A 67,949-nucleotide genomic window follows, 5' to 3' on the forward strand; every position below is an offset into this window, starting at 1 on the left:
CCGCCGGATCCGTGCCGACACCGCCGTCGTTGGATCCACCCGCGACAAGCCGTCGACATCGCCGTTGCCACCGGATCCGCCCGTTGAAGCCGCAGAAGGACGCCGTCGCTCACGGTGGGGAGGGAGCCGCCATTTCTGCCCATGCGGAGGGAGGGCGCCGCCGCCGTCGTTCGCGGAAGGGAAGGACGCCGCCGCCACCACCCGTGCTAAGGGAGGGCGCCGCGCCGTCGCTCGTGGTGGGGGAGTGCGCCACCGCTCATAGTGGGAGAGAAGAGGAATGAATCTAGGGTTAGGGTTTCAACAAACAATGTTTTATCTAAATCACAGTGATCCTAACCGTTCGATCGAATTCAATGACTCTCAGCGCACTTATGCCGACTTGGGCCGTGGCCTGTCACATGAGCCCAGTGCACTTAAACAGGTGGACACAACGTCCTTCTAATTATGGGCCTAATTGTGTTTTATTTCTTTCATTTGATTTAAACTATTTTTCAATTAGCAAACTTAGTTTAAGCACTTTTTGAGGCATTAAAAATTGCTGAAATTTGATATAGTTTTTCATTCTTTATAATAAATTATTTCTAGCTAGATGGAGTCAACGAAATGTAATTATTTCTTTGTCATGATATAGAATTAGACATAGATTTAATTCATTATTTATGTCCAGGAGTATCCAATATATATAATTTCTATGAAACTATAAAATAACTATAATCATCGTAACATTAGTTTTTCCTATCGCAACGCACGGACACCTTTTCTAGTCCAATATTGAAATCTAGCAGCTACAATGTATACATGAGTATCTCGCAGCAACATGTGAGGTACGGTGTCATCTAAACCTATTATAACTCGATCTACGTTCTTTGTGCATATTTTTGAGACAAACTCTAACAAATAAAGCACTAGGTAATATGAATCTGTATTTTAACGTACACCATGACGTATATATATATATGTAGCAACCGGGCACGCCAAGTTGGCAAACCTAAGGCCATCGATCGCCTAGCTCGCGCCGCGATGAACGACGACGTGGTGAGCGAGATCCTCCTGCGGTTACCGGCGAAGGCCGTCCTCCGCTCCCGCGCCGTCTGCCGGACCTGGCGCCGCATCACCACCGCCCACTACTTCATCACCGCCTACTCCCGCCGCCGCCCGCTTCAGCTCCTCGGCAACACGGACCCCAGCTATTACGTTACCCCCTTCAACACCTTGACCTCCCTCCCAGCCACGGCCGTTCCACGCATCGACGACGGCGGCGACATCGCCGGCTGCCGGCGTTTGCTCCACCGCGACAGATTCTGCTTGGGCCTGGAGGCTACCTGCGACGGCCTCTTGCTGTTCAGAAGAGTGCAGAAGGGGAGCATGCTCATCTGCAACCCGGCGACGCGGCAGCTCGTCAATCTACCGCCGGTGAGCCCTGAGCCGTCGTCGCGGCCAAATGATAACGAGCTGCGGGCACTGGGCTTCTACTTCCACCGGCCGTCCGGCGAGTACCGCGTGCTGTGCCACCGCCCACTCCTAGATGTAGATGCCACCTACATCCTCTCCACCGGCGCCGCCGAGCCACGGCGGCTCGGCGGCGGCCCTGACTACCACCGCTGCACCATGGTCGTCGGCGAGACCATCGGCGACACCGTATACTGGTGCCGCCCCCGTTACCTGCACAACGGCAAGCCACAGATATCGTCGTTCGACACGGTGTCGGAGGCGTTCCGCTTGCTGCCGCCGCCTCCGGTGAGCCTCGCCAAGGACGAACTGGTCGCCATGATCGACATGCGCGGCACGCCGGCCGTGTGGACGATGACCGAGCTGCACCTCGACGTCTGGGCCTTGGAGGAGGAGGAGAGGTGGGTGCGGCGGCTGCGGGTGGGGATGCCTCCGCCGCCCGCGCCACTCGCCTACTGGAGCAAGGGCAGCAGGAAGAACGCCGTGGCCACGTTCGAGTCCGGCGACGGCGGCGTGCAGATGGTGGTGGTGACCTGGGCTTGGAAGTTGCTGTACGACGACACCAGCAAGGAGGAGGGTGGTGGGTCGCACTATTGTTCCGAGACACTGTGGACATTTCTGGCACACCAATTCTTGGTTTCGTGCCTACCGCGAGAGCCTCGTCAGGGTGGAATCTTGCACGCCTGACCTCCCGCCGGACGGCGAGCCCTATCTACAATTCTGTTGAGTACAAACACGTCGTTGCTAGCTAGTGATACTATGATTAGTAGTACTTCCTAGTCCTCTGTGTTTTATAGAGTAATTATATAAGTTATTTTTGACTTTTTTGTTTTTACAAACAAGTCCCTAGTGCTAGTGCTTCGCCTCGCGCTATTTTTCGGGCCGTTTCTCGGGTGCGGCCCAGCCCACGACACCGAACCGCAATCACCCCCTCCTTCGTTTCGCCGCGGCGGCGCGGACCACACCACTGCTCCCCGCTACCGCCGGCGGCTGCTCCGACCGCCGCCCCAGCGCACGCCGCCGCCGATGTGGAAGAGAGTTCTGGACATGACGAAGAAGGCCACCGCCGCCGCTACCGCCGCAACTGGCCCATTCATATGCCCACCCAGTGTCATGCCATATGCCTTACACAGAGCCCACATGCGCCATGCGCCATATGCCCCACCCCTCTTAGCACACGTCCGTACGTCCAATGACGTGCCATATGCTATGCCAAGTGCCCGCATACTAATCCGTATGAGCAACCGCGAGGGTCAGCTCTGATACTATTTTTAAAAAACCAGCACTTATAGTATATGTGTATATACAGATCGGCACCTATAGTACCGATCTTTGTATGTGTTTTTGTAGTAGTGACATATCAACACTAAGATACATAGCCAATGCAAATTCGTTGAGCAACAAACTTCAAAATTATTACCATAGATGGGCTCATCAATAATGCTACAGATCAACACGATAATATGGAATTCGTACGATTTACACAACAGTTCATCTGTATAAAATTTGAAGATATTTGTAAGGTATGTACAAATTCAATATTTTTGTGCACGTGTTATAAGTACACAAGCAATCTTAACCATCCATATTTGTGATATTCACCCAGTGCAACGCTAAGCATATTTGCTAGTAAAATAAAAGTACTTATAACATTTCTATGAGCATGTTCAAAGGGGCTGAATCTCAAGTCAGCCCTAAACCCATCCATGACATCAAGGGTTGATGCATGAGACACGCATACGGCCGCATATTTTACACTGTCACCCATAATCACGTCAAAAACAACCCATCGAATCAATCCTCACCTCCTCTCCTCTACGAGCGCGCGACTCCACCTCCTGCCGCCGCCGCGATTTACTCTTAACAACGTCAAAACTGCAGAATTGCAGAATATACGCAGGTCAGCTTTCAAACTTGAGCCGACAATCAGAAACCAATGAAAACAAAATTTCATTATATAAACGCTAACAAAGGTATATATGATTATACAAGATTGTTTCCTAGGCCCACTACAAGAAAGGAAAATGTTTCCTAGGCTACATTAGAAGAAAAACAAATGCTATCACACATGAAATCAGATTACAAAACTTTGCGCCACATGGCTGATTCTACTCACAGTTAGCGCTTTTGATCTCTATTCATATATATATACAGGGAAAAATGGCATACATTATCATTGAAATATGAATCTGAATCACTTTGTTGTCTTCCCAAGGCAAATTATGAGCAATTGCTGTACGCCAGCAGATTAAGTTACTCGATCCATATCATCTTTCATGATGATACTTCATCTCATCATTCTAAGAAACCGTTGTTTTGGTGGGAAACTATAGATCGAGACAATGGGTCTTTACAAATAGATACGACTAACTTCTCTAAAATCACAGCTTCTGTTTCTTCCAAGATGATGACTTAGTGTCAACAACTATCACATTTCTTCCATGTTGCTTCCTGATCCAGGACTTAGTGTCAGATTTATCAATAGGAGCTGGATGCTCTCCAACTTCATGGAATGTTCTCTTCTGCCTAACCAAGTCCCTGATTCCTGTCACATGAAGATCCTTCTGTCCGCTGACAACATGGTAAACATGATCTGCTTTCAGAGCTCCCCGGGAATATTGTTTCTCAAACCTTGCATCACTGCCATTGCTATGACCCATATGCATTCGCAGTGACTGATTGCCTTCATTCCTTGCTGGGCAAACAGTTGGTTTGCGATTAGCTGGAATGTTCAAAGGCAAAGACCTAGAAGCCTCTCTATCAAAGTTATTGCTTAGACTTCTTATTGAAGAGTGTGTATGCCTCATAACAGCGCCCAAAGAGTGTGTTATGTGCTGACTCTCCATCAGAGTTGGAGTTGGCAGTGGCCTGATTATCGGCTGTCTCTCCATCAGAGTTGGAGTTGGTGGTGGCCTGATCACCTGCTGTCTCTCCATCAGACTTGGAGTTGGCGGTGGCCTGATGGCGGGACCCATGGAGCATGGGTTTCTTCCCATAAATAGCTCTGTCATTTGTTGGATAACAGCTGCAGGTGGAATAAATCATCAGCACGATGGAAAATCGATGGCACTAATTGAAAACAAATGGCAATGGTCTGATTTAACCCTGGAAAAAAGGCTAAAACTTCATGAATCCATATTATAAGGATTGTACCTTGTAACTGCTTTGGAGCAACATCAAACTCATGCCACCATACTTTTCCATCAGAAGGAAGTCTAAAATTATTAAACTTAGCAGCAAGGTAGAGGGACCCTGCTGCTATGTAGTGAGGTTTAAACTGCACAACCAAAGTAGTCCGAATCCTGCATAAACAGGACAGCAGTACCAACTCAGAAACAACAGAGTTGCAATTTCAAGAATAAACAAATAACAAGGTGACGCAAAGAACTTACGCATCATTTATTAGATTCACCGCAAGTTGTTTCACTTCCATCTGGAAAATGCCCAGCTTCTTGAGAGCGAGCTTTAGTGGCTCATAAGGATGCTGTATGTTGAAATCAAACCTAATTGTTGAAAGCAACAGCGTCTCCCCTACCAAAATGAGCTCTTTCTGCTTCTCAAGAACTTCCTGCTTTTAGTAAGAAAAGTTATGCCAAAGAAGCCGGTTATATAGCAAGAGTATACTAATAGAAAAAATGGAAAGTTTTAAGCACCTTCTGGAAGATTCTGTGAGCAGCGTGACAGTCTTTCCGGTACATGGTTTCATATGCCACAATGATGACACGTTGTAATGGGCAAGGCGTGTCTTCAATCTTCGAAGCAAGAAATACGCAGACAGTTGCAACGGTCTGGAATAACAGATAGTAACTATGATTTACATGTTCAATAGCAAAAATGGTTAAATAAACTTGCGCATTTGTGTTAGTTAGTACCATGGGCCCAAATCTAGGATTAAATTTCCCATGGCTAGAAATAAATAAGCACCTATATTGGAAAAGGCAAATAGCAATAAAGACAAGTTGTTATTACTTACTGGTAAATAGTACTAATAGAAAGAATTGCCTTCAAGTTTGATAAAGTCGCTCCCAAGAATCACGTGTCTTGCCCAAAATTGCAATTTTTGGTGCTCCGAGTAAAATTGCTTAAAGCTATACCTCACTTCCAGATTCATTACTTAAATGGGCGAACTTCAAGTCGAAGTGAAAATTTTCAACGCTTATATTTCATAAAAGACCCCTCATGGGAAGTTTTTATCACTCCAACGACCAGTACACCACATAAGGAATGATCCAATCAACGGTGCTCCAAATGATTATACACATTTACATCAAACCAGCTTGTATGTATCCATATATCCATGCCGGTGTAATTTTCTTAACAACCCACGTGGCTACACTACCCTCGACTAACCCCAGAGGATGGTACATAGTCAGGTAATGTTAGGATCCAACGGATAAAAATAGGAAGTTTTAACTTCCGAAAACATCTACACAAGTAAGAAATGAAGTTAGTTATACCACATGGTTAAAAAAAGTAAGTGTTAACACCTTTACCCTCAATGGAGTGCATAGAGCTTTCTAGCCCAAGAGTTTTTATGGTGGCAAATATAGATTGCTTTATACATAGTTATATTTTTGTGGATAGGAGCAGTGGCAGAGCCACGTTATGACCTGCGGGGTCAACTGACCCCATAATTTCTCATATTTGCATTGAAACTGAAATATATAATCTTTTGATACATTCTCCGCAGGGTTGGGGTTTTGATCCTGGATCGGCCATTACATCTCAGTGTGCTACAGGCACAGAACATCGATTGCAGAAAACACGAAACAGTTGGTTAACGGATGAAATGGCACCACTGATTTTTGCTGATGCAAAAGCGTTTGGTCACTCGCTGTTGGCAATGGCAGATTAGCTTTAATTATCAGTGTCACTATAACCTCAGAGGAAGATTTTCAACATTGGATAGTGCCACAACTAGTGGGCAAACAAATGTGCGCATCCATATCTGAAGAACTGCATGTTTTTTTTTTTTACCTGCCACTCGTTCTTGGCGTGAGACTGTCGGAGATAAAAGCGATGGCAGAGCAAGGTTGCCGTCGCGATTGTCACCTGAGGCCTGCAAAAATAAAATTAAATTAGCATCTTTCATCAGGAAAAAACCCAAATCCAACGCATCCATCAACAGCAACCAACCAACAACATATAAATCACTCTCAACAGATTTAACGCGCACGCCGCGTGCGAGAATGGATCGAATTCCACAACCAGATGGAAAGGAAGGAAGAAGATCGATCTTACAGCTGCAGCCTGAGGCCGACGTCGCGGATGAAGGAGCAGTAGGTCGCCCGGAGCTCGGCCTCCTTGGCGGCGCCGACGCCATCCCTCCTCGACGGCGAACCCCTCTCGACCTCATCCCTCGTGACGTACCACGACCCCGCCGCGCCCTCCCCCATCGCCACCGATCACCCAAACCACCACAAGATCAAATCCCCCACCCCCAATTCTCCAAATCGGAGCACGAATCCTTCGTTGCCAAGGCTTCGGGGGGTAGATGGGATGGAAACCGCGAGGAGGTGGAGGAGGAGGAGGAGGATGGAGGCGACGACTCGGCGGCGGGGGGGGGGGGGGGGGGGGGGGGGGGGTGACTTGGCCGCCGCGGCGAGGAGGCGGAGGAGGGCGACGCGGTTGTGTGTTTTTTTTTTCTCTCTCTCTCTTTTTTTTCTTTTTTTTCGTTTTTGTTGTTGTTCGTTTCGTGGCGTGTGGTTTGTGTTTTGTTTTTGTTTCGGCTTTGGTTTGGGTTGGGGTTTGGCTCGTGGGACGCGTGCGTTATTCGGCGTGAGGGTGACATGTGGGGCCCGCGCCGTGTGGAAGTCGGTTTCGGTGTCGTGGCGTGGTCTTCCGGGGGCGGATATTTTTTATGGGCCGGATATTTTCATATGGGCCGGACGGAGATTGTAAAGCCCATATTATGGTGTTTTGAGTTGGGCTTGGAGATGGGTTGGGCTGAGAGGATGTTCTGAAGCTCTTGGGCTTTTTTTTTCTTTTGGGGGGAAGAGAATTTTTTTTCAGATAAAATTCCCTATAGTAGATAGTGGAGTATTTGACATTTAGGGGAAAAATTCAGTCGATTTTTTAAATATTTTTTACTGGATGGAGTAGAATATTTTTATTTTACTTCATTTCATTTATAAAAAACAGTTAGCTTCTATCCTGTTGCATTGTACTGACAACTTTATTGTGCACTTGTGCAACACCCAGGAAGGAAACAAGAGATAGGGATGACATGATTTTTCTTTTATGCTGAATGTTTTTCGTGCAATGAAAAATGAGCAATAATTGTTTTTCTTTTTTGAAAGGAGGGCAAAAGCTCTGCCTGTCTGCCTCAATGTGCAATAATAGTGGTACACGAACAAAACTGTTGGAAGATTGGAGAACCAAGTAAAAGCCGATCTGGATAAAGACAATGGAAACATCCTAACCCTCAGAGCATCATTAGCCGATGCCTCTCCCAGCTGAGCTAAAAATCGGCTGATGTGTTCGTAGGTTGATACACTGTCCTGCCCTGAGAACTTGGAAAAATCTGGTACCTTGTATCGGTATGGTAATGGAACCCTGTCAAAGTACTCAGGATAGGGCTTTCGATACAAATTACCATAATCCTTAGGCTTGAATCCAAACTGCTCCCTCATGATGTCGGCTATCATATCGACCCATGGCTTCTGCTGCTGAGGTGTGCCTTGAAATTGCTGTTGCATTGCATCATATTGATTGAATTGAGGCACAAACTGCGGTTGTGGTGAAGGTGCTGGCCGATACTGCCCTTGAGGTGAGTATGGTTGAAACATATGGTTGACATTGCCCCCAGCATGAGGTGGAGGAGTCTGATGTACCATATAAGGCTGCTGAACTGGATCAGATATGAACTGAGCACCGATCGGCTGAGTTTGCTGAATTGGAGTTTGAGGCCTAATTGGTATACGAGGAATCGACTATTGAACAGGCTGCTGGATAGGTTGTTGCATTGGCTGAGAAGCATTGAACATAGCCGATATCTGCTCTTGGTTAACTTGAGGAATGTTGCAACCAACATGCCGAGGTTGTGGTCTCATCAGAATACGAGGCTAGAACTCTGGCTGTTTATGAGCCGATGAGAGCACATTTGTCTTCGGCTGTGCCGACGCTGATGCCATCGGATTAGGCTAAGCCGATGTAGATCCCAACAGATTGGTCTGAGGCAGATTTGGTTCCAACAGGTTCGGCTGTGCCGAAGTTGCCCCCATTGGGTTTGGTTGAGCCGATGTCGATGCAATCAGCTGTCCTGAAGTTATGCCTGAAACAGGCAATCCATCTGTAATCACGGTCCTATAGTTAGGAAACTTATCACCAGGGAGAAAAACAGGACCTCTGGCTCCTCTTTCCTCAAACTTGCGATCCATCATCTTCTCCATCACATTGCTCATCACATTAGCCAATATTCCTGATTGATTGATTAGAGCATGATTAACCGCATAGTCAACACTTTCCTGGAAGTTCTTGAACTCAAGGTTGACATCTTCTTGTTTAAGTTCCTCCTTGCCTTCTTCCTTGTTGTCGCCAGAAGTACCAGAACCTGAAGCTTGACTGTCTGGAGGAGGTGGGATTTCTACCTTATGTTTTTGAATCACTGTTCCCTGACGAGTCAGAGCAAAAGAATCAAAATATGTGTTCTATAGTTTGCTCAACCAAGCATCATATTCTGCCCTCTGCTCTAGTGTCAGCATGTCAATGGTTATCAGGGCCTTGTTTGTGGGATCCACTTCAGTCTTCTTGCTACCATCATCAACGGGCTTGGAGTCCACCATGATGGACAGTTGTCACACTTGGGTCCCACGGGGCGTGCCAAAAGCGTGTTGATGCGAAAAACACACATAGGCCTGGGAGATCTGCTTAACTCCAGTGCAGGTCCAAATCTTGCTTTTGGGTCAAAGAGTGTGCTAGTTGATTTGATCCTGCAACCAACAAGAAACAAACACAGAAACAAAGTCAAATCCATAAACGATAGCCGATCGGCCACATGCCGATGACGTATCGTTTGTAAGCTAGCCGATGTAACGTGAATTAGATCGGCAATGATATATAAAGCAAGAAAAAGGTTAAATCTAGTCGATCGGCTGTAGATACTAGCAGTATATAATCCATAGATCGAAATATGTTTAAACCGAGTGATTGAGATAGATCGGATCGTCTCCGAGACAGTATAAATCACTTATGTTTAAAAGTATTTCAATATAAAGATTATATGTGCTCATAGCACAGCCGATGTCGTAGGTCTAACATATATCGGCTAATACTCCGATACCACTTTATACTAAGATATCAATATAGACTAAATATATTAAACAGGGATCAATCAAGTATTAAAGTAGTCTAACAGATAAATACCAAGCTTAATATATTTAATAACAATGAGATCTTGATATAAAGGGCAGATTTAGCATATTAAGTAAACATAAAGTAAACAAAATAACCAAATCAGGTAAGATCGACTGAAACTCCGATGAAACCCTAATCGGCAACCAATAGACACGCTAGAAGTTGAAATTCTAATCACGACTTATAAGGTCAAACTTAACTGATGCAGCTATAAGTATGAAAAGAAGAATAATATCTAGAAAATCAAGTCATTGGATGTTTCATAGAGTGATAGCTACCTTAGCTAATTCAATCTAGTAAAGCGATTTAGCCAGTACCGGCATTAACCCTAAAGCGAATAGCAGCCGATACAAGTAAATCGATATACTAAGACTAGATTAACTAAAACTTACATAAACAAGATTAGAGTGTCATAAAGATGGAAGCACTAATTCCAAGAACACAAGCAGCCATAACAAGTTTTACCTTGTCGTCGGAGATCGAACCGATGCAGCCCAACTCGAAAGCAAGAACTCGTCGAAAGTAAGTAAAACGAAAGGGTGGAGATGCGCCGAATTTGGTTGAACTGAGCGTTAATTGATTACATGGGTTTTGGGTTACTTTTATACCCAAAGTACATGATATGTCTCTATCGGACACGACTCCAAACTCTATTACAACTCATGATACAAACAAGCCCCTAAGGCGAACTCTTACGGACTCAAAGTATAAGAAAATTACATAAAATATCCTAATTAATAGATACAATTGCCTTCTCAGGACTCAATCCGTGCGTGGCAATCCATATAAAGCACTTTGACTTAACCCAATGACGTGCACCGAGTTGTATTGTTGGAATCGGCTCAATCAGCTACCTTGTCCTACTCGAACTCAGCGATTTAGGTCGCAGCCGATTCGGACTTTAGCCGATTCTTGTTCTATTTCCGAAACAATTTATCCCTCCTAAAAGGATCCGTTCCTTTTATTGTTCTTGCCCTTGCCTTCCATTCTCCTCGTTTTGCATGAGATGATAGAAAAAAGGAATTAAGCAAAAGTATCAAAGCAGTCTGAAAATAACTTCGGTTAAAAACAAATATTTTTACTTTTAATACACCGTAACGAAGCACATATATTTTTGCTAGTTAATCTTTACCTACTATTATAAAAGTTTAAGATGTTTTTGCTACATTATTTGGTCCGTCACTTTATAATCCCAATTGCTTCCGTTGTCCTTTTTGTTTTCAGCGTACGCATACGCTTCCTTTTTTTTTCTCATGTCCGTAAAGCATCGCCGCCTACGATTCATTTTTTTCGTCTCTTTTTTTTCCGATTCTTTTTTTTTGTTTTTTTTGCTGTTTTTATCCGGTTTCTTTTTTTGTTGTTGTTGGTTTTTGCCCGATTAGGCCCGGTTTTTTATCTCATCTGATCTATTGCATGTTGCCATCGCCGGACCAAATTCTAGCGCCGCCGCCAATTTGATCTGTCTCCTTATGCGTTTTCCCCTTCAACTGATTGCAAACATCAATTCTCCACTCCCCTCTCACCATTTTTTTCTCATCATTTCCCCTTTCAATTTGGTTTTAAATATCTAGATTTAATCTCTGTCGCCAATTATGGTCGGCCGACCTTTTTATCCTAATTTTGTGAATTCATTCCGATTTTTGTGGATTCATTCCGATTTCAGGGAAACAGAAAGAGAAGATTGAGTGGATCAAAAGTTCTCAACCAATTTTGAGAGTGTTAACAGTGAAATTTGTCTTAAAGTCAGCATCGGCTTCGAAGTGCTGAGATTAGCCGATGAGAGTTGTCAAGTCGTCAGTTGTCGGATTCTTGCTATATTCGGTTAAGGAAATTGATCTACTAAAGGAAGCTTATCCAGAAGAGACCGAGTTCAAAGAGAATGCGGCATGGCAAATTATCTATTAATTAGGAACAGTTTGTTAGTTTTCTTTTATCTTTAGGAAAGTTTCTTTCTTGTCCGACAAGGACTTGTATCAACCCATGGGTATAAATATGTACACCCGGGGTCTATGCAATCTATCGCTACGATCAATACAATTCGGCGCATCGCCACCCTTTTTACTTCTACTTTTGTTTTTACGTTCCGGCGGAACTTGGCACCCGACGCGGGGCTGCATCGTCTTCGATCTCCGGCGAAGGGATAAGTCCAATGTTCCGCCGGTCCAAACAATTGTATCGTCTACGTCGGCGTCGTTCAAGGCTGCATCAGTATATTCGACCTCTTGGATTACTCTGGTTTGGATAATATATTTGCCTGGCTATTTATCATATGTCTATGTTAATCTAGCCCTAGCATCTCAATTTAGCTCTATCGGCTGTCTCTCGCTTTAGGGTTTTCTGCCGGTATAAGCTAAATCGCCTTGCTAGATTAGATTAGCCTAGACATCTACCACCCTGAAAATCAGTCAACGGCTTGATTGTCTAGATATTGTGTTTCTTTTCATACCTAGTGCTGCATCAGTTAAGTTTGATCTACTAAGTCGTGGTTAGAACCATAATCTCTAGCCTGCTTTTTGACTGCCAATAAGGGTTTCATCGGGGTTTCAGCCGATGAGTTATCTAGGCATTGCATCGGCTTACAAGGATTGCATACATATTGGATTTAGCCGATCGCAACATAGATTTTACTGTTTATCTAATCCTATGGATTTAATGACATCGGACCTCCAGCCGATGTATGCTTTAACCTTCGGATCAGTGCTTATTATATCTTGTTTCTAGCCGATTGGTTTCTACTGGATTATATTGCTATATTATATTATCATCAGCTGATTGACTTCATATCATTATATACGTTGGACATATAGCAGATAGTTCAAAACCCTATCGCTATCGGCTGGCATCGGCTATCGGCTGGTATCGGCATCGGCTGGAATCACTACATCGGCTTGTCAGCCGATTGGCTGTTTTATCTGCTGTTTATATATCTTGTCAGTTGTAGGATCAAACTGACTGGCACTCCCGCATCTCATCAATCTTTGGACCTGGACAGGAGATCGAACACCGATGCAGCCCCGCGTCAGGTGCCAAGTCCTGCCGAACGATAAAATAAAGTAGAAAAAGGTAAAAGGTGGCGATGCGCCGAATTGTATTGATCGTAGCGATTGAAGCTGATGTGCTTGCCTCCCGAGCCGATAATGTTGTTCCTCAGTTAAATTCTCCACCGTGACCATGATCTTGGCATTGACTTCTTCTTCAGACATGTGGATATAAAATTCGTGGTCCCACGGGCGTGCCAATTTGTGTTGACGAAAAAAATCGAACACACCGGCCTGGAAGATCTGCTTAGCTCCAGTGCAGGTCCAAAGGTTGATAAGATGCAGGCGTGCCAGCCAGTTTGATCCTGCAACTGACAAGATATGCAAATAGCCGATCGGTTGACAAGCCGACGGAGTGGTTCCAGCCGATAGCCGATAATAGCCGATGCCGATACCAGCTGATAGCGATAGGATTTAAGCAATCGGCTATATGTCCAATGTAGATGATGATATAAAGGCAATCGACTGATGATGATGTAATGAAATAACAATATAATTGTCACACCCTGAAGTTCTCCTCCTAAGCCTAAAATTGAATTTATAAATGACCCTAAGAAAATGCCGGTGCAAATCAAGAGAAAACCCTAAGAAAGTAATACAAATAATAATCGAATCTGACATGTGGAATTTTTCTTGAGTTCTACATGTCGAAATTCACTAACCGGATTTTTAGTGGAATTTTCAGAGCCCTAGAAATAATTTTAACCAATTAAAATTGAGCATAAGCAATATTTAAATCCCTGAGAAAATTCTTTTCTTTTTCTTTCTTTTCCTTTCTCTTTTTCTTTGAATGGGCCGCCGGCCCATTCTCCTTTCCCCTCTCCTCCCGCTGGGCCGGCCGAAGGCCAAGGCCCAGCCAGGCCGCCCCGCCTTCCTCCTCTCCCGGGACGCCGATAGGTGGGCCCCACCTGTCGGGCCCGTCTCCTACCTCGCGCCCGCGCCGCCGCGCCCGCAACCGCCGCCGCGCCGCTGCCTCCGCCTCCTCCGGGCCACGTCGGCCACGCCCGCGCATGCGCCGCATCTCCTGCGCCCACTCCCCTCTCTCTCCCGCCCGCGCCCGCGCCCGAGATGGCCGGGATTCGATTTTCGAATCCCGCCTCTCTCTCTCCTCTCCCACTTCCCCGCGTTGGCCGGCGATTCCCGCCTCTCCCGGCCACGTCTAGCCCCCTCTCTCCCTATTTAAGCTCCGCCGTCGCCCCCTCTCTCTTTTTCCCCATTTCGCCGAACTCCCTCGTGCTCCCCATCGCTCCCGCACCGTGCATCCACCCGCCACCGCCTTTCCCGCCGCTCCGGCCGCCGCTAGCCGCCGCTAGGTTCGCCGCCGCACCGCACCGTCGCCGCCGTCGGGTTCGCGTGGCCGAGATCCACCCCGTCCACCCCTCCTTCGTCGAGGTTCGCCGCCGGAGCGCCGTTCCCACCGTGCGACGGTGAGAGCCACCATGTCCGCCGCCTTTGGCCATGGTTTCCGATCGCCGTGGTTCATCTCTCTCCCTCTAACCTCTCTCTTTTCTTCCCTTAGGGCATTCCGGACCTCGTCCGCCCGTCGCCGCCGTTTGCCCGTGGTCGCCATCGCCGTTCGCCGTCGTCTTCCTCCACGCCGGCCACCCTCGGTGAGGCTTCCTCTCCCCTCTATTCCCCTCCCTCTCCTTCCTAGCCGCCGCTTAGCGCCGCCGCCTTCGCGTCGCCTTCGCGCCGCCGCCTCCGCCGCCGGTTGCCGTCGTCGGCAACGCGTGCGCGCGCGCGCGCCGTCGCCGTCGCCGTGGCCGGTCGGCCGGCCTTGAGCTGAGCCGAGCCGGGTCGCCGCCGTCCGTCCGATCAGCCCCGGGGGCGATCTGGGCCGTCGGTTCCGTGGACCGGCGGTGGACCACCCGCGTGGTCCCGGTCCACGGTGGACCGCCCCCCCTTTGAGCCGCTGCCGAGTGGGGCCCGCGTGCCGGCACCCCTTTTCCCTCTCTCTCGAGCCACTGACCGGTGGGCCCCGCATGTCGGCGCCGCCCCCTGATGACGTCAGCCCTGGGATTTATTGCGCAATAAATGATTTAAGGACTTTTTGTTATAGTAATAAACACAGTGAATCTTCTAAAATTCATAACTAATTCATCCGTGCTCCGTTTAAGCCCATTCAAGTCTCAGTAAATCAAGAAAAATGTGTAGAATCCATTAAAAATGGGTTTGTTCTCTGTTTCAGTAGTCTTATAGCCTGTTTGCAATGTTTGCCTTGTATGTCGCTAGATTCCGGTTCTTCCGACGCTCCGGTGTACTTCGAGATAGTCGCCGAGGTTCCTCCAGCAGCAGAGCAAGGCAAGTCATGCTTGTCACTTGATCATGTTGATCCTATATTGCAAATGTCCTAATGTTTTCTTTCAAATACTGCATTTTGTTTTGCAATAATACTACGGGACGATTACCTATTATTACAGCCATGCTATTTTGATACCATGCTCCTTCGTTAGCTTGGGTTATAACATGAATAGATTTTGGACTAGGAATTGCTTAGCCATGCTTAGTTCCACTAGCACACAATGGGGAAAGCTCACTAAAATATAGACTTTAGGTTCAATTGGTAAAGTTGGTTAGTACCACCGTTTTGGTGTTGGTTAATTAAAATGAATCACATGGTGGGCTGTGGGTGCATGGTTTTGCTAGCCGCACCCATGGCAGTTAAAGACCGGTTCGCGGGATGCCCTGGAAGAACTTATCGTACTTACCATAAGCCAGCGTGGGCAACGGCTGGGCTTGTAGTGTAGCTTTCCTCTAGTCGACGCATCCAGGCAAGGGTGGGCGTGATGGAGCGGGGCGGGCCCTGCGACGGCCTCTGTCGCTTCCGGATTCACCTAGGCACGAGAAGGGACTGCCCGTTGCCCGCTGGGGACGGGGGTGAAACCTGAGGTGTGGTGTGCTTGGCTAGAGGGGGTTATGCGAAGGGTCCTGTCACGGCCTCTTTCCGGTATGTCGTGGTGGCATGTTGGCACATGGAAACGTGTCGTGGGGCTGTGTCTTGTGGGTACAGTTGTACACCTCTGATCAGAGTAAAACTATTCGAATAGCCGTGCCCGCGGTTATGGGCGGTCAACCAGATTCACCGTGATTAGTCTCACCCTAGTTTAGTCTTTTGAAATTGGATAGTATAGGTGGATGGTTGGGCCTGTTGCAACGTGGGGTAGCGTTGGACAGTGGATGATTAATATTAATTAATTATTACAACTGTTTAAATCTTCCAACTTCTGTTTATAAATGCTCACTTTATGCAAATGAACCACTCTAGCTCTCCTTTGATAATTCCCTGCATCATACCCCTATTCAGGTATGACTTGCTGAGTACAGTGGGTAGTACTCAGTCTTGCTCTTTTTTTTTTCCCAACCCCAGAGTACGAGTATGTGTCAGATGGAGGTTTCTCCGAGGAGTAGGCTTCGTCCGTGCCGTCGAGGATGCCTGTGGAGTGGTGTTCCCGCTGCAATTCTAGTCAAGGCTTAGCTCCTATTGTCTTTCGTTTTTCCGCTGCATTTATGTAAGACTTTTATAATGTTTGTAAGACGTGGATCTGAATGTCAACATTGTCGTTTGTGTACCCTGGCCGGTCCTGGACGGGGATTTTAATGCACATTCTGCTTGGAATTCTATTCGGGAATTTCTGGGCGTGACAATAATCCAGGATAAACCAATCGGCGAATAATGATATGATAAATAAGCATCGATCCAAAGGCTAAAGCACACATCGGCTGGAGGTCCGATGTCATGAAATCCACAAGATTAGATTAAACAGTAAAACCTTTATTGTCATCGGCTAAATCCAACTTATATGTATATGCAATCCTTATGAGCCGATGCAACGTCCAGATAACTCACCGGCTGAAACCCCGATGAAACCCTTATTGGTAATCAAGAAGCAGGCTAGAGATTATGGTTCTAACCACGACTTAGTAGATCAAACTTAACTGATGCATCACTAAGTATGAAAAGAAACACAATATCTAGACAATCAAGCCGTTGACTGATTTTCAGGGTGGTCGATGCCTAGGCTAATCTAATCTAGCAAGGCGATTTAGCCGATACCGGCAGAAACCCTAAAGCGAGAGACAGCCGATAGAGCTAAATTGAGATGCTAGGGCTAGATTAACATAGACATATGATAAATAGCCAGGCAAATATATTATCCAAACCAGAGTAATCCAAGAGGTCGAATGTACTGATGCAGCATTGAACGACGCCGACGTAGACGATACAATTGCTTGGACCGGCGGAACATTGGACTTATCCCTTCGCCGGAGATCGAAGACGATGCAGCCCCGCATCGGGTGCCAAGTTCCGCCGGACGATAAAATAAAGTAGAAAAAGGTAAAAGGTGGCGATGCGCCGAATTGTATTGATCGTAGTGATAGATTACAATGACCCCGGGTGTACATATTTATACCCATGGGTAGATACTAGTCCTTGTAGGACAAGAAAGAAACTTTCCTAAAGATAAAAGGAAAACATAAAGTCCTTATAGGACACTAAACACACTTTCCTAAAGATAAAAAGGAAACTAACAAACTATTCCTAATTAATAGATACAACTGCTTTCTTCGGACTTGATCCGTACGTGGCAATCATCATGAAGCACGTCAACTCAATCCGACAATGATTCCAATATCACCTTGCCGGAATCGGCTACATCGGCTTGCCTTGTCCGATTCGGTAACTGCCGATGCACACTGTAGCCGATGCGGTTCCGAAGCCGATTCATACCCTGTTTTCGTTATCGATTTCCTCCCAAATCCGCTTCGGCCTTAACTCCGAATCCGATGTAAATTTAACAAATTTGGTCGTTAACAGAGAGATCAAAAAAAATTCGGCCGAATTTAATGGAGAGAGCCTATAGCTCCACTTGTAGGCTGGATCGAAAAGAGGCAGGAGAGAGAGGTAGCGAACTGGGTCGGAACTAAAAAGGAAGGAAAGAATGGACTGTAGAAAAGAATGGTTGTAGGCCCAAAACCAAGAAATAATTTTCATTAACTTTTTTTAATTATAATGAATAGCGATTATAATGTTTCTTCATTGCTTAGTTCCTAATAGCGGTTGTATCACTGAAAAAATATTTTTATTCCAACGCAACGCACAGATATTTTTTTAAAGAAAAATTACGGTGCGCTAAGGGTTGCCTAGCCCAAATCTAGATAGTACATCCTGTTAGGATCAGAATAAAACGGGTCGAAACCCAAATTTACATACGGGTCGAAACGGAGTAGTATCTTGGAACGATTCAGAAATTCGGGTGAGAAATAATAAAAAAAATACAGCCAGCTGTTATCTTGCAATTTCCTTTCTTTTTTTTAACACAAACCATTTTCCTTTCTCCTCCTCGGTTCTCGCAATCTTCCACAGGCGGAGGCGGAGCCATGCGGAGAGCGGAGGTAGCAATGTGGCGAGAAATCGCGCACCGTGGAGTGGTGGCGCAAATTCTCCGCCTCCGCCGCCGCGTTGTCGCCGCCGCCGCCGGTGGGATACCTATACCCATCACCCAGCAGAGGCGATCGCAGCGATAGGGTTTGGTTATTGAAAGGGTTTTGGACTTTTGGGGACTTCAGACTGCGAGGAGGATGGTGGATCCGCCGCAGCGTCATCACCTCCGCGCCACCGCCGCAGCGTCACCTCCTCCGCGCCTCCCCCGCCTCTACGCCTCGAAAACTTCGTGCGGTTGTTCGACTTACTCATCCCCAACATTGCAGCACCGCCCAGGTACAATCTCTTCGCTTCTGCACCATCGCCGCCGTGCCTTCCGAAAACCCTATGCCTGCGTTGCGAGTTATCTGAAATCTGGGTGATATGTTTGCGTTGCGAGTTATCTGATCCCGTTGCTATGTTTGTGTTGCGAGTTATCTGAAATCTGGGTGATATGTTTGCGTTGCGAGTTATCTGAAATCCCGATGCTATGTTTGCGTTGCGAGTTATCTGAAATCCCGGTGTGGATACGCTGCTTCAGGTCCACCTACTATGGAGTCAGTGATCAAGACCTCGTGCACTGCGTCGGCGACCTCAGCCGCGGAGGCGCCAGGGCTCCTTTCAGAGTTCATGAACAGGAAGAGTCCGCAGGTGATCCAGGTCTGCGTTATCTTCTGAATGACAGATCTAGCAACAGCAGCAATGCCGACCTTGAGGCAGAGCGAGAAGCAGCATTGGTGCGTCAGGCTCACCTTTATGAAAGGGTCAGGACTAGCACACCGTACCACACTGGTTCGGCGAATGGTGTGCTCAAGATATCTGGTGCAAGAGGTCTTCGCACAGCGACAAATGCGTGGAACATGCGAGCGTGTCGGCCGTTCTCAACTGCTCCTCCTCCTCCTCCAGAGCCAGTGCCACCTGTGCCCAAGCCCCCTCTGCCTCCATCGACTCATGCTCTTCAGCATATCTCCGACGATGAGGACAGGTTAGTTCTCGTGGGTGTCAATCAGCAGCATGCATACTACCTGTCCTGAAATTATCTAAATAAATTTGCAGTGCCCTATTTGTCATGCTAAATAGCTGTATTTATAATTGCATATTGTTTGAAGGTGCAGGTACAGGGACAGTAATTCTCTCCACTCATGCTATAATCCATTGGATTTTGTGAAGAAATACCCTGTGGTTCAGTTTGTGCAATTAAAATGCGCAACGACTGCCAAATTTGACAGGTATGTGCTTAAGGGATGGTTTCAGTATGCCGCTCGTGATCTTCTTAAGTCAATTGGAGAACATCATCTTGCTGACCTGGAGCTTAATGCGATTACCCTTGATACTCTAGTTGTGAGTTGCAACATGAATGCAGCTGAGTTTCTCCCAAAGTTTAAAGTTCGCTGTGAGACTCAGAAAGCTACAGATGAGGGGAAGATGAAAAATTATCAACAAGCCGCTGATGTTTTCAAAAAGTTGATAGATGCATCTGTTGATGATCCAGATCTATGGGCGCTTTTGTCGGAGGATGCTAAACACTGGCTACAGAACTTGGATAACCCAAATCTATCTGAAGTCTATCTCCTTGTGAATCATACCTGTTTTCTGCCAGTACAGCTGTACTCGCACTTTTATCTTGCCTGTTATGATCAATTGATGAGAGTCCCAAGGCATTATGCTCAAGCAATCTTCTCCCAGCTGCCATACCGCATTGGGGATCCAAAGGGAGATTGGAAAACAAGAGCTATGCAACATCCACTGCTGAGAGAACACTTGCTCATTCAAGGTGCTAACTATGGAAATGAAGACTCTGAACAAGGAAGATACAGAAGAAATGTCCCAAGTCACAAGACAAAGCTTCTTGGGCCGTATTCTCCGGAAGAAGTTGACAGAATCCTGCACCTTCATTTCGAGAAAACTAATGTTGATCTGATGCGAACTATGTGGCGCCGGGGGCTGACTTATGGCCTTGGTCTAGAGAAGTTCTTCAAGTGACCAAGGTTAGTTTTTGACCAATCAATCATCAATGGTTTCATCCTATGGTAATGTTCCTGAAATACTTAAATTAATTAAGCATCTAGAGAGCTCTTGTCATACTTGTACAAGAACTGTTAGTCAGATATGAAAAATAGTTAACTTAAGATTGCTGTGTTTCAATAGTTAGATACATGTTGATCTTTGTGCATGGTTGATGGTTGGTATTCATATTACTTTGATTGCTTCGATAGTTAGAAACATGTTCGGCTTCAGTCAGTGCTACAGCACTGGTATACATTCTGGTCAGCATGCGGGCTTTATCTCAACCCATTCCTGCAAGTTGTGCATTGCATTCTCAGTGTCTTCCATACCTGGATCAAACAATTCTGGCTTGTACTCATTATACTCTAGTGGTTTCCAAGTAGATCAGAAGTTCAGAACAAGAGTGCTGCTGCCACCTAAATGCCTAGTAGTTGTAGTTAATTTACTTGAGCACACAAGGAACAAGATGATCTTTTCACTTGTTTATACCTTTCCTGCAAATTGAGCATACATAGCACTTCAAGAAGAATAGGAGGGTAAAGTTTCATTATGAAACAATTCTTAGAAAACAGTGGGTAATTTTACCACCCTTGAGAAGGTGATGCATTTTTAATTGTAAAATTTGGTACCTCTAGATACTAGGTACCTCGAGGTACCAAATGTTTTAGTGTAAAATTTAGAACCTCCAGGTACTTTCTCAAGAACCGAAAATTTCTCTAAAACAGTAATATGCCAGTCTGTCAGCAGAAGTACAACAAAACATATTACTACTTCTGCAGTAGTATGAGGCTAGAAAAATCACCACTGCATCATACTACATTTATTCTATGCATTGAACAGTAACTGCAAATTCTCATACCTTTGACTTTTATATCTTCAGGTCGCAGTGTGGAACTATTTCTGTGATGACATCACCACTGCAGGGACAAGGGATTGGAATTACCACACCTGCAAGCAGCTTCAAAAATTATTTTGCCTCGAATTGTTACTAAGACTTCGATATCCTATATACCGGACCTCATTTCTAGCACCCATGAAGCTAGTTCTTTTTTTGTTATTGTTTTTTTTGGCGAAACATAGAACTAGTTCTTTTATGTAGAAAGGACTGAAACAGGTTTCATTACTGTGATTACCTCCAGCAGGACAACTCCAAAACTGTAAGTATCACCTTGCAATGTAGCAACGCATCATTTTCCATACTCACCTGGGATGTAACCAAGAATGCCTATTAGCTCAGTTGTGACATGATTTTTGTTTAGAAGGATCAATCTTGATAGCCCAAATCTGCAACATAAGAGAGACTTTACGGTCCTTAAGAGGTACCAAGAATACTATTTTATAAGTGTAAAGATGCCAAAATTTACACTAGAAAGTACATACCTATTAGTATATCCTCAAGGATCGTAAAATCACTCGTAATATAAAACTTTGAATTCTTTGTCAAATACTTAAGAATGTTGCTGCACTATGTCATGGTGGTGGACAATGCGAGGCCTGCAGACATTGGATACAAACGAAAAATGCCCTGGCTTTGTTCCTTGTGTTGGTCAGAAAAGAAACGGCATCCCTGTAATGAAGCCAATCATCCAGCCTACCATTCTCCATGTAAGAGCATATACACGAGGAGCCTGGAATTTCCCTAAGCTCCCTTTCCATCAGGCACATTTCTCCATTGAGATCCTTGATGGTGAATTTGGAGTTTTGTAACACAAGATCATGTGAATGTGAACTTGTTTGCTTCGCCCTTGCCTCGTGAAATAATTGTTGAGCATATAATTTCGGAGCTTTGTGTACCGCAAGATTATGGCTGCAGGAAAAGAGCAGCAAGCGCATATTGATTTACTTAAACGCCGTGGGAATGGCTGAGGATTAGCACCGCCGACCTTGATGCTAATACCGCCGACCTTGGATTGGACTCCGCCAGGACGCCATGGCCAGATGCGATTCGGTTGCTGCCGCCGGAGGCTTCGTTATCGGAGTTGAGCTTGCCCCGCCATCGTCTTGATGGCGTGTGGGTACCAATAGCGGCGGTGAACAACGGTTGACACACCTCCAAATCCGGCAACACGGACTGAGGTTGCGGCACCGCATCCCCGGTGTGGCATCATCAGAGAAAAACAGAGAGACAAAAAGATATGAGGGAGGGTGGGCGAGACGGCCGGTTCGGCCCATTCGAATTAGACACGTCTCCTGTCAAGGTTTCCTATTAATTATAGTGATTTTAATCACACTGCTTTCTCCAATTTTAGACACGCGATCCAACATACAAACGTACATTGACATGTTTGGAGCGACAAAAATAAAAAAAAAAGACGCACACTCCCGTGACCCACGGTCTTCCCTCGAGAAAGCTAATGGGCAACTAGTCACGCGCCCCTCCCCCGCGCGGATGGACGCGTGGCGCGCGTAGGAGGGGAGGGGGCGCGGCGGCCGCACCGTGGAGGGGCCCACGTGTTTTTTTTTCCAGTTTTCTGGGTTTTGCCGTTCGGTTTTCTTCGGTTTTTTTGCCCACGTGTTTTTTTCCGGTTTTCTGGGTTTTGCTGTTCGGTTTTTTTCTTTGTATATATACGTATATAAACGTTATATACGTATGTATACAAAGTTTGTATACGTGTATAGAAACTTTGTATACGTGATGTTTTTTCTCTTTTTTTGATTTTTTAATACAAACATACGTATACAAAGTTTTTATATGCGTATACAAAGTTTGTGTACGCGTATACAAACTTTCAATATGTGATATATTTTTCTTTTTTAGTATGGTAGTGCTTTGTGTAGTAGTAGTAGACTAGTACTAGTAAGAATAGTACTGGAGTACTAGTAGCCGGGGGGGGGGGGGGGCATCAGGGGCCGTCTTCCCCCACAATGCAAAAAGGGATTAGCTAAAAAATTTTTTGAGGGGCAAACTTTCAAATCTAACTATAGTATATAATTTCACTAGAACTATACTACAATAATAATAACTTGTATATATGTGTCAGGGTTACGGATAAGCGATACCCTCTATCCTTGGATGTACGCTGTATGCTGATACGGTATACCCGCGCATATACGGATAGTGTACGTATACGTTAAGGAAATCTATCACGTGATAGGGATGATATCTACGGATGGAAGGAGTTCTACTTGGACAAGACTGGGTCTTTACCATATCGTGAGGGGTCCGATATCTCCGAGTCCTACTTGGAGATCAACTGACCCGTGGTATATAAGGGACCCCCTGGGCAGGACCTAAGGCATCGAATCTCACCGCCAACACATCCACCACAGCCTACGAAGTCGGAGCGCTCAAGAGCCAAGTCGCCGGGAGATCTAGTCGGACCAACTCGACTACGGTCTCGTCGGTATTATCGAGTTCAGCTATTCCCTTTGTAATCTGTGGTTTCCATCATATAATCCCATATCAATTAGATTAGGGCTATTACCTACCAAGGGGCCTGAACCAGTATAATCCTTGTCTTCTGTTTGCTTGATGTCGTACTACGTAGATCCTCGTACCAACGGACCCCAATACCCTCTATATCCGGTCTACGGGTATCCACCGTCGACAGTGGCGCGCCAGGTAGAGGGACTTGGTGCTCAAGGTTCTACTACTATGACTTCAAGCCTTCCCGACGACAACGTCAACGCCGGCATCAACCAAGGAGCTTCGACTTCAACGATGCTGGTTTGGACTCAAGTCGGCGAAATCGTCTACCCGGTCTACACCACAATGCCGATCTTGACTGGCTCAGCCATTATGGGGAGCGAGAACGGTGTGGTTATGACTCCAGTTGACAACCCTACGTCGAAAGATCCTCCCGCGCAAGTGGAGATCGGAACATCGATAACACCCGAGCCCGAGAAGGATCCTAATGCGGCCAAATCTTGTCCTTTACACAAGAAGTATGAGCCAACGAGGACAACTTCCGGGGCGACAAGAGCTTGGTGTCCCATCCACAGGATTAGCAAGCACACCTTGCAAGCTTGTTCGGTTTTCCTCAACGTACAAGCTGAAATCCGTGCCTGCAAGGAGCATGGAATTCAACGTACTTGTCCAACTCGTGATGTCTATTGTCCCATCCACAAGGCAAAGACTCACGACCTCTCAAGCTGCAAGGTCCTTCTCAACGCCATGAAGACGTCACCCCCTAAGGTCCAGCAGTCGCGAATCTCTCCTGGAGATCCGGACAAGAAACAAGGTACGACGACTACATCAGATCAGTTCGTCGGGGTAATCGACATCGATCCCCATGAGCCATCTGTCCTACATCTACTCGAAGACCAGGCCTCATCATCGACAAGTACACCACGTGACGTGTACGCTATCGATAGAACCAGCACATCTGGAGGCGGTAACACGGGCATGGCGGATCAATCGGTTACGCTGATGCTGGCCCAACATATCAGATCCCTCAATGCGATATTGAGAGAAAACCCTTTCGATCCCGTCCTGAACGCTGATCTCGATCAATGGGTGGGATGAATAAGAGAGTCAGTGGCCAATCTCAGTAACGCATTAGTAGAGGCCGCTGCTAGGGCACCACCAGAACAACCGCCGATCGGCGGTGCAAATGATGAATAGCTTGATCAGCGGTCGCCACCTCGTCAAGCCACCCCTCCGCCACACGGCACTAGTGATCTCCGCGACTATCTAAATGGCCGCCGAGAATCACGACTTACTCAAGACAACGAAAATCGTTCCCGACATCGTGTCTCTACACGACATCGCGAGAACGAAGAACGAGGAAGACATCCGAGCAAGAAACGAGACTATGATGATCGCCAAAACCGCCGCGAACATTTTAATCGCGAGCAGCGGCTGCCGGGCGATACCAGTCGAGGTCGACGCCGTGACGACGATGATGATGGAGATCGACGCCGAGACAACAACGGTGGGCGATGACGAGGCTCGCAAGAACTCGAACGTCATCCTCGAAACCGCGTCCCGGAACCAAGTGACCCATCATCTTCATCGTCATCCTCGTCATCTTCGTCATCTTCATCATCGGACAGACATCCATGACGAGCACCTGATCGCCGACAACCTACTGCCCCTGGCGGTGGGTGCAGAGCTTTCACCCGTACTCTGCGACATGTTCGATGGCCTGAGAAGTTTCAACCGGGAGCAATAGAGAAATATGACGGAAGCACCGACCCTGAAGAATTTCTTCAGGTCTATTCCACAATACTCTTTGCTGCCGGAGCAGACGACAACGCACTAGCGAATTATTTGCCGGCTGCGTTGAAGGGATCTGCACGTTCATGGCTAGTTCACCTCCCGTCCTACTCGATTTCTTCGTGGGCAGATCTGTGGCAACAGTTCATCGCTAACTTCCAAGGAACATACAAGCGCCACGCAATCGAGGACGACCTACACGCGTTGACGCAGAATCCGGGCAAATCATTGAGGGACTATATTCGGCGCTTTAATGAGTGCAGAAATACGATCCCCGAGATCACCGATGCTACTGTAATCCGAGCTTTCAAGTTCGGCGTCCGAGATCGCTACACAACCCAGGAACTGGCGACAAGACGGATCACAACTGCCCGCAAGCTATTCGAGATTATCGACCGATGTGCTCACGCGGACGATGCCCTGAGACGCAAGAACGACAAGCCGAAGACAGGAGTGGAGAAGAAACCAACCAAGGACGCACCTGAGTCAAGCAAGAAAAAGAGTCGCAGGAGTGGGAAACAGAAAGCTCAAGCGGAGATCCTCGCAGCAGAATACGTTGACCCGCCCAAGAACCCAAACCCACAAGGCGACGACAAGAAGAAAATATAGTGCCCTATACACAAGACGGACAAGCACTCTCTGGAAACGTGTTTCGTCTTCAAAAAGGCACTCACGAGGCAACTGGCGTTGGAGAAAGGCAAGCAAGTACGTGTAGTCGAGAAGGCCGTCGAAGCGGCTACTCAGGACTCAGACTCGGCATACCCAGATTCCGACCTCCATGTTTCGCACATCTTCGGAGGTTCCACAGCGTACTCCTCAAAGCGAGAGTACAAGAAAGTGGAGTGCGAAGTTTGTTCGACATGGCAGGGGGCTGCGCCCAAAATGAAGTGGTCAGAACAGAAGATCGAGTTCTCAGAGGCAGACCACCCCAAGACCGCCATCACACCAGGACGATATCCGATCGTGGTCGAGCCCACTATTCGGAATATCAAGGTCGCACGGGTTCTCATCGACGGCGGCAGCTCCATCAACTTACTCTTCGCCAGCACCTTGGACGCAATGGGGATACCACGAAGCGAGTTGACACCCACTGATCAACCCTTCCACGGAATTACCCCCGAGTCGTCGTCCAAACCATTGGGCAAGATCACGCTACCCGTGACTTTTGGCCAAGCGAACAACTTCCGAATGGAGCAGATCACCTTTGATGTCGCTGAGTTCGACACGGCGTATAACGCCATCATCGGGAGGACTGCACTCGCAAAGTTCATGGCCGCATCTCACTACGCGTATCAAGTGCTCAAGATGCCTGGCCCGAAGGGAACAATCACTATTCAGGGAAATGCGAAGCTGGCGATGCACAAGCAGAGCCTCGACATGGTCGACCACACTCCCAACCCACCCGCCACAGTTGAGCCGCCCAAGAAAGTGAGCAAGACCAACAAGATGTCGAAGCCAGACTGCGCAATCAAAATCGTTCCGCTCTCCAGCGCCAACCCCGATAAGACCGTCAAGATCGGGGCGTCACTGGACGAGAAATAAGAGCTCGCGCTCATCACCTTCCTCCGCGACAATACAAACGTGTTCGCTTGGCAGCCGTCTGACATGCCGTGAGTCCCCAGGGAGGTGATCGAGCACAAACTCATGGTGCGACCCGATGCTAAGCCAGTAAAACAAAAACTGCGGAGATTTGCACTAGATCGGAAACAAGCCATACGAGAAGAGCTCGACAAGCTTCTCAAAGCTAGCTTCTTCAGAGAAGTTCTCCATCCATAGTGGCTAGCCAACCTAGTAATGGTGCGCAAGGCCAACGGGAAGTGGAGGATGTGTGTCGACTTCACCGATCTCAACAAGGCGTGTCCCAAGGATCACTTCCCTCTTCCTCGAATAGACCAATTGGTGGACTCAACAGCCGGTTGTGAGTTGTTAAGCTTCCTTGTCACTGACTCTGGCTACCATCAGATCAGCATGGCAAAAGAGGACGAGGAGAAGACAGCATTCATCACGCCGTTCGGTGTATTGTGCTACGTCAAGATGCCGTTTGGACTGATAACCGCAGGAAACACTTTCCAGCGCACGGTTCAAGGGGCACTTAACGACCAGCTCGGACAAAATGTCGAAGCTTACATCAATGGCATTGTTGTCAAGACAAAGATAAGCGACTCATTGATCGATGACCTCCGGAAAATGTTCGACAACCTCCGACGATATCGCCTCATGCTCAATCCAGAGAAATGCACGTTCAGAGTACCGTCGGGCAAGCTCCTCGGATTCCTCGTCTCCGGAAGAGGGATCGAAGCAAATCCCGAGAAGATCAAGGCAATCAAGAACATGAAGTCACCGACAAGACTCAAGGAAGTACATAAGCTAACTGGATGCATGGCGGCGCTGAGCAGATTCGTCGCTAGGATGGGAGAGCGAGGACAACCTTTCTTCGCCCTGCTGAAGAAACAAGACAAATTTGTGTAGACACAGGAAGCCGAAAACGCGTTCATCGTGCTCAAGCGCTACCTGTCAAACCCCCCTGTACTTGTTGCTCCCCAACCTAATGAATAATTATTCCTCCATATCATTGCCACGCCGTATTCTGTGAGTACTGTCATCGTTGTCGAGAGAGAGAAGGTGCAAAGACCAGTTTACTACATCAGCGAAGATCTCCACGACGCGAAGACAAGATACCCATAGATCCAAAAGCTGCTTTATACAGTAATCATGACATCAAGAAAGCTACGCCACTACTTTCAAGCCCACAGAGTCACAGTTGTTTCCTCCTTCCCCCTTGGAGAAGTCGTGAGAAACAAATGGGTAGTCGAGCTAAGCCAGTTTGATGTCCACTTTGTGCCACGAATAGCTATCAAGTCCCAGGTTCTCGCTGATTTTGTAGCCGACTGGACTATGCCTGAGAACAGGACAGACAGTCAAACAGACAGCGAAACATGGACAATGGCGTTCGACGGCGCACTCAACAGCCAAGGAGCAGAGGCAGGATTCATCTTGACATCACCTTCGGGAGATCAGTTCAAGCATGCAATTCACCTCAACTTCAGGGCAACTAACAACACAGCCGAATACGAAGGACTACTTGCGGGAATAAGGGCAGCAAGCGCACTTGGAGTCAAGCAACTAATCGTGAAAGGGGATTCAAAACTAGTCGCGAACCAAGTGCACAAAGACTACAAGTGCTCTAGCCCCGAGTTATCCAAGTATCTCGCAGAAGTTGGGAAGCTGGAGAAAAGGTTTGATGGGATCGAGGTCCGACACGTATATCGTAAGGACAACATCGAACCAGACGACCTAGCACGGCGTGCGTCCCGACGAGAGTCACTCGAACCTGGCACTTTTCTGGACATCCTGACAAAGCCATCAGTGAAAGAGGCAAACGACAAAGGCAGCACGGCTGTCTCTGACATCAGCTCGAGGGCCACAGAGGCGGAACACGTCGTTGCCGATATCGAGACCACAGACGACTAGCGGACCCCGCTCATCAAGTTCCTGAGTAGCGACGAGTTGCCCGAGGACGATGCAGAAGCTGAGAAGATAACCCGACAAGCCAAGGTCTATTGCATGATCGGCAATGATCTGTACAAAAAGGCGCCAAACGGAGTACTTCTCAAATGCATCTCGTCTGACGACGGCAAACATCTCCTCCTAGACATACACGAAGAGATCTGTGGGTCACACGCCGGCGGACGAACATTGGTAGGAAAAGCTTTTTGACAAGGGTTTTTCTGGCCAACTGCACTCAAAGACGCCTGCGACATGGTGCAGCGGTGTGAAGCCTGTCAATTCCACCGCAAACACACAAGACTGCCAGCGCAAGCGCTCCAGACTATCCCTCTTACTTGGCCGTTCTCGTGCTGGGGGCTCGATATACTCGAACCGTTCCCACGAGGACAGGGCGGCTACAAGTTCCTGTTCGTGGCTATCGACAAATTCACCAAGTGGATTGAAGCGATGCCCATGGCGGAAATAAAGGCCGATAATGCCATCAAGTTTGTCAAAGGGATATTCTGCATATATGGATTGCCTCAGCGCATCATAACAGACAACGGCTCCCAGTTCATTAGTGCCGACTTTCAGGATTACTGCATTGGATTGGGAGTCAAGATTTGCTTCGCCTCGATTTCTCACCCTCAGAGTAATGGACAAGTCGAGAGGGCAAACGGCATAGTGCTACAAGGGATCAAGACCCGCGTCTATGACAGACTCATGTCGCACGACAAGAAGTGGGTCGAAGAACTTCCCTCTGTCCTATGGGCCATGCGTACCGCATCGACAACGTCCAATAAGGAGACACCCTTCTTCCTCGTGTATGGCTCAGAGGCTATGCTCCCCACGGAGCTATGACACCAGAGCACACGAGTACAGAAGTACTCCGACGAGGAGCAGGGGGAGCGGCGAAGTGACGATGTGAATCTACTCGAGGAACATCGAGAAAGAGTTGCCGTCAGAGCAGCCGGCTACCAGCCGGCCCTTCGCCGATATCATGAGAAGCGCATCAGAGCACGCACACTTTCGATCGGCGATTACGTCCTCCGACGGGTTCAAAGCCAAGCAGGGCGTAACAAGCTCTCACCCAAGTGGGAAGGACCATACACGATCACGCAAGTCTTGCGGCCGGGCGCATTCAAGATTGCAGACGACGATGGCCGCGAGTTAGCAAATTCTTGGAACATTGATCAATTATGTAAATTTTATGTATAAATCAATAGTATCCATATTTGTAAGATATCTTACGATTTTCATAAAGTTGATTTCAGGTAAAGAATATCGTCAAAGTGTTCCTTCCCAATGATCCCTTACCACGACGACACCTAGAGTTGAACCTATCCTATTGTCCCTTTACGCCGTCCTGGCAAGGCCTCTAAGGAACCTAAGGGAACTACGGCTGGGGACGCCCAGAGCAGATAAGGCCTTGTCAAATTATGCAGAGACAAACGACCATGTAAGATCTAGTCATGTAAGAGTTCTCACCGTGCGTATTAACCAAGCCGTGTAATCGGAAATTGAGTTTTCCAACTTCACGGCTGGGGGCTAGGGTCAGCGATTTTTCAACCAAGGCAGGTCAAGGGTCTATGAGCCTTATCCTCCGAGAATGATTCTCCAACAACAAGGCTGGGGGCTAGGGAGAGTGTATGGCTCAAGTGACTTATCAACGTCGCAAAGTGAGAAAACACTCACACATAACATACCCAGAGTAAGAAAACTTAGTTAGATAGATTTCATTTCTATTTCACAAGGATTTCTTACATGTCATAAACACTTCAAAATATATTACATGCTTCCTTGAGATGTTTTTTCTACAGGACGCAAAAACTACCAGGACGGCCAACGCCAATCCATGGAGTGGAAAACCTTCTCGACGAGTGGCGCCATCGACTACGCAAGACCATCGATTTCAGCGGGCGTCCTCCGAGAACGCGAGAACCCTTCACGAAGGAACTTGAGGTGCAACTGCGGGCGGTGATCTCGGATGCAAGCCAGCACATGTCCTCCAGCGTAGCGGCTCGCTCGACGGCACTCCTGCTTCAAGGCCTCGTCGATGCGCTTGCCAATCCTGTCGAGTTGTGCACAGGCCCCTTTCATCCACGAGATGTAACCAGCAGCCGACTCCTCGGGATCCCCACGGGGAACTCGGAGCTCCTTGCAAACTTCCGCCATGGCCATGCAGCAACTCTTGAGGTACGAGTTGAACCACACCTCGCGACCTCGGAGAGTTTCCACGGTCTGGTCCTTCTTCGCTTCCACGATGGCCCTTTCGAGTTCGGCCACCTCGAGCTTCGTCTTCCAATATTGGATTTGACGATCTCGGTCAACCAGCATGTTCTCGAAATCTGCCGAACACGGAAAGGACTAAGTCAAGCTACTCTTCTCACTCCAGAACACAGCTAATTAAGTCAATCCGAACACAAGGAGCGAAGGAAATCAAGACACAAACCTAAAGACATCATCGCCATGCTCGCTAACACGGACGGGCCTTGGTCAACCTCGACCTCTGGCACGTGCGGCTCGAGCGTGAGCGCCGAAACGACTACCAGCGTATCAGGCTATCCGCGCTGCTGGACATCCTCGACATCAATATATCTACAATGACAAAGCTACTCGGGATCACGTGCTGACGAGACAAGGGAAACAACTGTTTAAATAAAGGCAGTTCGGACCGACAGAAAGTTTTACAGCATGTTGATTAAGGGGTACAAGGGAAAATAAAGCCCTACTCTTCAAAAAGGGGGAGGACAGACTCCCCCAAATCACCGACTTCCTCCATCGTGTCCTTACGCGCGTCATCGGCGGCCCCTCGATCCAAAGCCTCTTTGAGGTCTAAGTCGGGATGCGCCAACCTCATACACGCAAGGACATGGCATGCCCGGTGAAGATACCGTTGGACGTCTCTTCACCAATCCTAGCCGCATGGTGGGAGGGAATCACCTCCATCGCCTGCGCCAACTCGGCGAGTGAGAACGTCAGCGAGTACTCATCGGGGTGCGCCGTGATTGTAGTCGTGACACCACACTCCCCGGCGAGTTGATGTAGGCCAGTGTACGATGTCCGCAGCGACCCGTGGATCTCCGTCAGGTAGTTCTCGAGCTCCGACATCCGGTGCTTGAGTCCTTGCCGCTGCATCTCGTTACCGGCCACTAGCTCCCTCATCTTTTGGAGGTCCTCGCGGGTCTCCGCCAGATCGCGCACCAGCTGATTGGCGCGCTGGGTTGCTGACGACGCCGCCGCCCTAGCCTCCTCGATCTCGCGGCCTACACCGCGAGCGCCAGCCCTGGAGGATGCGCTCTATCTCCGCTTGGAGCTCCCCCCCCCCCCCCCCAGTTAAGGGCGTCGGCAGACAAGGGCCGCGTAGGCACGAGGCTGGCGATGGGGCTATTCGGCACTGCCTCCGGGTCCTTAGTGGCGACCACGACGCCCGTCAAGGTCACTGCAGGGGACACACTGGAAGCAGCGTCAGTCCCACTGTGCGCCGCTTTCGCCTGGGCCGCCCTGCCAAAGTTTTTCTCTTCTCCATGAGGCTGCGTGATCAAAGTTTAGAGAACGAAAACACCTCAAAGACATTTACTTACTTCTCGCCGATCGTCACCAGCCTCTGCTTTCGCCGAGGCGGTAGAGACGCGTCCGAGTCCTGAGTAAGAAAATTTGATGTGAGGTTGAATCGTTCCGACTACGCACTCAAGGACGAAAGAGAAACTTACCACTGGATCCGTCGCCTTCCTGCGTGTCCCGAACACAGAGGAGAACCTTCTCCCCTTCTTCGGAGCATTGCCACCGCTGGAGGTGGCAGCAGCAGCAGCGTCTGAGGCCTCCTGTGCGACGCCCTCTTTCAACGACGTCGCCGCCTGGTGATCCACGAGTGGCCCGATGACGTCCGTTAGAGGGAGAGCCTGCACAACATGAAGTCACAACACGATCGAGGAGGCTACAACATCGAATGAATAGCGATCTCATCGGCAATCGCCGCCGCCCTAGCGACCTACAACATCGAACGCTAACATGGCCGATGAGATCGCTATTCGTCACGGCGGCAATCATACGCGTATCGCTGGGAATTAGGAACGACGCCGCAAACCAACAGACAAGGTAGCTAGCATCATAGCAATGCGAGGATGGACTGCGCGTAGGGTAGGCAGGGCCCCTACCGTTTGGGGGGCCCAGAGCGGCCGCACCGCTCCCCCCCCCCCCCCCCCCCCCCCGTCAGGGCTGGCCCTACTTAGAGGTGTCGTGTTCACACGACCGTTTGTTTGATCTTTGCTTGTCGGGGGTGTAAGACACGGCTTGCATCCCTATCGACTGTTTAATGTCGATCTTGTAACTCTTGTAAACTCTCTCTCTCTCTTTAATAAATTTAGGGCGGCCAACTCTTCGGCCGTCCCGGCAAAAAAAAATATTAACATTAGATGTAGTACTAACTTGCTGCAACGAAAAAAAAACCTGCAGCAAGTTAATGACTCATCAAAGCTCCATGTAGCAACTTCTTGAGCATATCACACTGATCCACGCTATGGCAGCAGACAGCCTCTACACACAATTTGCAAAACCGCCGGTAACGGCGGTAAGGGTCTACCCGCGGCAGGGTTTAGTGAAATTTGGCAGAATTCAATTTTTTTAAAAAAAATATCGGAAAAAAATCAAAAAAAAATCATGTAAGTAGTTCTTAAACTGTAGTGGTTTACGGTAAAGAATTTTTGTTGAAAAAGAGTAAGATAACATCACATTTGAGGGTGAAACCAAAAGTAGTTTAAGAAATGGAAAAAAGGAAAGGAAGAAATGGGCCAAAACTGCACTGTTCAACCGGCCTATTAAGGTTCAATAGTGGAGAAAATATCTCCTCTTGATTCCCCTCTCGTTCTCTTTCTGTCTGCATCTCACACGACTTGATACTCATGTCCATGGAGCAGTATAACATGATATATCCCTTTTTTTTTGATAAATTGGCTCTTTACAGAAACTTATTTTGAAACTAGCCCTGCCAAAAACTTCAACCAAAAATTGGTCGTCGGCTCAGCGTCAGCGGGCTTGGCGCTGAGGTTGCACCCAGTCGCACCAATGGACCTGGCGCTGACCTCCTACCACCGTGGCGGCCGAGCGCCTCCCCTTGCCGACGTGGCAGGGAGGTCAGCGCCAACCGCCTCAGCGCTGAGCTGCCCAACTTCAGTGCCAACTGTGTTGGCGCTGACCTTGCTTCCTTAGTGACTGGCTCCCCCCGAGCCAGCACTAATCCAATCTCTACTCTCCTCTCTCCCTAAAATATTCTAATTAATAGATACAATTGTTTTCTTCGGACTCAATCCGTGCATGGCAATTCTCATGAAACATATTAACCCAATCCGACAATAATTCCAATACCATATTGTCGGAATCGGCTCCATCGGCTACCTTGTCCGACTCAGTCTCTGCCGACGAATACCTTAGCCGATTCGGCTTGCAGCCGATGCGCACTCTGTTTCTAAGGTTATCGAATTCCTTCAAATCCGCTTCGGTTTTTTACTTCAGATCCAATACATGATTTACCAGATTTGATCGTTAACACTAACCTTCTTTTACTTTTAGTACCAGATGAAATTGTTCTGAAGAGGTTGGGATTCTTATAAGTGAAGATAGCTCGGATGAAGTGCGTCTTCATTTGATTGCTTTCTTTTAGTTTGTGGTTGGTATTTCTTCCTCAGGATTTTGCTCTCTTTTCTAGCAAGGATCAACTTTAAAGTAAAGTGAAGTCAATGACTAGAAAGTGAATGGTCTCTACCCTGCAAAACCATAGGTGGTTATGCCTATCTGGTCTCTACCCTGCAAAACCATAGGTGGTTATGCCTATCTTATATGAATTTTTTTTATAATTAGTATTTTCATTGTTGTTAGATGATAAAACATGATTAATACTTTATGCGTGACTTATCTTTTTAATTTTTTTCATAATTTTTTCAAATAAGACGGACGGTCAAACGTTGGACACGGAAACCAGGGTTTGTCTTTTTTGGGGGCGGAGGGAGTAGGTTCCATCCCCTATCCGATAGGTAATAAAACCTATCCAATCAACTCATATACGAGACTAGTCAGAAACCGGGGTCGATGCCTTGGTTGTCACCGCCAACCTTTTTTATCCCTTACGGATGTAGGTGGTGTTTGGATCCAGGGACTTAACTTTAGTCACTATATTTAGACACTAATTTAAAGTATTAAATATAGACTACTTACAAAACTAATTACATAAATGAAATCTAATTCGCGAGACAAATTTTTTAAGCCTAATTAATCCACAATTAGTGAACGTTTACTGTAGCATCATATAGGCTAATCATTGATTAATTAGGCTCAATAGATTCGTCTCGCGAATTAGTCTAAGATTATGGATGGGTTTTATTAATAGTCTACGTTTAATATTTATAATTAGTGTCCAAACATCCGATGTGATAGGGACTTTAATCCCATCTAAACAGGGTCGTAGACTGCTGCGTGTATACTTTTTTAAACTCTAATGTAATAAAAAAGAAGCATCCATTCAGTGATTGGCATAATCAAGACATTAGACATCACACTATCTTCATGTATATTGTTTGGCTGATGTGCCTTAGATACAATAGTATACACAGTGGTGTCTGTATTGGGCAGTCTTACATCATAAAAAAAAATCCACTTGTAAAAGTATATATGTAGTTACAATACCATGCTGAGACAAATAAAATGAAAGATGAACTGAAGCGTCATATTGATGTACAATTGTACACATTTATTATAAAAGTGTAACATTATTTCTGACAATGTTCTGCGACTTAACACCAACAAACTTAGAAGTAAAAAGAGGAGTCGTTAGACTCACAGGAGACTACCAGGCAATACTTCACAAACTTGGATCCAACGCAAATACGCAATGTAACTGAATTGTCAGGTAGGATGCATGCAGAGCCGTTTTGAAGTAATGCATGTAGTAATATACTCATTGAAAAGTATTAAATTAGGATGTGCAGTTAAGCCTGTAAGTTACAGTGAAGCTGAAGAAAATAAACCCCACCTTCAACGTTTTGATTGTTATTAAATCCTTCTGTGTTTGCCAAACTGATACTATGACCTTTCTTGCAGTTAAATAGTGACTTAACTGTCGTGAAAGAAAAGGAAAGCACACGGATCAATGAAGAGGCTTCACATAGAATTGCATCCTTCAAATAATGCATATGTCTATTACTAGAGTTCACAGAGCAATGCAATGCAGAGTTTATAAAGCTAACAGATGAATCAGCAGGATTAACAAAATAAAGGTTTATTAAAACACTAGTTAGGAGTACTCAAGTTAGAGTACAGAAACAGGAGTGTCGTGTTCACCAAAGCTATAACGGCATGACTTGTGCTTGATGATGTGAAGCTTGTCACTGCAGCCACGCACAACCTCCACGCCGGTGAGCATGGTGAAATTCTTATCACCCCCCTCGGAGACGCTGCAAGATTTGCTGAGGGTCTCCCGGCGATCTACCATGAACAGCTTAGCGATGCAGAGCTTGCCAGCACCAAGGTGTATGACATGCGACACATGCGCTTCTGGCACCGTGAAGCCATCGCACCCGCTGTGCACCACCAGCGGTGGCTGCTGCTGCTGCTGCTTGACAGTAGAGGACAGGTCCCACGCACCAAGGACGCCATCGTCCACGGCAGAAAATCCAAACCAGATGCCGTGCTCGGGGACGTACTCGGCGCGGCCAAGGAAGGGCAGCTTCCAGTCGCCGGCCTTTCTCCAAGCGGAGCTCGCCGTGTCGAAGGAGTAGGTGCCGTAGCTCATGGTGGATACCAAGATGTGCGAGTTGCCGACTGCTGCGTACCCGCAGATCTCGCCGGCGCCTAGGCCTCTGTAGCCGGCGGCGTGCACGCACGGAGGCGGCGGCAGGGGACGCCAGAAGCAGTCGTCCCCCTCCTTCCAAATCCCACCGTTGGGGTTGGGGTTGGGGCGACGTTCTTCACAGTGGATGAGCGCCTCGATAACCGACCGTCGACACTTACCGCTGCCATCCTTGTCAGGCCAAGGTATAGTCTCCATGACGTACAGGTCGTCGCCGACGGCGAGCGACAGGTTCCAGCTCTTGGGCGTTACCATGGTGGGCAACGCACGGACGGTGTGCGTGACGGGGTCGTAGAGGATGGCGCGGCCGGTCTGGTCGACGGTGACGATCTTGTCATCGTTCCTGCGCATGAAATCCATCCACATGACGGTGCCCGTCCCCGGCGTGCCGGAGGGACGGAAGGTCATGGTTGTTGGAGGCAGGGGAACTTCCTCCACCGGCGGCGCCGGTCGGTCGAGCGGCAGCGTACCATTGGGGTAGAAGAGATGGGACGGGTTGATGCGGCGTAGACTGTGGGTGTGGGAGAGGGGGCCGGGTTTGTAGCAGATGTCCACCATGTGCAGGAACCGCCGGATCATCGTCACCCCAAAGCTCTTGTCGGACGGGGACGGGGGCGGCGGCGTCGGAAGGGGAGAAGCAAAAGAGGTGCGATGAGATCTGGATGGGGGGTCTAGGTTTTTAACCACTAGCGGGCGACCTGCGGTGCAGACCAAGTCCAACATTGCGGCCCGCCTGTCACTAGCCCAAATATTTATTAGGAATAAGTCTATTAATCCTCCCTCATTGCTTGCCCTAGGTCGAATCAACATCCCTCAAGTACAAAACCGGGTACATCTCCCAACTTCAAAAACCAGTGTAAATTGACTTCTTCTGTGATTTGGAAAGCAGTTTTTGCTAACGTGGCAGCTTGATTTGGTCAAAGCATGTTGACATGGCAGCCTAGTCATTATAGGAATTGAAAATAAAAGTGGGTCCTACATTTAAGTGCAAAAAATAAAAATAGTGAGGCCCCCTTCTATTTCTCTCTCGGCCTGTTTGGTTGGGGGAGTTTTCAGCAGAAACTGAGAGTTTAGAGGTAATGAGCTATTAATTGTTTTATTTGTTTGATAGACATGAGAATTTTGGTGGGATGGAGAATCGAGGAACGAACTTCTTTCTTTTTAATGCCTGAGTAGGTGATGGTAATTGGGAGGGAATTCCTCCTTTACTTTACCTATATAAATCTCAACCATACATTTTCATTAATGGCATATTCTCCAACTAAACTCCCTATTAATTTTCTCCACCTCTACCAAATAAAATATTATGGTTAAAAATCAAATTCTCTTATTAATCTCATCATCAATCCTCTCACGTAAATTCTCGATTCCCTTCCCTTGAGTTGGCAAACAAGCCGTCTCGCGCAGCTGCCACTGCGGCGCTCCGCACTGCACGCGTGAAAGCCGATTTAGCCACGTGCGATTGCTGGGTATTGCTTTCGGGTTATGGCGATGAAATCGGTGGCAATTCACCGGTTCACTCCCATTTGTACACTGAGTGCCAACACCGCCACATCGACGCACCGCTCACCTCGACGCCGAGATGGTGATCTTGTGCTCTTCCTCCTCCGTGCGACTTCGCCTTAATTTGGCGCCCTCCTGCCGCCAACGGGCCGCTCCCACCAACCCCTAGTTTCTCCCCGCGCGTTTCAGTGGACTAGAGGCTGGGGCGCGCCCTTGGCGCGCCGCCTGCACACAGCTGATCAGCAAGTGTAATTTGTGATCAGCTTGCTATATATTGTTTGTTTAATTGTAGTTTGATTGATTGCTTCTATCGGATAATATTGGAGAGTATTGGTGATTATATAAGGAAACAAAGAATACATTTCAAATATATTCATGATTGTACATTAAGGATCACAATGGTGTCTGAAAATTCAAATGTACATATACATGCAGAAGTTATACCCAATACCTAGCTGGAGTACTTGTCGAGCCATCCTAAAATGCAAAATTAGAGCTCAAAACATATCAAAAAAAAATTCTCAGAGACGTTCATAGATCTTTGTCGGTCACCTCAATCAAACATACAAGCAGAAACACGGAATTCTTCAAAAGCTTCATTACACCAGTACTATCACCATGTTCATAATTGAGGTAAATAACAGAAAATAAAATTACTACAATATACACACATAAGTCTTCGACAAAACCTAACCTTCCTGTAAAGGCAGTCCAAAACCTTAAGTGCTTTCTTTTGAATAGAGCTAGTAAAAGTCACTCGGAACCATTATGATATGCAATCTTCGTTATGTGCAAACAAGAACCCTATGTCATGAATGACATTATTGCCCAAAGGTTCTTGTTGACAACAAATGAACGGTAAGCCTTGATATAACATTAGAGTGCTCTATCAGGCTCATGATTTGAGCCTCCCATTGGATGTCAATCTTACAAATAGTGCACCTATAAGAAATGGATTTATTTATAACGTTTTTTATGAAAAGCTCATCTATAGGTACATATTGAAAATACTGGCAGTTGAGACCAGACCAAACAGTGATGATAAATCCCAAACCATTAACTTTGAGAAAGGTTTCACAACCTTTTTTCAAAGTAAAGTAATAGCTAAATACATCCTAACAAATGGCCAACAAATTTGGTTAACCTCATACTTCAATTTTTTTATTAGTTTGGCTTTGGCAACATCAGTTGCTTTACCAAGTTTGCCAACAATAGTTGCATTACCAGTTCCATGATACATGTTGGTATACTGATGATACCAATAGAATGCAGATGCCCCCACACCCTTAAGGATGACTACTGACAAGAAATAGCAACCTTAGGAATGGGTTTAGAGAACAGAACATGGCTGTTGTGGTCCAAACAAATTCATCAGTACAGACAACTTTGCTTTTGCTTTTTGTCATCTTCTCAAGGATAATAAGAAGTATAGAGAACTTCTGATCATTAATCAACAAAGCATGTTTTTTCATACTTTACAGTTTACTCCTCAACACATAATATCTCATCAGTTAAATAACCTTTTTAAATTAAAGATTTTCCTCTGAAGGGTGACATATGTTCTTAACTAAAGGACAGGTCAATGCAGTGAGAGCAGATATATACCTCTTCCTTTCTGCAATAGTGTTAGTGCTGCAGATCTACGTTCGGAGAAGCTACCAACAGCATGAGCAATAAGGTCTGTACTCAACTGTACTTTGCTTGAGAAATTAAATGTGTCGCCACTGCATAACAAATCAAATCTTAAGTAGAAAGACCAAAGAATTGCGCTGCTAGTTGTTTTACAGGGTAGGTAAGTGTATCCCATGGACATAGAAAGGAGCCATACAAAAGGAAAAGAGACAATGGCATATTAAATGAGCAAATAAGAAATAACTAAAATCACCTGGGCATACTTTTACCCAAAAAGTTTATTAATGCCACATGAAACTAAGATAATGATAATAGCTCATCACAAGTAATAGTTCAATACACAATAATAAATAATTGCACAAATCACCTGACCAAGATGTAGAAAGCTGTGACTGTACAGATTATATGAGGCATCACCGAAGTTCAGAGTATGAGAGAACTCTGGAGGCAAAGGTTTGTCCGTAACAGAAGTTACCTATTCAACAAAAAGGGCACAATAATAAGACATCCTGATAAACTTTCATTGCATGAAGTTCAATTCCTTCGTGTGAAAACGATACATGAAACCTGAACGGAAGCCCCACCAAGCTCAATTATCCCAGTATAGTATCTTCGTGAGTCATCGCCTAGGGTACCCAGCGCATAATTTGCCGCAATTCAAGCATACATCCCTTCCTCAGCTCCTGCATGAAAGTAGTAAGCAATTTTATGATCACCTGAACAAAAATACCCAAATATTCCAAACTATCATGCACACAGACACACAAATCAGCCCAGATCAAACACAATCCAATCCCTAAACAGGCAATTGAAATGAACTCCATTCGATATCGTATTAATAAATAGCATAAAAGAACTGTGGCTCCACACATTTCCACAATATACAAAAGATAAGAATTCAACGCTTTCATTATGTAGCATGCCTGAGATCAAGGTGGCCCAATCGTCCTGGAACTGGAACCCCGATTCCCGCAGCAGGCTAAGCTCAGAGTCAGACCTGAGGGTCAATCTATAGCTCGACTGCATCAGAACAATGCAGTTCAGTACAAGGCATAATAATCAAATTGGACAAGTGGCTCACACACGATTTTAATGCCGGGTGTGTCAAGCTTAAAAGTTGTTGGTCGTTGCTCAATACATGTAGAAAAAAAATAAAGCACAGATTGAAGTTGTTCTGCTGACGAAGCGAATGTCTCACACAATAATCCAACTTTGATCTCCATGAATTTCAATTTCGGCAAAGAAACTGGTGTTCCTTTTGTATTCAGGTTTAATCCAGAAAGATATAAATTCCTTTCCAATTCAGGTTTAACCCAAAAAATATGTCAATTCCATGCCCTTATAATTTTAAAGACACAATAAGCTAAATTTGCAATTGTATTTTACATGTAGAATCATTCATTGTCGTCTCAGCTGAAGGCTGCAGAGAAACCCTTTTTTCTTTGGATTCTAGAATGATATGGTAATAAATGAAGGGTCCAAAAATGAAGAAAATTAATGGTAAGCCACATAATCAAAAATAAAAAGTAAGATTCATAAAGCAATAGTATGACTAAACATGATCAGTAATAACTTCATGTATGTATGGCCAGGTGGCAACCACGAGCGGAGATCATGTTGCAAATAGGAGGCTATTCTATAGCTGCAACTAAAAGGCTAATCTTTAGAGTCACCGCAACATGAAATAGATACCTAGAGAAACTTAAGTTTTGATAAGCAGCTTGAAACTTAAATGGTCCATTTGTGGGGAAATTCAATAGGGTCTCTTCCAGTAAGGTGATCTCTATCCATAAATCTGTAAGTTGTCAAAATGAACAGAAACATTAATTGTGATGTAGCTTACTAAGTCCATTTGATATTCAGTTTTTACGTCATCAGACCACTCACAAGGTCATTAGGGATGTTAATATTGGAAACCATCACCTGGTGCTGGTGAGCTCGTGAAGTTATTCTTGTTTAGGTCCCTGTAAAAAGGAAGAAATTTTACCATAAGTTAGAGGATCATTAACCTTAAATTTTCCTATATTACAAACTTTTGTTCATTAAAATTGTAAACCCTGGAAATGATTGCTAGAGTCAGTGAGTAATAATGAAATATCACAACAAATGTGCAGTTGCTACAGGTAACCATTCATAACGGTGGACAAGTATCCCTAGTATAGGTGGGGTAATTCCAAACGACGATTACAAAGGACAAATCACAAGTTGAAATTGACTCCAACAAAGTGATTATCCCTAGCTTTCATTTAATCATGCACCATTGGAATGGTGCCTACACCACTGTGCAATAATTAATTGGTTAAGAAAAACAAGTTTGTTAACAATTTTGTATATATTATGCTCCCTCTACTCCCAAAATATAGCAAATGTATCTTGACAAAACATTATTGAGTCAACTCCCTCTCCTTTGTCCCAAAAGTTGTTATGTTTTCAAATGGAAATATATAGTATTATATAGCAACAAATTAAATAAATTGTAAATGAGGACTAAAAGCGAATAAAAAGTATTGAGTCAAAACATATGAGCAGTGAGGAAAATATTTGCAGTCCAGCATTTATCATGATCAGTTGTCACCGAAAGATATATATATAAAAGAACCAAATCTATCGGTTGTCAAGTGTAAGGAAAATCATGAAGAGTGCAGTGATATGTTCTGTGACACTTGGTTCTTAATTTCTGAAATGTTAAATAATGCAGGTAAACAATTAATTAATGGTTTATATCAAAATACTTTATTAACTACCTTGTCAAGTATGTCAGAAAGCTTGCTCTTCTTCATCTGGAGCTCCTACCACTCCGCCATGGACGTGTTGGTGGCTGATAAAAGAGGGCAGAAAATTGTCATACTTATCAATCACTCTAATACTACCGAAGCCTGAATCTATTGAGACAAGATTTGATTTGATGTCATACATATCACACCGAAACATGGTTCCCATTCTTCCAAATGCCCTACAAATGAATAACGGTATAATAAATTTTAAACCAGGTAAATATTGCACCATTCAGAATTTCTCTACCAGAAAGAAACATTCGAGTACAGAAAGAAACATTCGAGTACCTCATACGCTATTAATAATATGTCATCTTAAGGACAAATTCACCTAGGAAAGTTGTAGCCAGCACAAGAATAAAAATATCTGGTGTAGAAACAACAGTACTTGGTGTGTGGTCAGCAACACCATGGAAATAATAAGAGAGAAGTTTAAAATGTTTTAATATTTTGGAGACAACACAGTAAGAACCAATCATAAATATCAAGCCACAGATTTTTAGAATTCCTAGGAATTATATGGAATAAAAAAAACGGATTGAAATAGTCCAGTTTTCCGTTCAAGTTATTTTGATGGAAATACTATAGACTGACTTATCTAGAGCAGCCATCTAAAAACTGTTGAACACTACAAAGTGAAGGATATGATAAATGTAATATGTTCAACAAGCAATAAAAGTAATTGTTTCTTGAATTCAAAAACTACATTGATGTTGTGGACTGGGAGTGTGGGAGCAAATATAAGAAGGCAATTTCTTTTTCATAACAAGCATAAAAAAACAAACAACCTATGATGTTCATGTCACCTTCTCAAAGTACAAGGGAATCCACTCTCCAAGGAATAAATTGGATGAGTGGTTTGTGGCTGCAAGATCAGAGTGGACTTAGGGAAGCGAATGGCGAAGTACTGACTGGTTAGGCTTGGTAGTGTTGCTTGCTGCTTGCTGTGGCCGTAGGGAAGCCTCTATCTGGTCTATCCACTCTTAGTCAGAACTCAGAAGCTTCCGGCGGTGAGGATCTAGCAGTTCTGTCACATAAAAATTAAGATGTCATTTGTGGATCAGTCAAAAGTATACATAGAAAAATAGTTTACCGAGAAGGGCCTATAGCAGTCGAAGCACATTCATTTATTAATATTTGCTAACAAATCCATAAATACCTTACATTTATTTGTTTGATAAGCGTGTCCATCTTGAGGAAAGTAAGTGAAAATCAAGTTCCCCAGGAAACTCGTTGGGCCAAGGGGCATAGAAAGCAAACTCTAGGTCAATCACTTGAGCAGAATCTGTGGTCAGAATGATGGAACCAGGAAGAACATGTGCTCTTCCAATAGACCTGCAGTTGCAAATCATGTCCATCATCTCCTATGAAAGAAAATAGAAATGTTGATTTAATCAAGAGATCTAGTTACATTGATTTCAATTCAACAATCTCCAACTTAAGCCCAAGATCCTCTCGAACTACTGCAGCATCATTATCAGGTAAGGGTGAGGTGCATCGGCTGTATGTTGCGAGCATGTATGCGGTTGACAATCTGAGAACACAACTTCTTCTCTAAGCCTGCACATCGTCTCAGCATTATCACAGTACTGAGCAACTGCTACCAATTTTTGAAATAATGAACACTTAAGTGATACATTTGGTAGAAGACTTCTGTTTTACATACAATTAGCTGTCTTCAAGTTTCAGCACATAAGTAATTTAACTGATTTGATAATTCAGTATGATCAATTAACAGCTTTAGAACAAATTGTACTTCTGTTGGATTGGCTGATGGAAAGGATAATTAGATAATTACATGATCATACTTGTAACTATAATATGAAGTTCTCAACGGTACCTTAATCATGGAATCATTGGCCATGGAATAACCACAGGAGCAATAGACTTTGAGATCCAACTGAGCAGAATCATGTAACTTGCATTTAGGCTTTACAATGTGCCCTGAGTCAGTTTGGTTTCTAGAAGCTGGAACAACATTTGTGGAGCCATTAATTTTCCTGGAAACAGTACACAAAGCTTATAATGCCTTCTAAACACTCTAACTGTGAATTGGGGAAAAAGAATTACAGGCTTTTCTATGCTTCTATTGTATTGTAAATCACAAAATTGTAGGCAAGTGTCTGTCCTAAAAGAAAAGGCAACAATGTTAGACCTATGTACACATGAATCTTATCTAAGTTCACCGTACACATGAATCTTATCTAAGTTCTCTAAGAATATATACTTGGCTTTCATTGAAAGAAAGGCTTAATAAAAATTAGCAATCTACTCTCATACCTCTGTTTGCATCATACAAACAGAAGCACAGTATGAATACGGTAGGGCTAGTGATGCGTTGCGTAATGATTTTCATCTTAAAGAGTCATATTCTCTACAGCTTTTGGCTTCATTTTCTTGACCTTTTCAGAACTGCAGCAAAAGAAACATATAAAGATTGACATCTTTTTACTGAGCAAAGAACAAAATAGAAGAAGTTGTGCATTTACTGATTTGTAATGACCACAAACAAATCAACCTGTTACCGGCAAAGCACGCCGCATCAGGCAAGGAGAAGAAGACGGGGCCATGAGAGCTCATCACCCTCCTCAGCATCACCGTCGACGCCCGGGAGGGGGGTGGCATAGGTAGCGGCGAGGAAGGGCTCCACCAGCTAGCTCCACCCGTGGCTTAGGGAGACGACGAGGAGGGTGGCAGCGGCTGCTCGAACTGCTCCATCCGCGCTCGCGTCTTGGTGGCGAGCCTCGATCTGCTCCAATCACCGGAGAAGGGGGGCGAGGACCGCACCAACGCCCTGATCTGGTCCACGTCGGCTCCTCGATGTCGTCAGTGGCTCAACCCACCGGTCGGCTCAACCCAACGACGACAACTGCGGCGGCGGCGGCGGTCGGCAGCAGCGGACCTAGGCGGAGACAGAAGCAGCAGCGCTCGGCGACGGGGACGGCAGTGGTGGAGGTAGATACGGCTGCACTCGACAATGCCGATAGCGCGAGGGGAGGCGGAGGTGCTCGGATACAGCGACGCGACGACGGGGACGGCGATGGCGGCGTGAAGGGGAGGCGCAAGGAGGAGGAGGAGGAGGCGGCGGCGGCGGCGGGAGAGGGAGAGGGTGGGCCGTGGGCGTAGGACGAGAGGGAGGAGGAGGAGAAAATTGCAATATTTGAACTGCAAATATTGGAGCTTCATTGTTTTGATATTTCGAGTGGATAACAAACAGGTCCATCTGTGTCTATAAAATATGGTCCGATGTCATTATAGCAAAGGTTAATATCTGCAGTGTCATAATTGCAAATTCCCCGAGGAGGAGAGGTGGGCGGAGGCGGCTAGGGTTGGGGGCTAGGCGGGTTAGTGCACGGAACCTTGCGACATCATCGTCTTCGTCACGTTGAGCACCTCAAACCTCGTCGTCGTCTTCCTCACCTCCTCGATTTGGGCTCCTCACATCCCACCCGATGGACTGGTCCCAGCTCGGTGTCTCATCTTCCACCAATGGCCGAGTCCGATTGCAGTAACCGCCGTCGAACCACGAGCCGTGCTCGAAGTGGCTCGGCGTGTAGGTTCGCACGAATGCGACGAGGCTACGCTTGTAGTCGTCGTCGCCGCACCGGGCGATGGCCTCAAGCGCCGCCCTGACGACGTGGCGGACAGCGTGCGCGACGCCAAAGTCGACGAGGCCTGCTTCGTCGTTGCAGCCGCTGCAGCCGACGCGGCGACCGTCCTCGGAGAAGTAGTTGACGCGGAAGAACCAGCCGCTGCATCGGTCCTCCCAAGTTGCGCTGCTGTTAACGACCAAATTTGGTAATCCCCGAAGATTTCATCGGCTTAGAGTCACTATCGATTTCAGCATCTCGGAATCAGCCGATGAGAGTTATTAAGTCGCCAACAGTCGGATTCTTGGAGGATTCGGTTAAGGAAATTAATCTGTTCAAGGAAACTTATCTAGAAGAGGCCGAGTTCAAGGAGGATACGGCATGGCAATTTATATATTAATTAGGAATAGTTGTTAGTTTCCTTTAATCTTTAGGAAAGTGTGTTTAGTGTCCGATAAGGACTTTATGTTTTGGTTTTGGTGATTAATGATAAATCTAACTATATGAGACTTAATCGTTTTCATGAGCCTTTCTTTGACTAGTCTTATTTGGATATGAAAGTAAAAATGATGAGAGGTATGTATTAAACTTCACATATTCTAACTTGGTCTCTCTTGTGGATCCAAAATATAGTGTGAGCTCCGTCATTGATCTTGATTGATTATGTGCATATGTGTTTCTTTATATCCATATGTATGCACATCTTAAGTGGGAGTTTATTCTATATTTTGTTTATTATTAGCTCTCTACCTTGATTTGAAATCATCTTTCATCTCATCTCTTTGTATTGTTTATATCGGGTTATTATATATCACAAAAGAGCGAAAAGATTGAAAGATCTTGGATCAAACAATTTGTGTAAATGTTGCTTTGGTGATAGATGATAAACCGATATTTATGGGATTAACCTCTCTTTTACATAAGTTGTCAACTAGGTTATTTCCCGATAATGAGATGTGGTAGATGGACCTTAATCATGACAAGAATGAATTGCATGGAGATAAAGCAATATGTATCACTTCTTATCTCCTACTTTTTGATAGTTTCATATATATGATTTCCATGTTATTGTTATATAAGTGTGAGACTAATATTTACTTGAGCCTTATCTTATTTAGTCTCCTTTACTTTGAGAACATATAGATCATGAAGGTATGTGTTTTTGTTTGTCTTTTCATTGCTACATGCATTCTCCATGTGTATAGGATAAACCCCATTGGTTCTTCATAACTTATGCATACACTTGTCTCTCTTGTATATTTATTTGTATGCATATATTTAGGGGGAGCAAATCCTATACATTTATTGTGCATGTTTTAGATCCATGTTGTTCACCTATTATTTATATTGGATCTTTGCATTTGAGCTTGCATACGAGTATATGACACTTGTGATGTTAATGAATACTCAACAAACGTATCCATATCTTTCATATGCAACCGGTTGGTCACCAAGTGGAGGATGACAACCGATTTGTTAGGACTAATGTTTTCCTTTGAGCCGTGCAAAGGAATAAGTCTAATTGTGATGAGGCTAATGAATGACACCATGGGTTGATGGTCACCAAGCCAAGGACATTGCCATGTCGACAAGAATGAAGTCAAGATTGTGATGAGAAGAAAGTATTAACAAAGGATGGTCAAGACCTCGGCATAAACATGGTTCAAGCGAATGGTCACGAGTGTTGATCTTGGCTCAAGCATTGACCCAAGTTGGATGGCGCAAGGCAAAGGTATAATTGAACTAAGAATGTTTTCGTAGTATTTCTCCGGTCTTGGTGTTTGGTGTAGACCGGATTTGCTAGATAGGCGCCGTACTATTAAGAGGGGTCTATGAAGTGAGCACGTGGATGATCTTGTGTCATATTAGTTCATATGCATGTAGGTGCATTTGGTGGGCTTGTCTAGCCAAGTGTGATGAGTTTTCTCATGTCCTAAACAAAGAGAGTAGTGGGCATGTCCAATAGGAGTGAGTGACATCTTGTGGGTATGTCCGGTGGATATCCTTTGGAGTGTGAGCCATTTATCCTTGATTTAAGTTGTGTTTCTTGGATGGATTTTTCATGGGTTGGATGGTCCTTTTAATAAGCTTTCCATAGAGTCCAAGAACGTCAAATTCCGGGATCCGAGTCAAGAGATATCGCCGTTTTACTAACGGTTGGTTGTGCTGAAAAGTGACCTGCGGTCTGACCGTGGGCCTTAGGCTGGTCTGACCGGGGCTGCTAGCCGGTCTGACCACGAGGAGGAGGAGGATGGAGGCAACGACTTGGGCGTGGACTCTGATGGCGGCGGCGGCGGAGACTTGGCCGCCGCGGCGAGGAGGGGGGTTGGGAGGCGGAGGAGGGCGACGCGGTTGTGTTTTTTTTTTCCTCTCCTTTTTTTTTTCTTTTTTTTAGTTGTTCGTTTCGTGGCGTGTGGTTGTGTTTTGTTTTTGTTTCGGCTTTGGTTTGGGTTGGGGGTTTGGCTCGTGGGACGCGTGCGTTATTCGGCGTGAGGGTGACATGTGGGGCCCATGTGGGTGTGGAAGTCGGTTTTGGTGTCGTGGCGTGGCGCGTCGCTTCGGCTTCTGGGGGTGGATAGATTATGGAGTATTTGACATTTAGGGAAAAATTTCAGTCGATTTTTTTAAATATTTTTTACTGGATGGAGTAGAAATTTTTAGTTTACTTCATTTCATTTATAAAAACAGTTGGCTTCTATCATGTTGCATTTTGCATTGTACTGACAACTTTGTTGTGCACTTTGTGCTGCACCCCGGAAGGAAACAAGAGATAGGGATGATATGATTTTTCTTTTATGCTGAATGTTTTTCGTGCAATGAAGAATGGGTAATATTTTTCTTTTTTTTTGAAAAGAGGGCAGAAGCTCTGCCTCAATGGGCAATAATAGAACTGTACTGTGAGGTAAGAGAAAACGGTGTTGTCTGGAAGCTAACCAGACGTTAAGTTCACCTTCCACCATGCATCCATAATCCATGCCCTAACTACAGATAATCATTAGCCCAACTGTTATTTTTATTTTTATTCTACTAAATTATATTCAAATCGACCAGGGCCAAAACGGTGTGAACAGCGAGAAGATCATTAGCGTCGCAGATCGATCTCAATTGGAGTACCAGACTAGATTGCTTACAAAAATACCAGCAGAGTATTATTAATGCCACAAACCTTAGCTGTCTTGAAGTTTAATCAAGCGATGATTGAGCTAGCTAGCTTAATTAGCTGCGTTCCATCCGTCGTATGGCGGCTCACCGGCCGGCCGCCGGATTTGGTCCGGTCCAGCTCACCTCACGCACCGGACACGAATACGGAGCAAGTCAAAACAGATTAATGACGAGGTTGCTAGCTAATCATACACCGAGAGCTTGTTCACTTTATAGCCATTTTCAACGTTTCGTATTACCAAAATTTTGGTTAACTGATAACATTAATAAGTTTTAATAAGACTAAATATAGTGATGTCAAATTCTCTAATCATGACCAATATTTTTTTTGCGGGGAATCATGACCAATATTTTGATAACAAATTAAATGCGGCTATATATTTATCAGTTTGAGCAAACAGTGGTATGTTTTAAAATGATATGAATCTAAAGAAGCCCCAAATGATGGGCTTTGATTGACCAACTAATGCAAAAATCCATCATCTACTTTGATTAATCAATCCGTTTAAACCACTCCAGATTTTGGTCTTAACTGGCAGCAGATTAATTAGGTACTGGTGCTGTACTAGTGGTAGTTTTGTACGTACGGTTCTTGCATTGCATTATGAATGAATGGCCTAACTGATGAGCCTGTTGTGCAATTCTTGACTATTTATAATTAACTGCTGACAAATTGGCAATTGTTCGATCGTCTGATTTGAGAAGGTCAAGAACGCAGTGCAGCTGGAGTAATTAATAAGTAGTGTAGGCAGTAGTCTGTTTTCGTTTCTGAAAAGAATTTTGACGAGACTTAATTTGAGCCAGCAGCTTAGAATCATAAGAGACGGCGCGATTAATTGACTGTCATGCATGTAGTTAATACACTTAATCCTACCGGTGGTATCTACTCCTACTGATGTTAAACATGTCTTACAAACGAATCCCAACCTGGTGAGAAGTTCTGCCAAGACAGTACTACTGTTCAAAATTTGACAGCAACTCGGAGTAGCAAATTTTGCTCATTGTGACAATATGACAGCGGTAAGAACTAGGACTTCTTTCGTCCCATATTTATATCAACATGAAACCGAATATTGTCGTTATAGTACAACAAATCTAAAAGAATGTCATCCAGACTTCAGATTCATTATAGGTACTATAAAATATTCTATCGGATTTTAGGTTGCTACTATGTTAAGGATTGAAGGAACTGGTATGTTCAAAATTAATTATTTGGTTGTCATACTTTGCCTTGCCACACTTTAGTTATGCCACAATTTATTAAGTATGTGTTTGTTTCACTATCATAATTGTGTCATACCACACTTTTTTAGCCTTAGAACCCACATACTCCCTCCGTCCCAACAAAAACCATCCTAGTACTACGAATTTGGACATACTTTTGTCCAGATTCGTTGTACTAGAATATGTCACATCTAATTCTAAATTTGTTTTTTTCAGAACTGAGAGAGTATCATACTCTCAAATTTGGAGCTAAGCATGTCATATTTATGGACTGTGGCCAACTATTTCTAAGCCACATATGTGCCGCCATATCTTAAACTAACTAAACTTAATTATGACAAGGTTAGGCACCAACCAAACATTCCCCTAAATGCGAAGCCAATTAGGATTAAAACAAAATGGTGACAATTAGGGGCATGCCAATGCACGAAACAGTGGCGCTACTGGAGCGCCACGTTCTGAGCCGCAGAGGCATCGCTTGCTTCCTTGCCTTTTGCGTGTTAACTCCTAGTACTACTGCTGCCAGCCTCGTGCTGCAGCTGCCATCTGCTACCTGTATCCTGCATTTCTTGCCCTCATTGACCATCCAATCCAACTTCATCATTCATTTCCCATCGCATCTTCACATGCTTCTTCTCGAGTGCCTCGAGATGCGTGCCCCGCCCACCAGCAGTTGCACAGTAGCAGCCGCAGAGAATCCCAGGCAGGTCACGGCTACTAGCTGTAACTAACGGCCGGCTACAGGGCGAGCAGCGTCTGCGGTCGCGCCACTGACAGGTGGGGCACACGTTCCACCGGGGCCCACCTGTCAGTGACGCAGATAGGGTTCTTCCGCTGGCTGTACCCCTCCGACAGAATGGACGTGCTGTTGCTGCTAGTATTACCTTTTGCGTTTTACTCCTCCTTCTACCATGGTGGCTGCCATCATGGTAGAAACCGTACTTGCTGTTCTGTCAGCTCAATTGTTTACTATTTGTAAACAAAAAATAATTTTAAATTATATATATATGTGTGTGTTTTTAGTGATATAAAAACAAATGCTGAAAAATAAATTTTGATAAAAACCTTTAAAATCAGCTATAAATTTAAGGTTGAAAAAATAAATTTTAGCTAATAAGTATAAACATAATCGAAAAGATGAGACCGTGTATTGGACGGAATTAGGATAGTTTAGATTCACGGTACCGGATGTGTTAAGGTTTATAATTTTTTGGACGGAGGAGGAAGTATATGTGAGTGTAAATAATGATAACTATGAGGGGTACATGAAAAAATGTAACTAGTCCTAGGCGCGGGCGGGCCGGGGCCTGGAGAGTGGGTCCCATGGTTGGCGCTCCCCGCGGGCGCGCCACGTGCGGCAACAGCCAGGTGGGGCCTACCTACCTTTCCGCACCGTTGCTGAATTTTTTGGTTTTTCTTTTTTCTCTGTATCCGCTCCAATTCCCACCTAAAATTTGGCCGGGTCAAAACTCCGGAGTCCAATATGGGGGGATATTTTTTTTCGCTGCGAAGTCTGGGTGGATTTTGTTTACATCTAGACCCTTATGAGAGTGTGAAATTACTTGAACGCAACGATGGTCTTATTCCTTTTATAAATTATCTATTTTCCCTTTTTCTTATTATGTTCATGGTTATATGGATGCATCTTTCTTCGAAGGCTGGGTGGATACATCTGAGAAAGAGCTAGTAGTATGTGAGAAAAGCTAATCACGCACTAAACGCGTACCTGTGTTGTTTTTTAAACAACAATGGCATGCAATAGAGTGGTGTTACGTCGTCATTTGTCTAAAAAAGACATTGTTTTCTGGAGAAAGAAAAGGGCATTGCGTTATATTAAGAAAAGGGCATTGCGTTATATTATATAGAAAAGAAAAAGACACTGCCTTCTTACTTTATCTGGCATGTAAAGATGTATAAAATCACACGGCATAATTAAAAAGGTTTTCGCTCATCTATCCTCTTTCATCTCTCTCACCTTGCAGTTAAGTATTATCCATCTTGTTTCCAATGATCATCTACGATTCCTCACTGTCTCAATCTCATTCTTGAACAAAATACGAGTAATAAAATTATGGGAGAGAGTAAAATAGATTAGAAGAATATTAGTGTTGCATCCAATAAAGCAATACGCATTCTGCAATTTGCTTTCAACAAAATCATGTACTTAAATTTTTATCTAAAAACATCCTTTTACAAAAAGAAACTTATACAACTACATCTAATAAAGCCTCTTTTTTCACCCTAAAGCAACCCGGCCGTCACTAAGGACCGTTTTAGCTTTTCGGACGATTAGTCACTTAGCTTCATGGAGAAGGCACTTAATTAAGACATGATTGTATTAAAGATTAGAAACTTGAAAAAAAGTAGATCTATTCAAAAATTTTAAGAAAAATATCCCTACATAGTTTTATTTTAAAAAATTACAAGGTTTATGCCCATGATAATCTAGCGGTTATATTCTGAAAAGAACTAGACCTAAGAATGAGAATCTCATGTTGGTTATTGCTCGACAAATCCTAGTGCAATATCAAAGTAGAAGAGTATCACTTTATGCCAAAACTTCAAAGATTCACGCTCTTTTTCACACGCCATGTTCTTTGTCCTAAGCTCTAATATATTTGCTTGTCGTCATTCAATGCATTTATCACAAACATAAGCAGCATATAGCAAGAATATTTATCTAATGCTATAATACTAATATAATAACCACTAGTATCCCAAATTTATTCCAACCCAAACAACCCATGACTCTATTGATATTGCATGAACTCAATTATATGATATTCATAACTTGCCATATAAACATCAATGTATACATGGTTAACGTTGATAGTTATCACGAAAAACCACTTTGTTTCACAAAACCGTCGGCAGCTGGTTTGTAACATGTTTTAGCTGATTTTTATATGGAGTTCATCAGAAGTCCTTGAATATTTTTGTTCGGTTTTGTTTGGTTCTCAGGTAGAGCGTTTTTTACTCCTAAACTGGTAACCTTTTCATACATATTTTTCATGGTCTTATCAGGCTTTCAACAAACCAACAAAGAATGAGTTTTACTTCCAAAACGGCAAATGTTACCGAAAATCCTTGCTTATTTTTTTTTTAGTTTTGGGTAAACCGATATAGAACGGGTTTTTACTCCAAGACGGTTAGCTAAACCCCCACCGTACCCAACGCCTCCACCGCCACAAATATCAGCCAACCCAGCGAGGACGCGAACGCAAATTCCCAGAAACCCGAGGGGCTGAAACGGAAGCGAATCCGAAACCACACAAGCCGAAGCGAAGCGCGCACCGAATTCCCGGAGGAATCGGCATCGGCTGCTCCTCCTTCCTTCTTCCACCTCGTCGACGTCGCCTCCTTCCTCCCATCTTTTCCATTACTTTAAAGTTACCTCCACTACTTTACCTCCCCACTCCTCTCCCCCACCACCCACCCGCCTCCCTCTCCCTCTCTCTTCTTCCTCCTCCGCGACGCCTCTCCCCAAAAAATTCCCCTCCCCGACCGCCTCGCCTCGGATTCGATTCCCGCGCCGCCGCTTCGCCGGCGCCGACGACGACGACCGACCGAGGTGGGTACATCATCGGGGGGCGAGATCTCCGCGGTGCTCGAGGTAGCCGCGGTGGTGAGTTTTTTGTTTTTTTGTGGGGTGGAGGGGGCTAGGGTTTCTGACGGGGAATGCGGGTTGCGTTGCAGGATCCGGAGGTTTGGGAGAGGAGGAGAAGGAGGAGGAGGAGGAGGAGGAGGAGGCTGTGCTTGTTCGTCCGACGACGTCCATGTCGGGGCATCTCGATCGCCTCGCGCGGCCATGTGAGTTGGGGATTTTGATTTTTCTCTCCGTTCTGTTTTTCGGGGGTTTTTTTGCTCGATTTTTTTTCCTGGGAGATTTGATTGCTGGGGGGTTATGAGATTGGATTGGATTGGCTGCATTGGGATGTCTCGCCGTGAGGATTGGCCTGCACTGGCGCCGCGTTAGAACCCGGATTAATCACAGAGACTAGATTAGATTTAGGATTTAGGCGAATCAAGCTCGCTGCGAGTTCTCTCGCTTCCGTGTGTTCTGGTTTGGAATAAGTTAGGGCTCTCGTATCCATCGAGTCGTAGGACGGTTTGCGTCCAGTCGATGTGTGGTTCGAGTTTGACCGTTTCAATATTGTGCTGTTCTGGTCTTGTTGAAGGTTCTATGTTCTCTGGTTTTGATGGACGCGTAGCTCCCAGAATGAGTGGCCAGGCTAGGTTGGATGCTTTGACTTGTGAAGCATAAAATTCACGGGGGACTTTCGGTTTGGTGCTGGATTTTTCTGTGACAGGAAACTGACTTACTATATAGGCTTGAACTTGATTGAAGGGAGAAAATGTTTTTGATACAAGGAGAAGGTTTCATGCCGATTTCCGCATCGAACACTGCATTGACCTGTTCAATAACCGCAAGCTCTGCACAATCTTAAATTCATGAATTCTGAATCTGGTTGACTAGATGGCCAGAAATTTCAACGCAGCGTACACTAAGTCACAATTAAGAACACACATATCATGTTGGGTCGGACTTTGATGTTCATCATCTTATAAAAAAGAATTGAATAAATCCTTTTTAGGTAGAAACTTGTATTGTTTGGGTATAGTTGTTGGCAAAAGTTACATAACATTTGGGAATGTTCCTTCTAATTTCCAGCTGTAACCATTTGGATACATAAGGTTGTTAGTGTCGAATTATCTAGTTGTGTAACTAAGCTAGTTTGGTGGATTCATTGTTGTGAACAAAGCTATTCCAATGCTTAGATTGCTGAAAAATTGACATCACCTTGTCTTCTTGCTAGCATGAAGAGTTTAGACAAACTTAATTTTATATCTTAAATACGTTGAGCAGTTGTCAAAGTTTATTTATTTATGTACAAGTAGCTTATTGTTGTAAATTTGCACAATTACCGAGATTTTTTCCTTTTCTTTCTTTTTTGGATGTGGTGGGGCATGAGCAGTTCTTTTGTTTAGAATGTTTAGGAATATCACCCTTCATCTGCATTCTAAAATTTCCAATGATCCAGGTTTTGAAGGGTCTTCAAGTAATGATGACAAAAGAGATCACAAGTCAGACGTTGAAAATTCTGAAGATGACAAGAGAACAAGAATGGGTTCTCTGAAGAAAAAAGCTATAGATGCATCAACAAAAATTAGGCATTCCTTGAAAAAGAAGAAGAGGAGGAGCGGCAGTCGGGTCCTCTCCGTGTCTATTGAAGATGTGCGTGATCTAGAGGAGCTGCAAGCAGTTGAAGCATTTAGACAAGCACTAATTTTGGATGAGTTGTTGCCTGCAAGGCATGATGACTATCATATGATGCTGAGGTATACCCTATTACTTACCATCATTTTTTTTTAACCCAACTGCAAACATGCTAATGACTTGACTAATTGATTTGTGTAGATTTCTAAAAGCAAGGAGATTTGACATTGAGAAAGCAAAGCAAATGTGGACTGACATGCTTAAATGGAGGAAGGAGTACGGTACAGATACAATTGTTGAGGTTAGTGTTCTTGCTTGTGCCTATAAAACAATTTGGATTTTGTTTGGCTATAAATAATGCCTGTAACTACATTTCTCTGTAGGATTTTGATTACAATGAGTTAGACGCTGTTCTGCAATATTATCCTCACGGTTATCATGGAGTTGACAAAGACGGGAGACCTGTTTATATTGAAAGGCTTGGAAAGGTTGACCCCAATAAGCTTATGCATGTAACAACAATGGACCGATATGTAAGATACCATGTGAAGGAATTTGAACGGAGCTTCTTAATCAAGTTCCCAGCATGCTCTCTTGCTGCAAAAAGGCACATTGATTCGAGCACAACAATTCTCGATGTTCAGGGTGTGGTATGCTGCTGAAGCTTTAATCTCCAGACTGTGATTATTCTTTCTTTTTTTTCTTTTCACTCAGGCATGTGCTAATTGAGCACATTCTTTTCAGGGTTTGAAAAATTTCAGCAAAACTGCACGTGAATTAATTGTCCGATTGCAAAAAATTGACAATGATAACTACCCAGAGGTACTGTCTTCTACTCAATTCGCTGATAAGCACAGTACTGTGTTAATTTTCTTGCTAACTTTTTTTTTCATGGTTTTATGTGTTCAGACCCTATATCAAATGTTTATTGTCAATGCTGGTCCGGGGTTTCGGCTCTTATGGAACACTGTGAAGTCCTTTCTGGACCCAAAAACCACTTCCAAGATACATGTAAGTCTTTATTCTTACTACACTTCAACTTTTGCACGGGAAAGATACTTAGTGCCTAAGGTAATTATATATTTCTTCAGGTACTCGGGAACAAATATCAAAGCAAGCTGCTTGAAGTAATTGATGCTAGGTAAGTAATGTTCAATGTACTCTTGTTGGGACACTCTTTTTGTTTGTTCTTCATTTTCTTTAATGTTCCTTCCATTTTAATAAATTAATCAGTGAATTGCCGGAATTCCTTGGTGGCGCTTGCACCTGTCCTGAATATGGAGGGTGTCTTAAAGCTGAAAAAGGACCATGGAAGGACCAAAACATACTCAATGTACGTTCGATTTCTTCCTTACTGTTTGTCTATTCATTATCAGTGCATTGCTTTCTATACCCTTCCTCGTATGTTTTAATATTTTTTTTATACTGATACCAGATAGTCCTTAGTGGCGAGGCTCAGTGTGCTCGACAAATTGTAACTGTTTCCAATGGAGAGGAAAAGATAATTTCTTATGCCAAGTCCAAGCACCACACGGTATGTCTCACAACTCAGTACTATTTTTCTATTGCTTTCTTTGCCTTGTGCTCTATGCAGAAACCTAAATCTTGCTTTATTGTGGATTGCTAGATACGAGGGAGCGATACATCCACTGCTGAGTCTGGATCTGAGGCTGAAGATGTTACGTCTCCAAAAGTACTGAGAAGTTACATCTCCCATCCTAAGTTGACCCCTGTCCGTGAAGAGGTTGGTAGTTTTAGTTTTGTTATCCAGAACTGTTTCTTGGTTGCAAGAATATATTCTACAGTACAGTCTGTTGTTTCCTTCCTCCCTATGCCTATTTGTTGAGAGCAGGGAAGGAGGCGGGGCACATTAAAACTAAAATATAACTTATGTTTCTTTGCTGTTTTACATAAATAATTTCATCTATTTTATAGAAAGTGCACACTAAGCAGTACTGAAGTGAACTAGTGATGCTGGCTTGCATCCTCTTATGTTACAAAATATAAATGCTTTCTCCTTTAAGCTCTGTTATTATGGATTATGCCGCTTAAATTAAATCATTTCCTTCTTCAGGTCAAGATGGTTAGAGCCACAAGCTTTTCTACTCGCATGCCTGAATACGATGTTCCTGTCGTCGATAAGGCTGTAGATGCAACATGGAAGAGAGAAGTGACTCGAAAGACTGCCTTTTCATCCAAAGGTTTGTTGGTAATATAATTGTAAGATCTGAAATATACCTTTGGTTGCTGCCAAAACCTGATGATTCCCTTTCTCTTCAATATAGACTCTTCTTTGACAAGCACAGAAAGTTCATCCAATGGCTCTTTGGACCGGATCGTTGCAGTTTTGCTGGCAGTTTTTATGGCAATCATTACTTTAGTTCGGTCAGTTAAAGATCTTGCTGCAAAGAGATTGCCAGATAAAAACGAGTCAGAAGAGAAGTATTCAACATTATATCCAGACTCGATGCCAAAAGAGGAATTCCGACCACCTTCCCCAACTCCTGGGTTTGTTGAAGCTGAACTATTTTCGTCAGTCTTGCAAAGGCTGGGAGATCTTGAAGAGAAGTTCCTGATGCTTCAAGATAAGCCTTCAGAGATGCCCTGCGAGAAAGAAGAGTTGCTTAATGCTGCTGTCCGCCGTGTGGATGCGCTGGAAGCTGAACTTATTGTAACAAAGAAGGTAAACAATTCTGAACTGTGAAACTTTACATAGTATCGTTTATCACTACTTTATTAGGGTATGTGAAACATGTTGCGGCATATGAGCAAAAACCTGTTTTAGAGTTTATATTCTCTCAGTTCTACCATGTCAGCTGATCATTTGCAAAAATTTTCTCTAGGCCCTACATGAGGCTCTTATCAGGCAAGAGGAACTACTAGCCTACATCGACAGTAAGGAGGTTGCCAAGGCTCAGAAAAAGAAGAAGGCGATGTTTTGCTATTAGCACCAGCCAACCAGGAGAGGGTACACCCCCTATCTTGGGATTCTACTTTCTGACAGCCAAAGACGGCGTGTGAGAATTGAGATGTTGTAATCGGCAGCCCCCCCTGCTCGCTTCCCTGGTTCTCCTGTAAAATGTGAAACGACAGACGTCGGATGTAAATCGGCAAAATTCTGACATAAATAAATGTGTTTTTTTGCACTGAGTTCTTCCCTGATCCCTTCCCATCGCTGCAACTTGTGCAAATTCCCTGTGTCATGTGCTTGCAAGAATTATTCTGCGCTTTCGTGTTATTTCCTACTTCCTCCGTTTCTATTGTGGAGTAGAGTTTATCCTAAGCAACACCTCTCCAAGTTTGTCAAGTTCATAGAAAAAAAAAGTCATTTAACCAGAGTTCTCAGCGTTCATAACTTAGGCGAGGAGGTTTAATTTGCAAGCATATTAGTTGTAAGAAAAGTTCTGAAGAAAATAGATATATACAGCATGTACATGTAATATGTTTGATAAAGCACGTGCAGCACAACAGTTGGGTACACAGTTCAGTCCAGTAAGCAAGAAAAAGTTAGTTTTTTTTTCCTCTCATTTTTTCCTTTTGCTATACACATATAAGGCCCCTTTTGAAACACAAGAAGTATGTAACATGAATTTCACAGAAATCCCGGAGGAAACAACTCAACTCAACTCCCGCAGAAGTAGCAAAATTTTTTCCGCATTACAAACGGGGTCAGATACAGCGACGACGACGCACACAAAACAACACACGAGACGCACGACCGAGCTCCATCACCGCTTCTTGCTTTAAACCCGTCCATCACCAGCGGAATGGATTCTGCTGTTGAAGGCAAAACTTTAATGGAATCAGATGATGAAACGAGTCAATGAGTTCTTCCAAAACGTAATCAAGCCTATCTAATAAGATGAAGATCATCCAACGGAAAAGAAAAGCAGGAGCCCCTTACCATCCCTCTCTTCTTCTTCTTCTTCTCGATGTAGGCCAGCACCTCCTCCTGCTGCCCCGACGAAGTCTCCAAAAGCTGCAACCAACCATGGACTCTCACTTGTCAGCGACCTAGCTTCTTGGCCATGGCAACGGCAATGGCGAGTGTAATTATTTTTAGTCAATTGCAATTTAGGTTATCTATATTGTTGAAGTTTCAATTTAAACTACCCTTAAATCATCTTTTTTTTATTTGGACCACCCCATATAATTTCTCAAACACCGTTAAACTTCTCCATCTATATGCATATTATATCTTCACCAGAACGGAGGATAGGTATGAATAGTGAAGAGAATTGTGTGGTTTAAACTGAAAAGTAGCAAATTTACCGAGTACAAACTGAAAAAAAAAATCGGTTTAAGGATGATATAAAGTGAAACATTGATAAACAAAAGTGACACAAACTACAATTTACTCTTTGTTTAATTACCTTCTTGGTGGATTCGAGCTCGGTCTCGAGGGCCTCGACGCGGGTGACGGCGGCTTTGAGCAAGTCCTCCTTGTCGGCGGGCATCTCGGGAGGGCGGGAGGTGAGCGCCGCCACCTTCTCCTCGAGGTCGCCGAGCCGCTTGATCAGCGCCTCGTACTGCGCCGTCGACACCGTCACCGTGTCCGGGCAAGGGAGCTGCTCCAGCTGCCGCTGCTGCTGCTGCATCAGCTTCCGGTTCTTGGCCATCGCCTCCATCGTCGCGATGCCCATCGCCGCGTCCATGGCGCGCTTCGGCGCGATCTTCCCCACCCGGAACATCGCCACCACCCCCATCACGAACGCCATGAACCCCGTCACCACCTGCCGGTCCCCGGCGTCGCCGTGCTTGTACGCGTCCGGCAGCGACGCGTACATGTCTGCATTGCATCCACCATCAATTATGTCAGTGACATTTGGAGAAACGCCTAGGGATATTCCGGTTAGCTTCACAAGGTGGTTGGTTAGTCTGACCGGTCTGGGTTCGAAGGCTCACCTCTTCTATTTATTGGATATTAGGTCCTTCATAATATTCGCGTTTTATGTCAGTGACATTTGTAACACACACACACAATTTGAAACTGAAATTGCAATAAAAATTTCAACCTCGTGCGAGTGCGAGCTTCTCGGCGCTGACTTCGCCGTTCCAGTTGAAGTCCATGTTCTTGTCCGGCATGGGGAACAGATCGTCGTACCGGGAAGAGCTTCCCTCTTGGCCAGGAGGAGCCTGCAAGTTAATTTTCTTTCTCTGTCAGTTTATCAGAAAGGGAGATGCCACATTAGGCTAACCAAGTTGCAGATTGGTTGTTTGCACTGGGATACCATGATTGAAAACAGAAGTAAAATTCACCAGCAAATTTTTGAATTTTGGATGATTAAATTGTGGCATGTGAATTATGAACAAAGTCTGCAATCATAAACTCGTGTCTATTTACCTTGCTTTCTGAAGTTGACATCTCATGGAGTGGTGACATCTGCGGATGTTCAATCTTTTCGCGTGGGATCTTGGGTGAATCAACGGAATCACGGCGAATTGATTCTTGCTTCTGCATATCAAAACACACAAAAAAATGATTCAGAAATGTTACGATGCACAAAAACGAGCATAAAAAAAACTTAATGATAGCAATTAGCAAAACTAACGATACCTTGGGAATTGCCACTATGTCATCCTCAGTGATCATCTTCTCATCAGCCTCAGTATGACCCGAGCTGTTAAATCCACATCTTCCCATGCCACATTGGACCATCTGAAAAATCAGATGAAGCATCAGAACCAAACCAGAAATGTTCATAACTTCATATATAGACAGCACTAGGGCTGAGCAGTTCAGTTCATGGCAAATCTCCACTAGCTACTTAGCTAGCACATGTAAGATGCATATATGCACTATAATTTTCAGATAACCTTTATGATTTCAGGATCTTTCCATGGCCCTTTGTCGGAGCGCATGCAGCCGCCTTCGCAGGTGCAAGTGCCACCAAGGAACTCAGGCAATTCGCTGTCTCGAAATAACAGGGAGTGAGCTCAACACGCTGCTCAATCTTGTTCTTTTTAATAATGATATTAGCAGCTTTAATATAAATATTCAAGGTGATTCCATTTGCATTTGCATAGAAGCAGGAACGAACAACTCTAGAAGGTTCATGCTCAGACCTGGGATCAATCACTTCCAGCAGCTTGCTCTGGTACTTGTTGCCTAGGACCTGGTTAAAACAAGGCACATAAATGCAAACATTATGTAATGTTTAGTTGCAAATTGATCAAATGTAGCTTAATTACGCAATGATCGATGTGACATTGAGATAAAAAAGATAGTGGATGGATTGGATTACATGGATCTTGGCTGTGGTCTTGGGATCGAGGAAGGACTTGACGGTGTTCCAGAGAAGCCTGAATCCTTGACCGGCGTTGATGATGAACATCCGGCACAGAGTCTGTATCAATACAGACAGCAAAAGATCAACGAGTGAACGAACATTTGGAATCATAAACATCGATGAACAAACCAAAATGTCCACATTTAGATTCATTCAGACATCAATTAACCGATCAAAGAGCACACATTCGGATTAAAAATACATCAATAACCAATCAAAGAACAAACGTTCGTATTAAAAAAAACATCAGTTAACCAATCTAATACTGAACATTCAGATCTTCAGGCACCAATTAACCAATCAAAGACTGAACAGATTCAGACACCAATTAAAATCAAATGTGGTCATTCAGATTCAGATACTACCAATTAAAAACAACCAAAGAGTGAAAAATTCAGATTCACAGAGAGCCAATTTCTGCTAGCTACCTCTGGGTAGTTGTCACCATCGACCTTCTGGAGGCGGCCGATGAGATCCCTGGCGGCCTTGTTGAAGTTCTTGTACCCCTATATCAACCAATCAAGCAATGCAATGGATTCAACTCCATCAAATAAATATTAGTGGATGTGAAGAAGGCAAGAAGAAGAAGAAAGATGGTATCAACCAATCACAATTGCAATGGATCGAACTCCATCAAATATTCCTTCCGTCCCTAAATATTTGGCGCCGTTGGCTTTTTTAAACATGTTTGACTGTTCGTCTTATTCAAAAATTTAAATAATTATTAATTATTTTTTATCATTTGATTCATTGTTAAATATACTACTACTACTCAAGTTTTTGAATAAGACGAACAATCAAACATGTTTAAAACAGTCAACGACGTCAAATATTTAGGGACGGAGGGAGTAAATATTAGTAGATGTGAAGAAGGCAAGAAGAAGTAGAAAGGAGAAGAGGAGGAGGAAGGAAGGAGGCATACGACGCCGGAGACGTCGAGGATGGTGGTGCTCTGGTCGACATGGCGCTTGGCGGCGATGGAGCAGGCGGGGAACTTGACGGCGAAGGCGCGCTCGAACTCGCGGACATGGTACTTGACGTAGCGGTCCATGCTGGTGACCTGGAGGAGCTTGGCGGTGTCGATGGCGCCGAGCTTCTCGATGTAGACGGGGCGGCCGTCGCGGTCGACGCCATGGTGGCCCTGCGGGTAGTGCTCGAGCACCTGGTCCATCTCCTCGAACTGGAAGTCGTCGAGGATGGTGTCAGATCCGAACTCCTTGCGCCATTGCAGCATGTCGCTCCACATCTGCTTGCTCTTGTCGATGTCGAACTTGCGGGCGCGGAGGAAGCGGAGCATCATGTGGTAGTCGTCGTGGCGCGCCGGGAGGAGCTCCTCCAGCACCAGCGTCTGCCGGAACGCGTCCACCGACTTCATCTCCTCCGCGTCGCGCACGTCCTCGATCGACACCGACATCACCTTGCTGCTCCGCTGCCGCGCCGCCGCCCCCTTGCTGCTCCTGCTCAGCGACGTCCGGAGCAGCTTCGACGACGCGCTCATCGCGCGCTGCCGCAGCGACGACGACGACGACGACAGCGCGCGCGCCCGCCGCTCGTCCTCGCCGCCGCCACCTCCCTCCGCCGCCGCCGCCGCGGCCGCCGCGCCGGCGGATGAGGAGTTCATGCTCGGCGTCGGCATCACGGCGGCTGACGACATCGCCGCTCGCCGCTCGCCTTATTAATAATCAATTTCCTAAATTATTCGCCGCGCCGAGCCCGAGCGCCTCCTGCATCCAAACAAACAGAAATTAAAATCTCCTCAGCAATGGCGCGCCGCAAGATCAGATCATCTCGTCGGTGCGTACCTCGGATTGGACGAGCGGCCTTGGGAGGTGGAGCCAGGAGGGGGAAGGGGATGGAGGAGGAAGAAGAAGCGAGGGCGATGGCGATGGCATGCCAGAGTTGGTTGCTGCATGCATGGGCATGGGCATGGGCATGGCCATGGCTGGGCTCTGAATCTGCATTGCTGACGTCATCTCCCCCACTATTTCCGCCACAATAGTAGCTGCACCGCTATTCCTCCTCCTCCAATGATGCTAAAATGTTAGTACTAACCCAGCAGCAACCATCTCTCGTAAACTTTAAACTACTCTTCCTCTCTTGTCTAATGCAATTATGCATTTATATGCGCATGCTAGTTAGTGCCATATATTTTTTTAATAATGAAAATCATCCCGGCTTTGCTTCATTGAAGCTACAAACAATTATTATAAAGTTTTTATAAGTCGAAAGACCGCGAATTAAAAATTATAGCTCGATGGATATAACACTAGAACTACAGGATGGTTTTTGATTGATTTTTTGCAACTAATACATGATTAGGAATAGGGTTTTTGCAGACTTTGTGTGCTCCCTCCATGATTTATTCTGGACATTTTAGAGATGTTTAAGACATGCCATCATGGTAATTGAAATTGAAATTCAATCCAGTTTTGTTATGTCAATGTCTCAGTTGGCGATGTTTTGATAATGTCCCGGTGTCTGGTGAACGGTGACCGACATTTGGTAAAACTCGTCCATACAGGGCAGATGAAATAGAGGCCAAATGTGCGCTGGCCGAACATACACGGGCAGCTTTGAGCTGAAGGCAAGCAAGATACAAGGAATTATTACATCTTTTGATCTAGCAATTGACAGCAGACTGCAGCCGGCTGAAATAGCAACCAACGTCACATGGATCAAACGGCTGAAGTACAGATTCACAAACAATTTTACAGCTCATCAGCATGTAAACTTGGATCAAAGCCCAGGATTTCTGCAAGGCAGCACATAAAAATTCAACTCCGCAGTACAGTTAGGCTAGACAATAAATTCCCATTGGTAGTAAGCGGTAGGTTATAATGTATACAAGAACAAATAGCGATGTTACAACCACGTCGCCGATGCATGTACCACTGAATACATGTGCTATCCTAAACAGAACATAATGATAACACAATCTACCCATCAGCTGAAACTTACAAGTCCAAAGGCTAACTACATATTCACAACTAGTACAACTATCCAACCATGGGAATAGAACATCCAGGCAAAGCCAGATTTCAGCCTGCTTCCACTACCTCTACGTTAGCATCTGCCTGCAGCACACCACTGCCACAAGCGCATTTAGTCTCAGCTAGCGTTGTGTGTCTGGTCATGCTCAATGAAGTCCAGAGCTTGCTCCTTTGACACCACATTGATGTAGCTAACCCTGTTCTTGTGCGTCACACCATAGATCTTATCAGCAACTTTTGCAATTTCTGGTCGGAATGTCGTTGCTATAAACTGAGTGTCAGCCATGTCAGCTAGACGGCGGATCATATCTGGAGCATTAGCTTAAGGAAAAACACATGCAAAAGCTTGTGGCACTCCAAAGATGATAACAAACAGATGGACATTATTTGATAGCACACAAGAAAACGAGAGGGAGGGAACTCAGAAGAAATATAAAGGATACTGCCGACAGCTGTTCTGTACTGTGGATCCAGAGCAGCATCGATCTCATCAAACAGATAGAATGGGGCTGGATCACAACGCTGAATGGCAAAAATCAGTGTCAATGCCACCACTGTCTTCTGTCCACCAGACAACTGTTTCATAGATTGTGTTTCTCCCTTGCCAGTAAAGGAAACCTGAAACGTGAGTGTACCGCTTTTAGAAGCTTCAACAAAGATTATGCATAATATCAAGATCGGTATAATCCAAAACGAGTATAACAACTTCGTATCATTATTTATCATCGTCCGATTTCTCAAAGATCTATTGACATTTGCTAAATGAACAGTATATATGCGCAAATACATAAAAAACATATGCAAAAAGAGCATACCTTGACTTTTACACCAATGTACTTCTCAATTCTCCCTTCAGGATCTGGTTCACGAGGCCCATCCTCATCATTATCATCATCGTCTGCATCACCATCCTATCAGGGAGGAAAGCATAAGCATTAATTTTCAGAAGAGATCTTACCTTCGAGACATCAATACATGGAAGAAAAATTCAGATAACTCCAGGCATATACATAGGTCATAAAATCGAAGTTCAAAATTCAAAAATGTGTCAGCTTGAATTGGAAATCAAACTTAACATCATCTTTGCATTGAAGAATAGCCCAGGTATACAAAACAGAAGATACGATCTAATGCCAATTCATGGAAAGCAACATAGGTAACAATAATAACTAATAGCAGCCTGTAGTCCCCAGCAAATTGGGGTACACTAGACATGAAACCCAATTCAACCAAGGTGATAGGCCAGCGTAGGAGAATTACAATTTTACCACAACCAAAGAGTACATACACACTGAATACCAGGGCTAAAAGGAAAAAAGTGTGTGCCATGGAAGCAAGGTCGGTAGGTAAAGCAAGGAAAATATTACCTTTTTCCTCATCATAACCAAATGTCCATGGCCACCTTGCACTAGTTCAGAGAACACTTCACGGAAGTGCCTTGCAACTCCTTTAAATGTGCGTTCGATTGATTCGTCCTTCCTTTGGTCTAAAACTGATATTAGTTCTCTGATTTTCTGCAATGTTATTCAGCAGATTTTATGAGATTCTACTCTTAGGCTCAGTTCGTTTGTCCAGGTTCCCAACCCCTCTTCCTCATTTTCCGCGCGCACGCTTTTCAAACTGCTAAACGGTGCATTTAGTGCAAAAAAGTTTCTATACAAAAGTTGTTTAAAAAAATCATATTGTTCCATTTTTGAAAATAAAATAGTTAATACTTAATTAATCACGCACTAATGAACTGCTCCGTTTTCCGTGCCAGAGGGAACCGTTCCCAACCTTGAGTGTCGAACACAGCCTTAGGATACAAGCGAAACTAAAGGTTTTTAACCAATGGAAAATTTCACCTGATCACCAGCATCAAGTTCAGCCCGTCTTCTCTGTAGTTGTTCACGTTGTTCGGTGAAGTTAACATACTGGTCAAGAGCTTTTTTGTTGACATGACTGAACTGCTGCAATTGCTCATTGCAGTCATAAAGCATCTTCTGCAGCTGCTTCTTATTTTTCCGCTTGTACCTACAGCATTGGCCAGACAAATAAGTTAAAATGGTATTACAGCGCCATAAAATTAATCTGCAGAATACCACTAAACAAAAGGTATGCATTCTGGCCAATTCAGCCAGTTTTACATGGAAACAAAACCAGATAGTCATAAAATACAGTACGTTTCAAAAGCATCTGCAGGCAATGAGCCCAAGTCTCGGATCTTCTTCATACACTCCTCTTGCTTAGCTAAATGCATGCTCCTGCTGCTCATGAGCTGTTCCAAATCCTTCGCGCCATCTTGCACGGTCTGCTCCAGGTTAGCTTCTAGTGCCTGTGTTTAAAGATAAACCATTACATAAGAAATCAACAACAAATAGGGAGTTCTTACAAATAGTTCATAGTTCAACTTACCTTCAGATCATCTCTCTGTCTTTTCAGTTCCTCCATCTTCCTTGTGAAGTTATTAATAGCATCGACATTAGCTATCCAAAAGATCATTTAGGTTAGACTTAAGGCTTCACTGCTTAAGAAGCATAAGCATAATGCAGAAGGAAAATAAAAGTCTATCAATGTGTCTATACCCTTTAACATTGCAGTCAATTCATCAAGACTCCTCTTCGAACTTTTTAGTTCTTGCTCTTTCGATTCAGCTTCAAGAGGCAAGGTCTTAGAGTCTGCAGATGAAATTATTGCTTCAAGCTCTTTCTGGCGCCTCATAAGATTAGTTGATAGATTGGTTTCCAGTTCTTCTTTCCTTGTTTCAATCTACATAATAATTTGTAGCTGCATTAGAGTTTACAGAAAGAATCGCCCGAAACAGAAGCATGA

The 67,949-nt window shown here is 44.9% G+C and overlaps 7 protein-coding genes and 1 pseudogene across 27 annotated transcripts in view; 3 read left to right on the forward strand and 5 right to left on the reverse strand.

Moving 5' to 3' along the window:
• Nucleotides 1-1,020: 1,020 nt before the first annotated feature.
• On the forward strand, nt 1,021-2,176 carry LOC127761207 (putative F-box protein At3g10240; annotated as a pseudogene).
• Nucleotides 2,177-3,390: 1,214 nt separating this feature from the next.
• LOC127764364 (cyclin-T1-1) lies at nt 3,391-7,098 on the reverse strand. Its single transcript, XM_052289243.1, has 6 exons — nt 6,691-7,098; nt 6,427-6,508; nt 5,103-5,237; nt 4,842-5,017; nt 4,603-4,751; nt 3,391-4,474 (listed from the first exon to the last, which is right to left on the reverse strand). The coding sequence occupies exons 1-6, from the start codon at nt 6,843-6,845 to the stop codon at nt 3,831-3,833; spliced, it is 1,341 nt and encodes a 446-aa protein (XP_052145203.1). The 5' UTR covers nt 6,846-7,098; the 3' UTR covers nt 3,391-3,830.
• An 11,123-nt stretch (nt 7,099-18,221) lies between these two features.
• LOC127761482 (uncharacterized) lies at nt 18,222-21,650 on the forward strand. The gene is made up of 5 exons (XM_052285779.1): nt 18,222-18,236; nt 18,386-18,561; nt 18,806-19,249; nt 19,374-20,252; nt 21,152-21,650. Exons 1-4 carry the CDS (start codon nt 18,222-18,224, stop codon nt 20,245-20,247), a joined length of 1,509 nt encoding a protein of 502 aa, XP_052141739.1. The 3' UTR covers nt 20,248-20,252; nt 21,152-21,650.
• A 14,519-nt stretch (nt 21,651-36,169) lies between these two features.
• On the reverse strand, nt 36,170-37,400 carry LOC127761354 (uncharacterized). The gene has a single exon (XM_052285634.1). It carries the CDS (start codon nt 37,332-37,334, stop codon nt 36,216-36,218), a length of 1,119 nt encoding a protein of 372 aa, XP_052141594.1. The 5' UTR covers nt 37,335-37,400; the 3' UTR covers nt 36,170-36,215.
• Nucleotides 37,401-37,972: 572 nt separating this feature from the next.
• On the reverse strand, nt 37,973-45,790 carry LOC127763410 (uncharacterized). Of its 19 annotated transcripts, none has more exons than XR_008015696.1 (13): nt 45,190-45,790; nt 44,945-45,076; nt 44,505-44,664; nt 44,076-44,224; nt 43,824-43,999; nt 43,577-43,691; nt 42,805-42,843; nt 42,635-42,708; nt 41,583-41,854; nt 40,458-40,573; nt 40,258-40,365; nt 39,864-39,982; nt 38,616-39,200 (listed from the first exon to the last, which is right to left on the reverse strand). XR_008015696.1 is itself a non-coding variant. In XM_052288098.1 (4 exons), the coding sequence occupies exons 1-3, from the start codon at nt 45,287-45,289 to the stop codon at nt 43,831-43,833; spliced, it is 465 nt and encodes a 154-aa protein (XP_052144058.1). In that variant the 5' UTR covers nt 45,290-45,790; the 3' UTR covers nt 42,850-43,691; nt 43,824-43,830. The 19 variants fall into 19 exon arrangements, 1 of the variants encoding a protein (XP_052144058.1); XR_008015694.1 differs by having other exon boundaries at nt 45,183-45,790; XR_008015703.1 differs by having other exon boundaries at nt 41,583-41,685; nt 41,814-41,854; nt 44,945-45,790.
• Nucleotides 45,791-54,011: 8,221 nt separating this feature from the next.
• LOC127762096 (phosphatidylinositol/phosphatidylcholine transfer protein SFH6-like) lies at nt 54,012-59,008 on the forward strand. Of its 2 annotated transcripts, none has more exons than XM_052286457.1 (14): nt 54,012-54,253; nt 54,337-54,450; nt 55,683-55,980; nt 56,060-56,159; nt 56,242-56,508; nt 56,603-56,680; nt 56,768-56,869; nt 56,950-56,999; nt 57,092-57,191; nt 57,294-57,392; nt 57,486-57,602; nt 57,933-58,059; nt 58,144-58,541; nt 58,702-59,008. In XM_052286457.1, the coding sequence occupies exons 2-14, from the start codon at nt 54,417-54,419 to the stop codon at nt 58,804-58,806; spliced, it is 1,875 nt and encodes a 624-aa protein (XP_052142417.1). In that variant the 5' UTR covers nt 54,012-54,253; nt 54,337-54,416; the 3' UTR covers nt 58,807-59,008. The 2 variants fall into 2 exon arrangements, with proteins under 2 accessions (XP_052142417.1, XP_052142416.1); XM_052286456.1 differs by having other exon boundaries at nt 54,012-54,211.
• Nucleotides 59,009-59,289: 281 nt separating this feature from the next.
• On the reverse strand, nt 59,290-64,053 carry LOC127762095 (phosphatidylinositol/phosphatidylcholine transfer protein SFH12-like). Of its 2 annotated transcripts, none has more exons than XM_052286455.1 (12): nt 63,951-64,053; nt 63,071-63,872; nt 62,577-62,654; nt 62,104-62,205; nt 61,925-61,974; nt 61,676-61,769; nt 61,416-61,517; nt 61,203-61,313; nt 60,874-60,994; nt 60,232-60,647; nt 59,763-59,837; nt 59,290-59,635 (listed from the first exon to the last, which is right to left on the reverse strand). In XM_052286455.1, exons 2-12 carry the CDS (start codon nt 63,800-63,802, stop codon nt 59,615-59,617), a joined length of 1,902 nt encoding a protein of 633 aa, XP_052142415.1. In that variant the 5' UTR covers nt 63,803-63,872; nt 63,951-64,053; the 3' UTR covers nt 59,290-59,614. The 2 variants fall into 2 exon arrangements, with proteins under 2 accessions (XP_052142415.1, XP_052142414.1); XM_052286454.1 differs by having other exon boundaries at nt 59,290-59,650.
• An 892-nt stretch (nt 64,054-64,945) lies between these two features.
• LOC127761846 (structural maintenance of chromosomes protein 3) overlaps nt 64,946-67,949 on the reverse strand; it is a 10,278-nt gene continuing 7,274 nt past the window's right edge. The window contains exons 22-29 of the mRNA XM_052286178.1: nt 67,703-67,886; nt 67,533-67,603; nt 67,301-67,452; nt 66,983-67,151; nt 66,506-66,652; nt 65,954-66,049; nt 65,582-65,756; nt 64,946-65,447 (exon numbers count right to left, since the gene is read on the reverse strand). Coding sequence (XP_052142138.1) covers nt 65,257-65,447; nt 65,582-65,756; nt 65,954-66,049; nt 66,506-66,652; nt 66,983-67,151; nt 67,301-67,452; nt 67,533-67,603; nt 67,703-67,886 — 1,185 coding nt within the window. The 3' untranslated portion in view covers nt 64,946-65,256. The remainder of the gene's footprint in view (nt 65,448-65,581; nt 65,757-65,953; nt 66,050-66,505; nt 66,653-66,982; nt 67,152-67,300; nt 67,453-67,532; nt 67,604-67,702; nt 67,887-67,949) is intronic.

The sequence above is a fragment of the Oryza glaberrima genome, chromosome 2 (genome assembly GCF_000147395.1).
Source record: "Oryza glaberrima chromosome 2, OglaRS2, whole genome shotgun sequence".
NCBI classification, from domain to species: domain Eukaryota; kingdom Viridiplantae; phylum Streptophyta; class Magnoliopsida; order Poales; family Poaceae; genus Oryza; species Oryza glaberrima.

Bases quoted from the DNA above. Each gene is read 5' to 3' on its own strand.
- LOC127764364 (XM_052289243.1), bottom strand. From the start codon at position 6,845: ATGGGGGAGGGCGCGGCGGGGTCGTGGTACGTCACGAGGGATGAGGTC. The intron at 5,018-5,102 runs GTGCTTAAAACT...TACTAAAAGCAG, and splicing joins CTCACAGAATCTTCCAGAAG to GAAGTTCTTGAGAAGCAGAA. The intron at 4,752-4,841 runs GTAAGTTCTTTG...CTGTTTATGCAG, and splicing joins GTGAATCTAATAAATGATGC to GATTCGGACTACTTTGGTTG.
- LOC127761482 (XM_052285779.1), top strand. The intron at 18,562-18,805 runs GTACAATCTCTT...ACGCTGCTTCAG, and splicing joins AACATTGCAGCACCGCCCAG to GTCCACCTACTATGGAGTCA. The intron at 19,250-19,373 runs GTTAGTTCTCGT...TATTGTTTGAAG, and splicing joins ATCTCCGACGATGAGGACAG to GTGCAGGTACAGGGACAGTA.
- LOC127761354 (XM_052285634.1), bottom strand. From the start codon at position 37,334: ATGATCCGGCGGTTCCTGCACATGGTGGACATCTGCTACAAACCCGGC.
- LOC127763410 (XM_052288098.1), bottom strand. From the start codon at position 45,289: ATGCCACCCCCCTCCCGGGCGTCGACGGTGATGCTGAGGAGGGTGATG. The intron at 44,665-45,182 runs GTTGATTTGTTT...TACTGTTTCCAG, and splicing joins GCGTGCTTTGCCGGTAACAG to GAAAATTAATGGCTCCACAA. The intron at 44,029-44,504 runs GTACCGTTGAGA...TTTCTTTCATAG, and splicing joins CCAATGATTCCATGATTAAG to GAGATGATGGACATGATTTG.
- LOC127762096 (XM_052286457.1), top strand. From the start codon at position 54,417: ATGTCGGGGCATCTCGATCGCCTCGCGCGGCCAT. The intron at 55,981-56,059 runs GTATACCCTATT...TGATTTGTGTAG, and splicing joins GACTATCATATGATGCTGAG to ATTTCTAAAAGCAAGGAGAT. The intron at 56,870-56,949 runs GTAAGTCTTTAT...ATATTTCTTCAG, and splicing joins AAACCACTTCCAAGATACAT to GTACTCGGGAACAAATATCA.
- LOC127762095 (XM_052286454.1), bottom strand. From the start codon at position 63,802: ATGTCGTCAGCCGCCGTGATGCCGACGCCGAGCATGAACTCCTCATCC. The intron at 62,655-63,070 runs GTATGCCTCCTT...TGGTTGATATAG, and splicing joins TCCTCGACGTCTCCGGCGTC to GGGTACAAGAACTTCAACAA. The intron at 59,651-59,762 runs GTAAGGGGCTCC...ATTCCATTAAAG, and splicing joins AGAAGAAGAAGAGAGGGATG to TTTTGCCTTCAACAGCAGAA.